Raw genomic sequence first — 60,948 nt, forward strand, 5'->3', positions numbered from 1 at the left:
AAACACAATATATAAGGGATGTGATGTTTAGTTTGTATTTATAATTTTTGTTTTTATTTTTAATAATTTTTTGTTTTTTAAATTTTGTAAAAAAAAAGAAAATAAAAATAAAAAATAAAATTTTATTTTTTTTTATTTTTTTTCATAAAATTTAAAAAATAAAAAATATTAAAAATAAAAACAAAAACACAAATTTTAATGGTTTATATGTTGATATTAGGTTAATCACTAACTGCCACGCGTCCAAATGAGGGTCCTATTCTTTCACGTGATGCATGTGGTACTAATTTGGATCTCTTCCATAATTGAAAAACAATAATAACAGTTACAGTATTTTTTTTAATCATAAGAAAGTAATATCCATTTTGATATTTTTTAAAATGACAAATTGAGTTTCATACTTTAAAAAAATATAGTTTCTCTTGGTTTTTAACTAAATTTTTATGATCATATATCTGTTAATTAGTACAATATTGTCATTTAAACACTGCCTTAATGGATACTTGATGCAAATTACCTTTGAATTGTTATTAAAAGGTGGAAACTCATGTGTAGTCAACTTCACGTGAAGTTGATAGTTAAGAGTCGTTAGATAGTTTGACTGATTTGATTAAATTTTCATCTAACGACTCTCAGCTATCAATTTTACGTGAAGTCGACTACACCTGAGTTTCCACCTATTAAAATAATATTCAAAAAATAAAATAGGAGACTTAGTTAGTCATTTAAAAATAAATAAATAAAAACTATTAACTCATCAAACAAGTTTAAAAAACCAAAATGAATATTACTTCAATTGTTTTGTCTAAATATAATCAATTTATCTGTCATCATTATCCATCAATTATTCCAAAGTAAAATCAAACATTGTGATATTTTTGCTAATTATTCTTTATATATATAATGAAAGGAGTTGTATAATACATTAATATGAGTTGAAATATATATATATTTTACAAATGTAATGTATAATACAAATTGGTACTCACAATTTACATAAAAAAGAAAATCGTTATTCATGATTTTATAAGTTATAATTTTTTTAAATTAAAAAATTAAAATTATGACTCATAATTTCTTATTTCTTTTTGTTATATCTGAATTCGTAATTACAATTTTTGTTTATTTTTTTTATTTTTTGGTCATTTTTTAAATTGTTACTTATAATTTTTTTATTCCATATCACTGTATCATAATATATATTAACAAAAAACATCAATAACAACCCAATACAAAAAAAAAAAAAGCCTCATATTTCTTACTGAAAAAGAGTTAAATACAGTGATTTGATGACTACATTATTGATCCAATGTTGTTGGAAAAGGTATTTCTCATAGGGCCCATTGTGTACTGATTGATGAGGGAGACTTTTAAGTTTTACATGTCCAAAAAAAGACCTCTTTTATGTGAATTTATGAATTTTGTCCAAAATAATACACACATCAAACTTTACTACTTTAGTATTAGGGAAAAAAAGTTCAACCAACTTCATAATAAACATGTAAAGCTGACACACTTGACGGTTGAACTTGACTGGTATATTTCCGTTACTAGCTAGAGAGAAGTTAATTAAATTTATTAAATATTTTTAAATAAAAATATAATATTAATTAATTTGAGTTTGAGGGAAAGAAATCAAAGAAAATATTTATAAAAATTATGATGACATGGAAAAAGCAATCTGGAAAGATAGTTTTGTATGCTCCATGCCAACAATTACTATAATGTGATTTTTTATAATGATAGGTGAATTAATTAATTATACAACCAAGGCTTTGGGCTTAATGGTTAGGTCCCTAATAAAAGTATAAAACATAATATTAGAAGAATGGTAAAATTTAAAATAAAAGAATTTGACTACTAATTATTGACGAACTAAAATTCAAACAAAGAGGCGTAAAATTGAAATGTTACAAAATATCTAGTGTAAAAACTGGAATTAAATAAAAGTTAAAGATAAAATTGAAATTAAATACAAATGTTAAGAGTATAAAATACACTTTCGTCTTGTATATAATTTTAATTCAAAATATTACATGTATAGATCTTTTAAATACAAATAATTTCTTATGTGTCTTATTAACAATTGATTAAAATACCTTAAAAACATTACTTTTTAAGGTGATTAATGAAAAGAGATTTCATGAAAAAAATAAAATAATTGAAGTTTTCAAATTTATTTGATGCAAGATTTATATTATAACTTGCACTAAAAGCTTTAAAATAGTCTATATTATTTACCAAAAACTCTACTTTGTAAGAGATAAATGTGTAGGAAATTTTTTTATATAAATAAATTAAATATTTTATTATCAATATATATAATTTATGAAGTATTTACCAATTTACGTAACGAGATAAATAATGCAACCGATTTAACCACTAACATACCCTAAAAGCTTGTTTTTTGTTTTGGTTGCTAATTCGGTCGCTAAGTTAAAAAAATAGCGACCGATTTTAACAACCGACTAGATTGACTTTGTTATTGGTAGCTAAATCGGTCACTAATTTTTATTTTAGCGACCAACCGTGGGTGGTTACTAAATCAGTCGCTAATTAAAATTTAGCAATCGATTTTTTTTAAATCCTAAAAAAGTTTGATTGGTCGCAAAATCGTCGCTAATAACGACCGATTTCATTTACATAAATTGATAAATATCTTCTAAATTACATATATTAATAAATAAAATATTTAATTTATTTATTTAAAAGAATTTCCTAAATGTGTAACCAAAAGCTTTATATATTTATTTAGAAAATATATTAATAATTAAAATGAAAAACATGGAAGACATGACCAATGGCTCAATGACAAGCTACTTTTGTCTCTAGCAATCAATCACGAGGTCCAAGCAAGCACTTGGTTTTCATTTTTCATTTTATTTAAGTGGCTTTGTTGGTCCACATAGATTTCGATTAAGATTTCACAAGCATTATTATTATTATTATTATTATTATTATTAATGTTTTACACATAAAAATGTCTAGTAAATTTGTTAGAGATCATGATTTTTATGTGATATAAAATTTGTAATACTGCATAAAGAAAAAAAAAATCCTTTAAGTGAAAATCTGAGATGTGAAAATTATGCAAGAAGTTTATACAAATATTCTTAGATCTTACTAGCTAGATAGAATCACTGTTATAACTAGACTAATTCAGAAGAATGTAGAAACCTTTTTTTAATTTCCTTTCACGAATAAGTCGGAGAGACAATAATGGGGGCCTTTAATCAATTAGTTTGTGACTTTAATTTTTCACTGTTTCAGCAGAAATTAAATAGGAAAAAAAATCCATGTGGAGTATAGTGATGATTTTTGTCACCATCGGTTCATGTGTGACAATAGAGTGAAGAGAGAAAAGTTGCATACATTTTAACATGTTTCATTATTGGTGATCTAGAACTTCCAATATTACAGGTTAACTCAATTTATATATAATTTAATAAATATATTAATTTATTTATTTTGAAGAATTAAAAGATTATATAGTGACCGACAAAATTGTAAGGAACAATGTAACAAACAAGTGGACAAAAATGGGTAGAGTTTAATCGAATTTTAATTTTGACGAGGTTGATCTATATTATTATTATCATAGAATTGACAAATAAAAGTTAACCGCCTGAATTTTCAATAAATTTCTCTTCATGTACATAATTCTATATATATAATAATAATAATTATTATTATATCAGTCAACATGTTACTTGCAAATAATAATTCACCTAATGACACGTAAATATTTCAAGTGATATTATTTTAAAATTGTAATAGGACAAATTTACACTCAGTTTATATACTTAATTAGCAATTCAATTTAAATTTAGATCATTATTAAATTGAAATAAAATATATACTATGTTAGATTTTATTTTTTTTTATTATATAATAAATTTTTTTGTTAAATTCTACAAATAAGATGAACAAGAGTCTAGCAAAGATTAAAAAAAATTGCATTTCTAGTAATAATTTTTTAAAGTAAATGCATAACTTGGTCCGAAACAAATTTTAAATAAAATTAATATTTGTAAAAAATATAAAAAAAAATTTCAAATTTTTAATCAAAATATTTTAAATAAACAAACCCAAAAAGTTTGGTGGGGTTCTAGTCCAAAACTTTTGTCCTTGTCATGGAGCAAGAAAGTGACTAAAGGACTTCGATTTATCACATGACATTTTTTTGTCTGTATTAAGAAAACTAAAATTATTCAAATAGTTAATATTGTAAATATAAATTTAATTTTCTGATTTTTACCCAGAGATACTCTAGTTTGAATTTCCACAAATGCAAGCTATGATCGAAGAATTGCAAGCGCCACTACAAGAAAACATGCCTTTTGCTACGCTTTTAAAGCGTGGCGAAAAGTAAAAAAAAAAGCGTAGCGATAACTTTTCGCCACGCTTTTGAAAGGGTCACAACTGCAAGGGTGCCGTTTGCTCTATCGCTACGCTTTGGTGACCTATCGCCACGGTTTAAAAGATCGCCACGGTTTAAAAGCGTGGCCATATGTGCCAAATATGGCCACGTTTTTAAAACGTGCCAAAAGAGAGAGATACAGCTACGCTTTTAAAGCGTGGCAATTGATGACTGTTGTACAATATGGCTATGCTTTTAAAGCATGGCAAAAACTTTGTTCAGTAACCTATAGTTTTTTTAAATCTTTTTAAATCTTTGTAATAAAACCTTACAAAATTAATAGATAATTTTAAAATTTAGACAATGACCAATAATTTTAAATCCACTAATCCATCATACATAAACTTGTCACAAAAAAAATGTTTAATCACATGACAGTATAACAAAATATCAAAAATCAAAATGATAACAACTACGCAATGTATTCCTAATACATGAATTACAATTCCAATAACTTTGCCATCCTATCTAACAATAATTTTGATAAACCTCCTCACATATGTGCACCCAATTCACCAAACTAATCATCAGCCTCCACTATGTGCTCAGAGACGTACAGCATGCATCCAGCTTTGTCTTCAGGATTTCAATGGCATTTAGTAACAATTGAGAAGCTTTTATGGCTCTAGTAGTTTTCACAGTAGCTTCTTCTTTAGGATTTTCGGGATTTTCCATTGCTTCAGCTTTCTTGATGATGTTTTATGGCTCTAGTAGTTTTCACAGTAGCTTCTTCTTCAGGATTTTCGGGCTTCCCCATTGCTTCAACTTTCTTGATGACCTCATCATCATAGGTGTATGCCTCAGCATCAACCACCGTAACCTGTTAAATACTAGCAGTGATAACCAAAAATCAACATGGTATTTGAATGCACTGCTCTTCATCATCATCAATATAGAGCATGTCCTCATTCTCATAAAAGCGTGACCATTGACCCTTTTCGCCACGCTTTTAAAGCGTAGTAAGAAAAAATGTGGCCAAATCTCTATTTAGTCGCTACCCTCATAAAAGCGTGGCCATTGACTACTTTTGGCCATGCTTTTAAAGCGTAGCAAAAAAAAAAGCGTGGCCATAGACCTTTTTTCTTGTAGTGCGCTATATAAGAATATAATAAAACTTGGCAGGGGTGTTCATGGATCGGATTCGATCCGCATCTCCGCAGTGTTTATCCGAATCCGATCAGAAAATTGCGGATATGGATCCGATCCGCAAGGCTTTCGGATCGGATCGAATCCGCACACTAGTTAGATCGGATTGTGGATTTTGTGTTGGTATCCGCGTATCCGCAAAAATAAAAAAATTAATAAGTAAATATTCTTTTTATGTTTTATTTCAACTAATAATTATCATATATGTTGTATTATTTTAATTTATTATTCAAGAAAAGTATGTTTAATATTATTTTAAGAGTAAACATATTTAAAAGAATAGAAAAAATAAATTTTATTAATATTTTTTAATAAAAATAAGCTTTTAAAAATATTTTTGTGTTTTGCGGATATATCCGATATCCGATACGGATCGAATCGGATCGGATCCAACCTTAAAAACTGCGGATATTGGATCCGATCCCATCCGATGATTTTAGTGCGAATCGAATCAAAATTTTGGCCATATCCAATCCGATCCGATCCGCGTTCACCCCTAAAACTTGGACCTTTGAATTATGTATGCCAACAAGTGGTTCAGAAGCAAACTCTAACTTGGTTCATTACTCTGTTCCACCCTTCATCATTTTAGTTTTAAAAGACCAAATTTAATTCATTTTTGTTCTAAAAGCACAATCTACGAGAGATCTCTCAAATTATTTTGGTCAGAATGATATTTTTTCTCTAAAAAGTCTTAGAGAATTTTACTATTTCTTAGGTATAGAGGTATCTAAAATTAAAATCGAAATTTTTTTCTTTCGCAATTCAAATATATCAAATATAATAATACAACAATAAAATTTTATTCTCTTGGATAAAGTTAGATATCAAATATATCAAAGGCCTCTCACGACAATTATTAGGAGCTGACTCTAAAACATCAACTCAAAAGAAGAGGTAAGAATAACCTAAAAATTAAGCTCCCAACTAGGTTTACAGTATAGTGATAAAAAAAAATTGTGAAATATTTACGTAACGAGAGACCAAAAAAAAAAAAAGAATGCTATGGTGCCTTTGAAATTGTGCGCCTAACTTATCAAAAAAGGTAAATAGATAATATTTAATAAATTTTAAATATTTTATTTTTTATCTTTAAAGCAAGTTAGGTAATTTAGACAGCACCATAGAATTCACAAAAAAAAATATCAACAGAGTTGACAGTACAATAAAAAAGAACAAAAAAAAAAAAAAAAAGTGAAAAGCGGCACAAAACTAAGGCTAAATTCTTTTATAAGGAGTAGTACGTGTAGGGTATTTTTTGAGGAGTTAGTATTAGGTAGCGTTTGTGTTTGAAGGTAATGAGATAGAGACTGAGAGACTGAGACTCAATATCATGTTTGTTAGTTCAGAGATTAGTATTAAAATTTCTGTCTCTGTATCCAAAATTTCAGTATTTCAGTATCTCCAAAAAGTGGAGACATAGGGTACTAAAATATTTAGAGATGGAGACTTAAAACTTTAATAATATTTTATATCTAAAATACCCTCATTTCAATTAATTAATTCTAATTTTACCTTTATGCAAATCAAATTAGAGTTTCATTCTTGTTTCAATTTCTGTCTCCTATTTTGCATCAAACAAAATATTGAGATTAATTTTCAATTTCTGTCTCTTAGTATTTGTCTCTCAAGCTCAATCTTTCTGTCTCTATCTTTCTACCAAATGCTACCTTAGTTTTGGTGTTTTGACAAGGTGTTTTGGTTTGTTTTTTGTTAGTTGTTGGTCTTTGGTCTCTTATTTTTATCGAATAAGAAGTAGATTTTTTATTTGATTTCCGTCTGTGTTAAGTGTTTTGGGCCGGGGTACCATTTGTAAGGATGAGACTTGTTGTTTTGATAGTTAGTCCAATTTATCTGTTTTGTTGAGCTCTTATACTTTACTTTCTATTTGTGGTTGAGCAACTCTCCTAAATACAAAAAAAAAGAAACCAATTTTGTTGGCTGTTAATCCAACACCAGATGATAGCAGAAAAAGAGTAAACTCAGAATAAGAGTAACTTCATGTACCTACATACCCTTGTCCACTTCACCATTTGTCAAATTTAAGGATGAACTCAAGGTTTTCTCTAAAACTATCCTTGAGTTTAAGGGTGCACATCAAATTTATATTCTATTACTCGTCTAAGTTTATTATAAAATGTTTCTTTTGGTGTATAAAAGTTGCCATTTAATTGCTAAAAAAAGTTAAATAATTAATATTTAATTTAAAATATAAAAATTAATAAATTTTAAATATTTAAAATTTGATATAAAAGGTAAATTCGACAAAAAAAAAAATCAACACCAAATAATAGAAACTACAGAATTTGCATTATTGTAGTTGTTCATCCCCTTTTATTGGTTCTGTTAATTATGTTACAAAAAGAGATTTTAGTTTCGAGTTTAGGAACTCTAATTTGCACTGCAGGTATTGTTTTTTGGATCGAATTGCATTTTAAGTCTTATTGGGCCAAGATTGTTAAGATTTTGTGGGCTCTTACGCTAAATGCATTGCTGAATTTCCGTACATATAAAAGCCCGTTTAGGACAATTTCCAATCTGCTAGGTACTTAATGTAAATAGAAACTTGTGTCTTTTTTACCAAAAACTAAAAAACGAAACTTATGTATCTAAAAAAAATGCAATTAGAATTTTAGAAACTTTGGTTGGGGTTGTAGTTAAATAATAGGAGTTAGAGGTGTTCATGGCCCGGCCCGGCTCGAAGATCCGGTCCGGTCCCGAATTTTTTAGGGGCTAATTTGATGTGATTCCATCGGGTTTAGGGCCGGATAAGGGTCACAAAAATAGATCCGGCCATTATTTCGGGTCGGGTCCGGGCCATAGCTCGGGTTACCCGAACTCGGCCCGGTAGCTCGGTCATCGTACACAATTAATATTTTGTGTTATTAGTGATGGATGATGACTATTCTTATGTGAAATTTAAGTATTGTAAACCATAATATTTTGTGTTATTAGTCATTATAAGACTATAAGTTAATGTTTTGTGTTTAAAATGCATAAGACTTTAGACTAATGCATAATATTGTGTTATTTGTATTGATTTAAATATTTGGTGTTATTAGACAATATTAGTATTGATTGTGGTTATGCTTTAATTTTAGAGAAGGGTTAGTTATTGTTACATTTTTTTAAGTGAATTTTACTATGTGAATTGTGAAATCATGGTTGAAGATTAGATAATTTTTACATGCTAAAGACCCGATTTTCACCCGTTTTTTACCCGATTTTTACCCGACCCGAAAGTGCATAAATTTCATCGGGTCTAGAGTCGGATTATGGTCTAAAAATTAGGTTCGTTCTATATTTCGGGTCAGACTTGGGTTAGGCCAAACCCGATGTGGCCCAGCCCATGTACACCCTTAATAGGAGTTAGGGGTTATTGACTCATACGTCATGATAAATGCTCATGTGTAGAACTGAATTTCCTAGCAGGGGCAAAGATTGAAAATAAAAATAATTAATAGTTCTAACTAATTTTTTAATTTTTAATTAAAAATTTCAATTATTTTATCTTTTGATATTTTTTAAAATATATATTTAAATTCTTACCGATTTAAGTATTAAAACAATAATTTAAAAAAATTCTTAATTATTATTCATTGAAAATATTCTGCTTGAAAATCATATCTATTATCAACCTGATTAAGATTATTGTTGAGACAATAAATTGATAATAAGTAATGAATTAATCTCAAATACTAAAAATATATTACATTACAAATATATTATTATTATTATTATTATTATTATTATTATTATTATTATTATTATTATTATTATTAGAGTAATACTACAAATAAATTCTTAAAGGAAACATTAGATATATGATATATCGAGCTACATTAGTTAGGGATGTGAAAACAAAAATCTCATGGGAAAATTCGTATTTTTTTATAATAAAGATAAAATATATTTTTTATCTTTTAAATTTATTAAAAATTTTAAAAATATTTTTAAATTTTATTTTGTTTTAATTTTATTTTAGAAATTTTATAATTCTATTAAATATATTCTTGACTGTTAATTTTTTAAAAGTTTTTAGACCAATTTAATAATAATTTTACAAGAACAACCTTTAACACAAACAAACTAAACATAGTTGTCATGCATTATTAATAAATTGATTTCAAATTTTTTAAAAACTTAGCTACAAAAACATACTTGATGCAAATCGAAAATTTTAGGAACAAAATTAAAATAAATAAAAATTTGGGATCTTTTAAAATTTTTAATAAGTTTTAAATTTATAATAAATTTTAAAGCAAAAAAAATATACTTTATTCTTATAATAATTATTTTATTATATTATTATTACAAATACATAAAAGAAAAGAAAAATATCCAAAAACATAAGATAGGAGTTTGAATGCAAAAACAAAGAAGCGGATAAGAAAAAGAGAAGCAAAAGAGAAACGAAGTAGACACTAGTTTCAGAAATGGTGGCCGTGAATCAACACTGAACACTTTCTCTCTCTCTCTCTCTATTTATATTAATGGCGGTTGCAGCACTATCCAGCTTCACTTCGCCGTTATCCTCTTCCACCGTTAAATTCCGTTACTCCTTCTACTCAAATTCTTCGTTCTTCCTTAAACCCCTTCACTGCCACTGCAAGATCTCACCTTCCAATCCTCAACCTCATCATAGACATAATCATCGAGAAGTAAGTTCAACTTCGCACTCTTTTACCATATCATACATTCTTTATCCTTTACTTGCATATTTGTTTATTCATTATTCAATACGCAAGTTATGATTTGTTACTTACATTCTTTTATCTTTTACTTAATTGCTGTTGTTGACATTCATTTTTTCATTAATCATTAGTGTTAGGTGATCTGAGCTTGTATTATCAACTAAGGGTATGTTTGGGTTGATGAGCTTTCAATGGAATGGATAGTTAGTGATGGAATTGAATTTTTTTTTTGTTGGGTTCTAACTAGAAATCCTGATTTTAGTTACTCCCAATTTGGGGGATTTTGAGTGGAAATCCATTTTATTCAAATAGTAAAAAAACAAAGCAGTACATAAGCATCTCGCGTTAAGGCAGGATCCGGGATGAGCTGCACAGCCTAACCGGAGAATTACATTGGTGGCTTAGACAACTCAACTGTTGCTTCAAGGTTCCTCTTCTATTTTATCCAAAGAATGAAGTGGAATAATTGCTGCACTCCTTTGTTGTTGTTAGACAAGTCATGGCAAAGCCTTTTTTGTAGTCAACTATCTTAGTCGGAAAAGACTTGATGGTGGTTGCAGATGCTATATGTTTATTATTTTTGTTAACTTTTTGGCTCTGCTAAAACTGTAGCAGGAAGTTGTAGGGAAGAAGAAGAAGCCAAGGGAATGTAAAGAGGAAAGGTCTGGTAAAGGGAGTGTGGTTGGACCCCAAACAGCTGCTTATAAGTCCTTTGGCATTTCTAAGAAAGATAAGGAGTCATTGATATTTGACTCCAAGGATCAACAGGTATAGACAGGCACAATGGCTTATTCTTCATGCTATCATTGTTATGTACTTCTTGTGTAACAAAGCTAGATTGATTTGTTTGTGTTAGGGTTTGAAATGTATTGGTGTTGCTTTTTCATAACAACTTCTAATAATTGTGTTCAGGTTGAACCAAATAACATACAAGACTCTGCTTTCCTTAATGCTGTTGTGAAGGTAAAGTTTCACAACTTTCTTTTCATGGTTGATGGTTATTTTTGTTTTGTGCGGACAAAATAGTGAATTAGAGAAAATGTTAGGGCAATGCCTATTATAGAACATATGGTAGAATCTTGCCTTAGGTGGTTTGCTTATGCGTGAAGACATGTAAAAGCCCTATGAGGAGCGTAGATCTAGAGAATGCCATAATAACTAAAGATAGAGGGAGGCCAAGAAAAACATAGGTAAAAACTAAATTTTGTATGTTAAAAGCTATTAAAGTAGATTTATACGGTAAGTTTGTTAATTTGTTTTAACATTTTTCCTATGATTATAGGTTATTGATCACTTACTTGTGTAAGACACTAAATTCATATATAGATTGTTCATGTCCTTGTTAGGGAGCTTTTATGGCATAGCACTATATGATTGACTGTCCTAAATCTGAATGATCTCATCCATTTCATCGCATATAAGTTCAAGTGCTTTAATCAATGTATCCTCCTTTTTTATCCCCAATAAGGATCAATCCTAATCTAATCTCGGTAGTTTCATAGTTTCTGGTGTGTTGCACTGCTCCTGTATGCATTTTTTTTTTATTAATATATCTTTTTTCTTTGACATCTTTAGGTTTACTGCACCCATACTGCTCCAGATTACTCACTTCCTTGGCAAAAACAGCGACAATACGCAAGTACTGGAAGGTAAGGTTTTGAAAACCTTAACAGTAGAATAGTAAAAATGGATTCATTCTTAATCTTACAAGCCACCTTTTTTGCAGTGCATTTATGATTGGAGGTAGGAAACTAATAACCAATGCACATTGTGTGGAACATGATACACAGGTAATTTCCTTAATTGTCCTATTTTCTCCAGGCTGTAGATCCTGCAATATAAATTTTATTAATAAATTATATTATGTTCTTAGACCATAGAATCAGTTGCCAAAAGGTTATAAATAGCACCCCCGATTAAATTAAGTTTGATTTTGATATTACTTTGATGTCTGGACTTTAACCAATTATTTGTAAGTTCATAGAGCAAGTTAAAGACATTAAGCTGCCAACTTTTCCATTGTTGTGGTTTATTGCAGGTTAAAGTCAAGAGAAGAGGGGATGATACAAAATACGTGGCTAAGGTGTGTCTCCTATGAAGGACTTGTCCTTTTTATATAAAAAAAAAAAGAGTATTATGTGAAGAGCAGTTTGCTTAAATATCTCATATAGTAGTGAGTAAGGACATTAAGAAGTGTCAGTGAATAAGTCACTAAAATTGTATTAGTGCAGGTAAAATTTGATATATCTGAGGTTTACTTGTAAGCTATACCTTGCTTTTAAACTTGGAGTGAATTCATTGTAAAGTGCAAGTTTTGCATGTTTGCTTAGAAGCATATATAGCTTCTAACTCATGACATGTTCATATAGTTACTTTACTCTCAGTGAATGAACTGTACAGGTTTTAGCCAGAGGTGTTGATTGTGATATAGCTTTGCTTTCAGTAGAAAGTGATGAATTCTGGAGAGATGTGGAACCTCTCAGATTAGGACGATTGCCGCATCTTCAGGTTTGAAATAGCCTTCGTTTTATTTTTGTTTTTCCTTTTTTTTTAATTTGAAAATTGTCAGTGTTTCAATGGAAAATGTTAAAAGCATATATACCATATAATTTGTCATAGAATATATTTCAATTTGCATGGTTTGAACTGATCAACTGAAGTTTCTGTATACTTGTCGTGTAACTTGTAGGATTCTGTTACTGTGGTGGGATATCCACTTGGAGGAGACACAATTTCAGTGACAAAGGGAGTTGTATCTCGCATTGAGGTTTGATATATTGAACATAAAATTACCATTTTATATGCCGTAAAATCAATAAAAGTGTTTTACTCTATGGTTTTAGTGCTCAGTTATTGAAAAAACCTGTAATCAGGTCACATCATATGCTCATGGATCGTCTGATTTGTTGGGTATTCAAATTGATGCTGCAATAAATCCTGGTCAGTAGATCTTATAGTTGTTTGATTGTTTCACCTCCTCTCCAGCAAAAAAATTCTCCAGCCTCTTATTATTCTAAGAACCGTTGGAAAAACAACTTCCTCTTATATGGAACTATGTGCATTGATTTGATAGCCATTGTTTACAACTTTTGATTTTAGGCAACAGCGGAGGCCCAGCATTCAATGACCAAGGGGAGTGCATTGGTGTGGCATTTCAGGTATATTTTTTTTATGGTCTTCTGTTAACAGACTTGTATATTTTGCTATGAAAAATGCCAATTTTTATAAAGGAGGAAAAGGTTACACTTTCATGCTGGACATGTTAGAGTAAACTTGTCAGGTAGAATGACCATTTCAGTTCTTTAGGTTGAGATAATATCCCTTCAGATCTTAGTGAATGTCTTGTGCTAACTAATTAGAACTGGCATTATTCTGTGTCATTTTCTTACGGGACTTCACCTCTAGGTCTACAGATCTGAAGAAGCCGAGAATATTGGTTATGTCATTCCATCAACAGTTGTTTCCCATTTTCTGACTGACTATGAAAAGAATGGCAGATACACCGGTAAGAAAATCTTCTCAAATAGGTCACATTAGGCTGATTGGTCTTTACTATGTCTGCTAAAGGCATTGCCTCGTACTGCATGTGGAAATTTAATTTTTGTCTTAATATCATATTTGTACGACTCTGTCTCAGAACTTGAATGATTGATTTAAGTTCTAAGCTAGTGAGCTAATTAAAATTTCTAGATTTCTGTAATGATAGTTATACTAATACAAGTTGAGGCTACGTGCCAATGCCTTGACCATCTAAAAATGATTTCACATGTGTGTTATCTATTTTGTCTGCATAGATTCACCTCTGTTTATCTCTGCACACAAGAATATGATAATCCTAGTTAAGCTTATAGAAATTATAAGGTCTGTCTGAAACTGAGCTTTTACTGCCAGGTTTCCCATGCCTTGGTGTACTAATACAGAAGCTGGAGAATCCTGCACTACGAGCATGTCTAAAAGTACAGTCTAATGAGGTATGTCTTTGGCTCATCTTGGCTGGGTGAAGTAGGTTTTTATGCGACAACTTTACCTGTTTTATGCATAGTTGAATTTGACATTTCAAATTGCATCCTGCGCAGGGTGTGTTGGTACGCAGAGTTGAGCCAACTTCTGATGCAAATAATGTATTAAAAGAGGTATCAAAGTATTTCAACTTGTATGATATTGTCCTTGAATGTTCCATTAGTCGACAATCAACAAAGCCTTGAATCATTTCTTTGCTTCTCCACATAATTAGCCTGGTAGCAATTTTAACATGAAGTGTAGCTGTTGGAACTAAAACCTAGCTTTGGAGTCTCAAATACTGTCACACTATCATGCATTTTGATTCTTTTAAAAAAATTAAAATATTTGTGAAGTGTGCTAACTGTCAAAATATCTGTGAGTATGTCTTCTTTATTATTCTCATTAAAAATCAGTCATGTCTTCTTTTAGGTAGTTTATATCATTGTCATTAACCATGTAAAAGAATTTTTTATGATTGGATTTGGACAATACATACCTGTGGAACTGTTACATAAGTAAGCTTCCTTTTCTAGAGTTAATTGTACCAGATGGTAACGTTTTGCATAAAACTTTCCATTTCAGGGTGATGTTATTGTCAGCTTTGATGATGTTCGTGTTGGTTGTGAGGGAACTGTTCCATTCCGATCAAATGAACGAATTGCGTTTCACTTCCTCATTAGTCAAAAGTAAGAGATTTAGTCTCTTCCAAATTAGATAAGTTAAATGCTCCATTTGATTTCTGGTTTATCTCTTAGTTTTGCTAGTAACATCGATTGCCTCTTTTTTATTTTCTTTTTTCCTATAAAAATATTTTAGACCATTTTTTCTTATCTATTTGATACTTTTGTAATATTTTTATCTTAATTTGCCTAGCTGGTCATTGAAAGAATTAATTTAAGTTGACTTTTTTAAATAAAAAAAAAAAAAACAAATAATAGTAAGTGCTTCACCAAAAACCAGTTGGATTGAATCCAGCTAAAACTATTGGGAAAGGTTTAGTTCTCTATTCAAAACAAACCAATCAGATTCCATGATGTCTATATTATGAAAATATCTTCAAAGAAATTTATGACCTTCTGCCATCTGCTTTTTAATGGACGTTGATATTGTTAGCATGGAGACATAGAATAATTGTTTTGTACAGATTTGCAGGTGATACTGCAGAGCTTGGTATCATCAGAGCAGGGGAATTTATGAAAACCAAAATTGTTTTGAATCCACGAGTTCACTTGGTACGTGATATATAAATATCATACGATATATGCTCTCGTGCTCTAAGTTGCAATTTTTATATTTTAACCTCTCTTCTCTTCAAGGTTCCTTTCCACATTGATGGAGGTCAGCCTTCCTATCTAATAATCGCCGGTTTAGTATTCACACCCCTCTCAGAACCATTGATAGAGTATGTTATGTATTATTCTTCATATTTAGCAGTGTCCATGGTTTTTTCTTTGGGAGATTGTATTCCTAGTTTTTGTATTCTAATTTCATTATTAAACCTTCTGCAGGGAAGAATGTGAAGACAATTGGGGGGTAAGTCTGAATTTGACAGATTAATTTTAAAGCATAAAGTTGCAAAACATAATGTTTATTGCTGAGTTTATTTTATTTCTTTGGTCAGCTGAAGTTATTGGCGAAAGCGCGCTATTCATTGGCAAGATTTAAAGGTGAACAACTAGTAATCCTTTCACAGGTTGGTTGCTGGGTATCTTCTTTAAAAATATTTATGTATCTGATGTTGTTTTTGTTGTCTACATTTATTCCTTAATCTTTTACCAGTTTTACAATTTATTATGTAATTCATAACATGTAGCATTTTGGTATAATTTTGCTTTGCTTCTTTCTGATAAATAGGTCTTAGCAAATGAAGTCAACATTGGTTATGAAGATATGGGCAATCAACAGGTAATTTCCATTTTTGACATTTGAGTCTCACTAGTATGTTTCTCTAAGGTTATTATTTGTCACAGGTTTTGAAATTCAACGGAACTCGTATTAAAAACATTCATCACCTAGCACACCTCGTTGATTGTAAGTTGCAACATTCTTTATCTATTTTCCATTCATTTTATTTTGCAATATATCTCTCAAAGTTGTGCCGTTTCTTTTCTCTCTTGATCAGCATGCAAGGACAAGTATCTATGTTTCGAATTCGAAGATAGCTATGTTGCTGTTTTGGATAGGGAGGCTGTTGCTGCAGCTTCATCCTCCATTCTTACAGATTATGGTATTCCATTGGAAAGATCTTCTGATCTTTCGAAACCATACGTGGATACGCCAGAAGGCGACCAACCGTCTGGCAAGGAATACAGCGATAGTCCAGTTTCAAATTACGAAATCGGTTTTGATGGACTTCTCTGGGCGTAAAATTTTTGCAACTTAATGGATATACTTGAAAGCAAACTTTTCACAAATTTTTGGGTAGCAAGAAGTGCAGCAACAGTGTCATTCATCAAATCTTGATGTGAATCATAAGAATGGTTTTATGCTACCCTTGGAGCATTCCATAAGCATTAATCCTCCTTCCTTCCCCGTTCTATTATTATTAGATTTTTGTTGTTAGAAAATGGATAGGAAAGTGAGTTCATGATATTTATAATTTTCTTTTTTTAAATTCTTATTGTAACTTTATTTTTTTATATGAGTAAACCTGAAAGAATGGCATCAGGTTTGATCTCAAAATTTTCACTTGCATTATGTATTTTTAGAGAATAGTGCACATAGGAGTGGCTCTTACATAAGCCTTTGATGCAATCATGTAACATTTTTATAACACAAACCATAGTTACTAATGCCCGTTTTAATTGGGCTTCAGATGTGGGAAATTTTGTTTCTATTCCTATCCATAAGGCGTATTTAGACTTGGTAAAATTAGAGATAACTTGATTTCAAGTTGAATTTAGAAGGGCACAAAAAATACTTTTATTTGTTGAGAGTGGGATTTGAACCCACGCCCTTTCGGACCAGAACCTTAATCTGGCGCCTTAGACCAACTCGGCCATCTCAACTTGGTGTTATTACAAGCAAAATTAATATTATTCATATTGTTTTTAACTAGAAAATTACATATTAAAGGTACAATCTGAATGACCGTTGTTGAAGTGGGGGTGTCAGTTAATTTGGCATAATGGAATGGAAGAATGACAGTGAATGTGCCTCTCCACAGTTTCATGTATACAGTCCCTAAGGACCCTACCATTCACATTCATGTGTCTGATTGCCATTGACATTTCAGAAAGTGATAGAAGTAAGTATGTGTGTGTGTGTGATGCCAATAATACTACCCAACAAAAGCAAATAGCAAGTCTTTTCCTTCATACTTGTTGTCCGTGATTGAAATAACGACAAATTTATACAACTAAGATATATAAATTATAATATTTGAAAGTTAATTCGAATGTGAATGTGAAGTGACACAATAACCCACATAAACTAAAGAAAGCTAACACTATATATATAATAAGTGTGAAGTGACACTAATATTTAATTAGGTTTATTATGTAGAAAACATAGTTAATTTTTACATGATCATCTAAATAATTTTTTTTATTTATTTATGTGACAATATATGATTAAATATTAGTGTAAAAAAGTTTTGTAAATTGCATTGTATAAAAATTTAACTCAATAATGCATCAAAAGACAAGAAGAAACAATAGTAGCTTAAGATTCCCTTACAATTGCATTATTTGTCTGGCTTGTTTAGCCCCTATGTTTCTCATGGCATGGCCCTTTTATTAATTATTATTGTACTCATATGCACAATAATGAGCAAGCACCATTTTTCTTTTCTCTAGGGTAGTCATTCTACTTATTTTTATCCTCTCACTTTGCTATATAGCCTACCAAAATTATTATAATTCATGAACCTTTATTAAGGAGCCTATCTTTAGTATTTGTCTTTGGTCCTCACAATTTATGCTTCAAATAACATTAGATAATAAAATGATGGTAATTTTTTTTAGAGTAAACCTCAAATAAATTCTTGATTTTTTATTTTGAAGACAAATAAATCATTGATTAATTAAAAATATAAAAATATTTTTCATTTTCTAAAATACAAGACATCTAAATTTTTTATTAATCTTTATATATTTTAAACGGAGAGACTTAAATGTCTCGTATTTTAAAAGGTCAGAAACATTTTTGTATTTTGAATTAGTCAAGAACTTATGTATCTTCAAATTAAAAAAAAAATTAAAGATTTATTTATTTTTTTTATTTTTTTTAAATAGAAGCAAATGTCAATTAAAGAGGCTAGTGTAATTTAGAATCCAAAATATATATAACCTCCATTTGTTTTTTTTTTTTGTTTTTCCTTTATTTTTGTGAAAATTTGTTACATAGTATATAAAACCAATGTACTATATCTAGATAGATTATTCAACATTATACCAAATTTTATTAGTGATTAGAAAAACCAAAAATAAAAAAGCTGAGGGAGTATATACATTGAAATTCCCAATATTTGATTCCCTATTAAAACAATTGCACTAGATATTAAAGCTGAAAAGAGAAGAGGATTTGTTTCCCCCAATGTTTATGTACTTCAAACAATTCACAGTGTAATGGTATCCACCACTTCATGCATAGTTTGTGAGAATGGTTGCTTTCTACTATCTTTTATGGAAGATATGTACAAAACACTAAGTGTAAAGTGTGTCACGTTGAAAAACAAATATTATTTAAAGTTTCATTATTAGACACTTTTTTCTTTCTTAAAACTAAGAAGGAACACAAACTTGATATAATGAAATATAAGCCCACTTTCTTAAAATTCAAGATCAATTTTGAATTCTAAAACTCTAATGATTTCATTATGTGTGAATAAAGCTTTCTTTATCCAAATTTCACTCAATTGAAATTTGAAAAAAAAAAAATCCACTAAGCTCCCCCAAGCTTCCCCTAAACTTCACTTATGGTGGTGAGTAATATCATCTAAAATCATGTAGAAAATAGGTGGTGTGCAATATCATCTAAAATAATGTAAAAAATAAGTATTGTTTAAATTCTAAAGAACCAACATTAATTCAAACAATTAATTTAAAAATCAGTCAAAAAGTAAAAAATATTAAAAAAAAAACTATTTTAAGATTTTATTTAACTGTTTTTACAAAAAAAAATTCAGAAAATTCATTTTTCACCTGTTTAAGCCTATTTACTTCTAAAATATTATTAACAAAAGTTCTCTTGAATAACAAAAACAAAATAATAACACAAGATTTAAGTTTAATTATTCTAAGTTGAAGTACAACATAAAAAATTAAAAACAAGATATCATAAAATTCATAAAATAACATACTAAAATTCATATCACATTAGATTTTACTTTCTTAAAATATGCTATTTATATGAGATGTGCGGATATGCGGATTTGCGGATCGGATCCGCGGATATCACTGTCAAATCCGCAATTCGATCCTACCATAGTGCGGATCGGATAATATCCGCAAAATTCGGATCGAATGCGAATAATTACCGCGAATATACGGATATTATCCAATCCATGTGCAACACTAGCAGGGCTTGTAAAATTAAATAAATAAAAGGATTGCATTATTTGAATATTCAGGGAGTAAAGTTGTAAACTTCACAATAAGCAAAAGTGATATGCTTCATGCTTAAGAATTTCTATTCTATAATCTATTTTGTGCCTACTTTATTTATTGCCCCTTCAATCCTTCAGAGTTCAGTGTATAGCAACCAAGAAACTTTTTGGTCCTTATTTATTTAATTATTTATTTTTATCCAAAGTGCAACCTACCATAAACTATTCATGTGCTCCACATTTTCAATTACTGATCAACTTTGTCACTTAGCATTCACAAAGTTTGCAGCTGTAAGAATGGAAAAAAAAAAAGTTTCCAATCACCAAATGCCACCAACTCAAATTGGATCCCACCACCACTTCTTTGTTTTTTAGACACAACCCTTTTTTAAAAAACCTTTCTTCTTCTTCTTTCAATCATAAATCACTTCCCTTTTTCTTCTTCTTTTCTTCTCTCTTTTTAAGACACAAACATTTATTAGAGACTTTAATTCATTCATTCATTCATCATAAGGCAATTGATTCTACATCATTTATGGCTTCCCTTTCTTCATTCTTAATCTTCTTCATAGCCTTATTAATTGCATCATGCAATTTTACATTATTAGCCTCACACAAAACCATGCATGTTTCAACAATTTCAGCAGCACCAACAGTGTTACCAAGTGTTGATTCTCCTCCTTCTTCTTCTTCCTCTTCTTCTTCTTCTTCTCCTATGGTATCTCCAACACTTTCACCAGATATTGAACCTTTGTTTCCAACACCAGGAAGTGCTGCTTTCACTCCTTCAGAATCTTCATTGCCTACAATTCCTTCAAGTCCAAGTCCTCCAAACCCTGATTCCATTACAAGTCCTGGAGGATCTGTTATGGCTTTTCCACCTTCTGAGTCTATGCCAGCTCTGGCTCCTTCTTCCATTGCTGCATCTCAAGATCAACTATCTTCAATTCTATTACATTTGGCCTTGTTGGTATTTTGCATACTCCATTTTCAAGACATGTGAGTTAAAAAGTCATAGATTATGTTCTTTGCTGCTGCTGTAATAATGTTTCAAAAGTTTTATACTCCATTTTGTTTTGATAGTGTTGTGTTTGGTTTTAGAGACAAGACACAAATTTAGAGAGAAAAAGATTATAAAAAAAAATAATGTATTTGTGTTTTATCTTAAAACTAAACACTATTTAAGTCATTTTAATTGTTCTGATATGTTCATAAATTAATGTATTTAAATACATTTTATATCTAGACATTAATTTTTGTTTACCTATCAAAAGAGTTAGAATGACTTATTGGCTATAAAATGGAGAGAGGACTTTTAAACATTTTAAGTGTGTCTGTCTGATATTCTGAGTGATTGTAATGTAAAAAGAAAATAACAATTGAGGATAATTTTTTTTTCTTGGTTTTATTTATTATATCAGTTCAGATGTTACTCAGCATATATGTTGTAATAGCTAGAAAGCTTGTATTATTCAAAGCTTTAATTTTTGTTAGTGTATGTCACATCTTTTTATGTTATTATATTGAACATTACTATCATCATATCATCATCATTAATGTTACATTTTTTTTCAATTTCTTTTAAAATATGTAGAATTAAGTAAATTCAGGAATATTCTTCAATTGCTTTTACATTATAGATTCCTTGCACTATGGCATTAGGGCCACAAATAACTTTGATTTAGCAGAAAGAACCTTTTAATGACTCAGCTTTATGTTCACTTTGTACTAAGAAACAGAAGAAAAAGAACAATTGAGGCAAGATAAAGAGAGATTAGGTACATTGATTGGAGTGCATTATATATAATGAAGAAAATATGAGACAAAGGAATAAAAATATAAAATATCTTACTAAAAATATAAATAGTTTAATTATATAAGATACTATACTAGGATGATATTGTATTCTATTATCATATTTCTATGCTACGTGGGTAAATCCCAATCTTATAATATATAGACATCTTTGTAAGATCCCTACTAACTTTTTTTGAACCAGATCTAAACTGGCATAACACTAGTTTGATTCTTAGAGGCTCTATTGAACAATTTATTAAAAGGGTTGTTCCATTTCTTTTCAAGTTCCTTGGAAATGAAGCTTCTCATCTTCACATTCTCTTGCTTAAGCAAATCTATTGCTAAACTTAGGTGCCTAATCACTCCCATCTTCTCTTCATCTTTCTGCTTCAAATGAGCCTTTTGTGTCTTATTCTCTATTTGAAGTTCTTCAATTTCTTCCCTCAGCATCACTGATACTTCATCATAGATGTTATCTTTCTTCTTTAGCAGATCCTTCAGAGCTATATTCTCTACTCTGAGTTTCTCTGTTTCTTCACTCAAAGTCATTATTTTGATACAAATTGCATCTTTGTACTTCAGCTGATCCTGTTTTGTTCTATTCTCTTCTCTGAGCCCTTCAATTTCTTTCTGCAAAACCATTACTTCATCACAAATGCTACTTTTCTGCTTGAGTTGATCCTCCTTTTCTCTATTATCTTCTCTGAGTCTTTCTATTTCTTTCCTCAACACCATAACTTCATCAGACATAGCATCTTTCAGCTCGAGTTTTTCCTTCAACAACCGATTCTCTTCTCCAAATCCTTTACTCAACACCATTAGTTCGTCAAGAAAGCTATCTTTCTGCTTCAGTTGATCTTCCTTTGATCTATTCTCTTCTCTGAGAATTTGTATTTCTTTCCTCAACACCGTTATTTCAGCACAAACGGAATCTTTCTGGTTGATTTGATCCTCCTTTGCTCTATTCTCTTCTTTTAATTTTCTAATTTCTTTTCTCAACTCTATTAATTCAACACAGGCAGGAACTTTCAGCTTAAGCTTCTCCACAAGTTCTCTATTCTCTTCTTCAAGTCTCTCAATCTTTTCCTTGCACACCAAGTTACCTTTCTGCTTTAGTTCTTCCTTCTGCACTCGATTCTCTTCTCTGAATCTTTCGTTTTCTTTCCTCAACATCATTACTTCACCACAGATTATATCTTTCTGTCTAATTTGATCCTTCTGTGCTTTATTCTCTTCCTTGAGTCTTTCGATTTCTTCCTTCAACATCACAATTTCTTCACAAATGGAATCTTTCTTCTTGATTTGATCCTTATCACCCTTGTTCTGAATTTCTTTCTTTATCTTCATCATCACTTTATCGCTTGATGCCACAGAACGAACATCATCCTCGTGCTCAGGATCATCAACTTCGGATTCCATAAACTCGTCCTCTACATCACAACTCTCGGAATTGCTATCATCATAACCACTATCTGCAAAACTCACTGCCTTCTGTAATTTACAACTTGGAGAAGCAAAAGGCGACCCTCCAACCTTCAGTAGCCGAGCTCCAGTGTCCGGCCTGACCTGATCGTACCGCTCGGCTAACAAGCGATGTGCTTTATAGAAATCTTCAACAAGGCTTAAAAGCTCTGGCCTCTTCTTGTAATACATCTCTGCGCGTTGCGCGAATGAATCTGCATCTTGTTCAATTAATTTGAGCATTGCCTGTGTCTTCTTATTCAGTTCTGCCATTAAAGAAAACAAACACATCAATTCATTTTCTTTCCTTTTACCTCTCAAAATTAAAAAGCATAGACACCATACATATCAAACTGGAAAGTGGATTCTAGAAGAAAAATGAGAATATTAACTTGAAAAGTAACAATCATGAAATAATAACATAGGCTAATAAACTTTTTCACTTTATACTCCATACTATTACTTCAACAAAATCATGGTAAGGATGGTTTTCAATTCAAATAACTTTTCATTTAGGTAGATGCATGTGGGACCAAAACTTTAGCAATTTACTTCCCTGATTCATTCAGATCAATATATTTTGATACAAAGATGTATAAAAAAGTAACAGTAACAGATCAAAGAAAACAGAGGAATAAGGGTCAGAAAATTATTGGTGGACCATAGTGATTCAAATTTTATGTCCTTTAGTTATGTTTGAAAATATAGGTTGAGTTCACATAATTAGCTAATCCAATCACCAATCATGGTAGCAATTAAATACATATACAGAAAGAAAATCCATTTTTCATAAAAACAAACACTCCCCATATGTTAATTAAGTAAACAAAACACACAAGAAATTCATATACCAAATTACTCATTCTGCTCCAATTTATCTACCATTATGAAAATCTAAGAAATCTTGAATCGCTATGTCTAGATACAAACAAAGAGGGTATTAACTATTAAGAAGAATAGTGAATCAACCATTGAGTGTGGATTGAAGCCATTGAGATCTTCTAGTGATGGTGTGTGTGTCAAGCCACCACCATTGTGAACCTTGATTCTTCATAATTTCACTCATCTTCTCCTTTGATAATCTCTTCTTAGATATCACCTACACAAAGAGCTTGTGTACATTAGAAAAGCCACAGAATGAGAACAAAAATGAATTTTCAAGTTTGAATTCCCAAGCTAACTAAAAATTACATTAAAAACAATCAATGCAAGAGATAGTAACAACCTATGCTATCCTGTTATTTGAACATCACATAGGGACAACATGTCAAAAAGCCTCTTATTTAATTCTATGTGATATTCGAATCATGCATATCTTAGTAGTCTCTGTCTCTTATATACATATAATTTAATTTTCAGGATAGAACTATTTTACATAAATAACCAATTATGTATAGTCACATTAATAAAAATAATTAATTTTTAAATCAACTACCAAGACTTAGGCCCAGTTTGGTAAACAGCTTAATTAAGTTCTTTTTTAAAAAATAGATGAAACAATAAATGACTATATTAAAAATAACTTATAAATAAGTTATTTTGTATTTGGATTTTTAGTTCTAAAAGTGTTTATTTTACAGAAATGTGATAAAAAGTAATAGTATTAAGAGAGAAGTCATTTGTTTTAACTTCTCTATATACTCCTAAATAGCTTCTTAAAAAAGCTGCAATTTGGTTTTGAAAATTGCTCCAGACATTAATACTACTACTTTTCATAAGTCAAAAGCTCAATTTTTTGAAACTTCCCAAACAGATTTGGATTCTCTAAATTTTAAATTTCACTTTAGAGGATAAGTATGATCTCTCTCACCCCCTTGAATAGTTTCTTTTTCATATTTTCTCTTGGTTTTACCTATAAAATAAATGATAAAAATTCACACTTTATTTCCTAAAATAAAAGTTTAAAATTTAGAGAATCCAAATTCTTTCCGAACATGTCCTTAATCTAAAAAACATATTTAAATGCATAAATCTAATTAGATCACGGCATAAATTGTGAATACCACTCTAGCTGAAAAAATCAAACTATATATATAAGAATAATTTAGCTGAAAAAATTGTGAATACCACTTTTAAGTCTTAACCCATAAATTGAAAGATAAAAGGGGTCGATATCTATCAATCTATGCGTCTTAGATTAATCCAAAAATAAATTGAAAAAAAAACACACGTCTTAAGTCTTCTTTTTTTCAAAAATCTGATTTTGAATTCAAATTCTCGAGCTAAAACAAAAGCTAACATATCAAGATGATCAAAAGAAACAAAAGGAAAAACTGAAAAACCTCGAAACCCCACGATTCTTTCATAAAAAATTCGATTATTTGATGCTACCCCAGATGATGAAACCGTAAAAAATGGACATTGAAACGACGAAGAAGAAGAAAAGACTCGAACTTTGGAATGCCCATAATGCAAAAAACAACACAATGCAGAAAGAGTGAAGAAGCAAGCACCTGGTTCAACTCAGCTCGCTAACTGTGACTCGTTTGACTCGGCGTGCTTTTAGATAGAAAACAGAAACCACTCACTGAGTCAGTGTCTATCTCTGACTCGCTCAGTGATGAAGAAGGAGGAGTTTGAAACATAAATAGTACTCGCTCAGTGTTGTTTTGAATTTTATCTTTTTTTTTTTTTTCTCATCTTAAAAATCTATCTTATCATATTATGACACGTTTAATTAATTTTTTGTTATCTTTTTAATTTTTAGTTACTGTAGAACATTTTGTTGCGCCAATTTTTCAACCACGAGACAAATGCACACATTTTAACTGTTTTTTATTTTTAACAAGTATTTGCTCATTTAATTATTTGACCAAATTGCATTAATTCAGTTAATTTCATTCCTTCAAAAGCTCAAAACTATGTTTGAGAAATCTTTACACAATTTAGTTCTTACAATTAATAAGGAAAATTTATTAATTTTTTAAGTTAACAAAAGATTCTTTTCTTTAACTATTAATATCTGATTTTTAATTTGGTCCAACTTTTTTTCTTATAGATGCATTTGAATAGTAATTCAGTCTAACTGACCTGAGCAAAATAATTGTTGCCATTTATTCATAAGTTCTATATCAGTTTAATTTTTTATTTTAAATTTCTTGTTGTAATCTAATTATATAGTTTATAAAAAATATCGTCTACTATTTCTTTGTTAAAATTAAGGCAAATTGTATAAATAAATCAAGTGTACTTTAAAATTATTTATTTACAATATTTACCATCATTTCTTATGTAACTATTAAGTGCATTTTATTTATTTATACAATTTAAAAAAAATTATATTTACATATATCTCGTTTATATGTTATTACTCATATTTTGTTTCTATGTTGAAGGAAATAAGAATATTGAACAACTAAAAAAAGATGTTTATATTATGATTTAGATTGACTTAAAAGATATAATTAATATATTTTATTATTACTCGCATTGTATTAGTTTAATTTTTATTTTTCAATCTAATTCAATCGTATTTAAATTTATTTTTTAATCAATGTTGATTCAAACTATTATAAGTTGTATTGGATCGATTTATATCTTATCTAAAGTTTAAGTTTTGGAATTTAAAAAATTTAAATTTTGTTTTTCAAAATCAAATTATATTTTATCCAAATTTTAATTTTTACAAAGTTTTAAAAATTTAAATTTAAATAGATATAATTTAAGTTACACAATTTTTAAAATTTAAAATTTGAGTGAATATAATTTTATTTTTTAAAAATTAAAAATTAATTTTTTTTAAAGGCTTATATATAAATTGAACTAATCTAAAATACAATAGTTTGAATAGGATTGATTTAAAGATAATAATCGATATCATATCACACAATTCGTAATTGTTTGAATAAAATTGCATTAGATTGAAAAATAAAACTCAAGCCAACACAATTTAAATTTTAACAAATTATATCGATTTTACTTTTTAAATTAATCCAAATTATAATACACGTATATACATTAACGTATAAATATATCTCGTTGAAACTATAAACGAAGATAAGTGATAATACACAAAAACATAAATATTTTAAAATACATATATCAATAAATAATTTATTTAATTTATTTTTATCAATTTAATTTTGATACACATTATAAAATAATTTTATACATATATATAATTATTAATATTATATCAGCAAAAATAATTATTGTATGAATAATTATTCAAAATAAAGAATATTATTGAACGACAGTCTAAAATATTTTATGATTGATCAAAATTAAATTATTTATTTATTTAAAAAAAAATCTTAGGAAAGAACATGGTTTTGGGAAATTTTGTCCACAGTAATTAGACATTGATGGAAATTTGATTATGTGACTATGGGCGTTGGTGGATGGATTTATAAGAATGAATGTGAAATGTGAGAGCGAGGGGAGCGTGATATTATGCTCAAAGTAATACCAATTCAGAAATTTTAATATAACGGTCGGAATAAAAAGTTTATGCTCAAACTTCCATTTATGTGTAAGCTCCAACTAGATTACTAGAAAGATTACTGATTTTTTAAATTCGTCTTTAAATTTTTTTTAATCAAATTTATTTTTTAAAAATTTTAAATTAATTATATTAGTCTTTTTGTTTTTTTTTTAATAATATTAAAATTTGTTAATGTGATAAGTGGTGGAGTTTTGTGTGGGCAATGGTCCCCAAAATTTTTGTAAAAATATTAGTAATTCTACTTTAAAAAAAATAAAATTAGTTTGTTTGATTAAATTGATATTTTTAATTTATGTATCTAAGTTTTATGTCTATCTTCACCATTTTTTCAAACTTTTTATCCTATCCTATTTGACATAACAAATAGCATATCTTTAAATCAACAACAAGTGATATATTTTTAAATCAATGTTACAAATTAAATATCATTATAGAATTAACACTAAATTATATTTAGCTTCTCATATAGTTTCATGCATTATTTTATTTTTAGAATAATAAAAATTATAATATAACTAGTAGTAATATCAGTTATTAATAAAAAGTTATTATTTTATTTTTAAATAAACTTTACAAATTTAATGTCATTATAGTATAACACTGTTTACATTAATAAATTTTGATATTTTTATTTTATTAGAAATTTAAGACTTTATTTTGTTGTATTATATTATTTAATTTGTAATACAAGTAATAATAAAAATAATTAATCTTGAGACTTAAATGAGTAATAGCTCAAATGGCATAGACTCCCCATACTCAATTAAGAGGTTGCGGGTTTGAGTCTCCTATATAGTAGCCAATGAGTTATAACTCAAATGGCATAGACTCCACATACTCAATTAAGAGGTTGCGGGTTTGAGTCTCCTATCTTTCAAATGAAAGAGGTAATAATAACAAGTCTTTCAATGGCGAATTGAAATGGACTATAGGGGGTGGACAAGAAGAATTAACGACATATATCTGGGTCGGAAAAGGAAGAATGGACTGATATAGTTTTTTGCCTTTGTTCGTTACACTACAAAAGGTGGCGCTCTAAAGGCAATTGCAGAGAATCCGGGAAAAGGTAATTACAGTTGGAGAAGCGAAGTATAGAAGACAGCCTCATTTGAGGGAAGGGCAGGTGCGGTTGGACCTCACCAGTCAGTATGGGGGTGGACCAGAGGTTTCCCATCATGGAAAAGGTGTTGATGCTGGGTTGGTCATTGAGGAACAGCCAGTGCGAGACCATAAGGTTACCGCAAAGGAGGGTGGAATTCTGAAAAGAATTGATGTGTCGGTGGTTGAAGCAAATTTGGATTGGTTAGTGAGGAGTTTAGTGGGACAAACCGTGCACTCTGTGGACCTGAAATCAGTGAAAAACGTGGTGTGCAAGAATATACCACACATTGTGGACGTTAAGGAGATTGGGGAGTCCAAGGTACTGATAATCTTTGATACTGTTCAGCATGCTGAGGGAGCGTTTACTTTCAAAATGGATACTCTGTTAAAATTATTCCATAGGGTCCGGCATTGGGAGGAGTCGAAACGATGTAACACTCGAAGAACGTGGCTGGCGTGCTACGGAATCCCTTTACATGCATGGTCGCCGGTAATGTTTCAAAAATTAGGAGAACAGTGGGTCGACGTAATTCAGTGTGATGTAACGACAGGGGAGGGAGCATCATTTACAGCAGGTAGGGTTCAAGTTGAGACAGAGGTGTTTGATGAAATTCGGAAATGGGTACAAATTGCTGTAGGGAATTCTGAGTATAGAGTGTTTGTGAAGGAGGTGGACCTCCAGATAAGTGCAGCAGCCGGTGTGGAGATGAGCCGAACTGACTGTGCAGAGAAGATAGTTTCTGACGGTGCGGGTACGGTGTTGGCAAAGGGGGCGGGGAGTTGGGATCCGGCGGCGAAACTGGTGGCTGGGAGTCCTATGGTGGCTGTGCAGGGGGAGGACAGAATAGTAATTAATGATATCTTTTTGAATGATGTTAACATTGATTTTTTGAAATTCAAAAAGGATATGCATGTACCAGATTCAGGTAATGGTACCAAGGACGATAGGATAGATGATTCTCAGGGATTTGATGAGGTTAATGAGGGAGAATCGGAAAAAAACGGTCACGCAGATATGTGGCATTGGGGGTGGAGGAGCTCATGTCACGTGTGATAGACCATATGGTAATGTTTATGTGGGCCACCCGGTATGCTACACGGTTGAGAGGTGTGAGGAGTTAGTGTTGGGCTTGCCTTCAATTGGCCCAATATTAAATCAAGGTGTAGGTGGGCTGCAGAATGAAGGGAGCCTAGTGAGTGGGTTAGATGTGGGGCTGGGCCAAGCCTGTGTAATAGCTGCAAGGAATCATGGACTGCTCTCCATGGATGGCACGGGCGGGTCGGTTGGGCGAATGACCTGGATTGCTCCACAGGAACTGAGTGCAGTGCCGCCATTGGAAGGTAGGAGCGGCGAACTAGGGTTCTTCAACGAGGCGGATGTTGCAACGGGAGGGCTGGTGGCTGCAACTGAGGAATTGGCGCTGGATCCGAAGGAAGAAGCCCCGATCGCGCATGGAGAAGTTGAGCGCGAGTGTGGAAAGGTCGCGACGGGGGAGAAGGACGCTGGAGTGGCAGTCAGAAGGTAGGGCCAGGTGGCGCAGGAAGCGGGAGAGGCGGACAGACTACACTCCGCTAGCTCCCAAGTGGGCATGAGAAGGCAAACTGCGAAGGGAAGCACCGCGATAGCAAGTTCGTTTTAAAAAAATAGCTTAAATAATAAATTACTATATTAAAAGTAACTTATAAATAAGTTATTTTGTATTTGGATTTTTAGTTCTAAAAGTACTTATTTTATAAAAATGTGATAAATAATAGTACTATGAGAGAAGTCATTTGTTTTAACTTCTCTATAAACTCCTAAATAGCTTCATACAAAACTGCAATTTTCAGAAAATTGCACGTGACATTAATACTACTACTCTTCGTAAGTCAAAAGCTCAAAAAAATTGCTTTTGAAACTTCCTAAACGGATTTGGATCCTCTAAATTTTGAATTTCACTCTTAAATAGTTTCTTTCTTATATTTTCTCTTCGTTCTACCTATGAAATAAACATAAAAAATCACAATTTATCATCTAAAATAAAAGTTTAAAATTTAGAGGATTCAAATCCTTTCCGAACATGTCCTTAATCTAAAAAACGTATTTAAATGCATAAATCTAATTAGATCACGGCATAAATTGTGAATACCACTCTAGCTGAAAAAATCAAACTATATATATAAGAATAATTTAGCTGAAAAAATTGTGAATACCACTTTTAAGTCTTAACGCATAAATTGAAAGATAAAAGGGGTCGATATCTATCAATCTATGCGTCTTAGATTAATCCAAAAATAAATTGAAAAAAAAAAACACACGTCTTAAGTTTTCTTTTTTTCAAAAATCTGATTTTGAATTCAAATTCTCGAGCTAAAACAAAAGCTAACATATCAAGATGATCAAAAGAAACAAAAGGAAAAACTGAAAAACCTCGAAACCCCACGATTCTTTTATCAAAAGTTCGATTATTTGATGCTACCCCAGATTATGAAACCGTAAGGAATGGACATTGAAACGACGAAGAAGAAGAAAAGACTCGAACTTTGGAATGCCCATAATGCAAAAAACAACACAATGCAGAAAGAGTGAAGAAGCAAGCACCTGGTTCAACTCAGCTCGCTAACTGTGACTCGTTTGACTCGGCGTGCTTTTAGATAGAAAACAGAAACCACTCACTGAGTCAGTGTCTATCTCTGACTCGCTCAGTGATGAAGAAGGAGTTTGAAACATAAATAGTACTCGCTCAGTGTTGTTTTGAATTTTATCTTTTTTTTTTTTGTTCTCATCTTAAAAATCTATCTTATCATATTATGACACGTTTAATTAATTTTTTGTTATCTTTTTAATTTTTAGTTACTGTAGAACATTTTGTTGCGCCAATTTTTCAGCCACGAGACAAATGCACACATTTAACTGTTTTTTATTTTTAACAAGTATTTGCTCATTTAATTATTTGACCAAATTGCATTAATTCAGTTAATTTCATTCCTTCAAAAGCTAAAAAATTATGTTTGAGAAATCTTTACACAATTTAGTTCTTACAATTAATAAGGAAAATTTATTAATTTTTTAAGTTAACAAAAGATTCTTTTCTTTAACTACCAATATCTTATTTTTAATTTGGTCCAACTTTTTTTCTTATAGATGCATTTGAATAGTAATTCAGTCTAACTGACCTGAGCAAAATAATTGTTGGCATTTATTCACAAGTTCTATATTAGTTTAATTTTTTATTTTAAATTTTTTGTTGTAATCTAATTATATAGTTTATAAAAAATATCGTCTACTATTTCTTTGTTAAAAACTTAAAATTAAGGCAAATTGTATAAATAAATAAAGTGCACTTTAAAATTATTTATTTACAATATTTACCATAATTTCTTATGTAACTATTAAGTCCATTTTATTTATTTATACAATTTAAACAAAATTATATTTTATACATATCTCGTTTATATGTTATTATATGTTGAACGAAATAAGAATATTGAAGAATATTGAACAACTAAAAAAAGATGTTTATAGTATGATTTAGATTGACTTAAAAGATAAAATTGATATAATTTATTATTATTTATATTATATTAGTTTAATTTTTATTTTTCAATCTAATTCAATCGTATTTAAATTTATCTTTTAATCAATTTTGATTCAAACTATTATAAATTATATTGGATCGATTCATATCTTATCTAAAGTTTAAGTTTTAGAATTTAAAAAATTTAAATTTTGTTTTTCAAAACCAAATTATATTTTATGCAAATTTTAAATTTTACAAACTTTTTAAAATTTAAAATTTAAAATTCGAGTGGATATAATTTTATTTTTTAAAAATTAAAAATTAAATTTTTTTTAAAGATTATATATAAATCGATCTAATCCAAAATACAATAGTTTGAATAAAATTAATTTAAAGATAAATTCAAATCGATATCACACAAATCTTAATTGTTTGAATAAAATTGCATTAGATTGAAAAATAAAACTCAAGCCAACACAATTTAAATTTTAACAAATTATATCAATTTTATTTTTTAAATTAATCCAAATTATAATACACGTATCTTATATATATTTACGTGTAAATATATCTCATTGAGATTATAAACGAAGATGGGTGATAATACACAAAAACATAAATATTTTAAAGTACATATATTAATAAATAATTGATTTAATTTATTTTTATCAATTTAATTTTAATACACATTATAAAATAATTTTATATATACATATAATTATTAATATTATGTCAAAAAAAATAATTATTGTATGAATAATTATTTAAAATAAAGAATATTATTGAACGACAGTCTAAAATATTTTATGATTGATCAAAATTAAATTATTTATTTATTTAAAAAAAATCTTAATTTGTTAGGAAAGAACATGGTTTTGGGAAATTTGGTCCACAGTAATTAGATAGTGATGGAAATTTGATTATGTGACTATGGGCGTTGGTGGATGGATTTATAAGAATGAATGTGAAATGTGAGAGCGAGGGGAGCGTGATATTATATTATTATGCTCAAAGTAATACCAATTCAGAAATTTTAATATAACGGTCGGAATAAAAAGTTTATGCTCAAACTTCCATTTATGTGTAAGCTCCAACTAGATTACTAGAAAGATTACTGATTTTTCAAATTCGTCTTTAAATTTTTTTTAATCAAATTTATTTTTTAAGAATTTTAAATTAATTATATTAGTCTTTTTTTTAATAATATTTATTAATGTGATACAATAAGCGACACCATAACATATATTAAAGAGTTTTAATTAATTATTAAAATAATAAATTTATAAAATTAAATCAAATCAAAATTAATTGATAGGAGAATTTGAGGCATTAGAATCCCTCAATTTAGGATTGATTTAATCTAATTTGATAAATTTATCACCAATTAAAACTATTAAATATGTATTGTGGTGTCATTTTATATATCATATCGACAAATTCTAACATTATTAGTAATGAAAATGATGTAAAGACTAACATGACTAATTAAAATTTTTTAAAAGACGAATTTAATTAAAAAAAATTTTTAAAAACAAATTTAAAAAACAAATGATCTTTCAAAAACTAATTTAACTTTTTGCTTTTATTACTTTTTCCTCTCAAAATAAAGGTCTCTTTATAATTTTGTTTTTTTTAATCAAATTATTTGGTATTTTCGGATTTTAATGGTTCATTAATTAATTTATAACATTATAAAAGAGGATATTAGTGAATATCATAATCATAAAAAAATATTATGCTTAATAGAGTATTTTTACTATTTTCCAATAAAAATTTAATAATTATTCTAATAAATGTGTATAATAAAAAATACAATTAATTTAATAGTTTTGTTATTATGTGCCCGTTAAAGATTATTATTAATAAAAATTTTAAATTTTTATTCTAATAAATACATAATAAATATATTAAAAACTTAAACTTTTTATAAAAAAATTAATTTATAATAATAACATATAAAATTCGCTTATGATAAAAATTATAAATTTAATAATAATTAAATTCTTATTTTTATAATTAAAAAATTATAAATTTAATAATGGTTATGCTCTTATTTTTTACTTAATCATTCTCCTCATTTAAAAAATTCTTCTTTGGCATTTATTCTTTCTTATTTGTCACCATTAAACTAAGTATTTTTCTTTTGTTTGTTTTTTTTTTACCTATCACTACAAAATTTAGGTGATTTTTGGATTAATATATTATAACTATAATCTGTACTCAAATGGCATAGTCTCCCCATACTCAATTAAGAAGTCGTGAGTTCGAGTCTCCTATCTTTGGTTAAAAAAAAAAAAAAAACCTAAACCAATATAATGTAGCACAAAATTTTTGTCAGTTATCAAGCATGTAAGGAAAACTAGCCCAAAATAATGGGCCTGAGAAAAAAGGCAACATGACCCGAGGCCCAAACTAAGAGGTTAAGGTTTATTCTTCTGAGGAAGAAAGAGGAAAACAAGAGAGCCATCCGGTGGAAGAAGAAGAGCCTTAAGAATGGGTTCTAGAACACAGAGATGGAGCGAGCTGGAAGAGGACGACGAGAATCTCGATTTCCTTCTGCCGCCGAAGCAGGTCGTAGGCCCCGACCAGAATGGAATCAAGAAGGTCATTGAATACAAGTTCGCCGACGACGGCAGCAAGGTTAAGATCACCACCACAACACGCACTCGTAAGCTCGCCAACGCTCGCCTCAGCAAGCGCGCCATCGAGCGCCGCTCATGGCCTAAGTTCGGCGACGCCGTCCACGAGGACGTCGGTAGCAGGCTCACCATGGTCTCCACCGAAGAGATCCTCCTCGAGCGCCCTAAGCCCCTTGGTCAGTATTTTCTCACTCTATTTCCGTCATGGAATCCAACCCTAAAATACTGCGATTTGATTAATGGTGGGATTTTAGATTAGTGTCACTAATGTCAGACATAAATATTGTTTCCGAGATGTGTTAATTGATGATTTTCTGATGAATAAGGGCTGTGACCTTGTGAGTATAGCGTAATTTGGTGGATAATGGAAAACAGAGTTATTTCGTGTTTCTAGCAGTAGTAAGGTTTCTACTCTTTTACAATGTGTTCCATGTGTGGTGCTGTGGCTTTTTTGTATTTCTGATTTTCTACCATCTAGCATATCCCACTGAACAAGACATAGTTGTTTTTGTTGTTGATTGTGATGTAGGGTGCAATCCAAATTGTTTGTGCCTGCAATCAAATTGAAGTTTTGATCCCTCTTTAATTTATTTTTTTCCTCTTCTGGTATTGGCATTTGAATGAATGTGCTATCCTCTAGAGGATAATGGTTAATAGTTAATACTTTAATAGTTTACATTCATCTTGTACCTGTATCTGTTAGACTCTTGTCAAAGCTACGTTGATGTGCATCATCCTGTAGGTGTATGTGTTATCATAGTAGGGTTTTGTACTTTGGTTTCGAATTAATATTGACTTTTGCAACTTGATAACAGGTGCCAAAACTGAGGAACCAAAGGCTACTGGTGATTCATTAGGTCAGTTCCAGAAAGGTGCTGTTCTTATGGTGTGTAGGACTTGTGGGAAGAAGGGTGACCACTGGACTTCAAGGTGCCCCTACAAGGATCTTGCTCCACCGTCCGAGGGATTTGTCGACAAGCCTCCTACATCTGATGCTGCAGCTGCTGTTCCTGGTTCAACAAAGGGAGCATATGTGCCTCCTGGAATGAGAGCCGGTGCGGAGAGAACTGGATCGGACATGCGGCGCAGGAATGATGAGAACTCTGTGAGGGTCACTAACTTATCGGAGGACACAAGAGAGCCTGATTTGCTAGAACTGTTCCGCCCATTTGGCGCAGTGAGCAGAGTCTATGTTGCTATTGATCAGAAGACCGGCATGAGCAGAGGATTTGGATTTGTTAACTTTGTAAACAGGGAAGATGCACAGAGAGCAATTAACAAGCTCAATGGATATGGATATGACAATCTCATCCTCAGAGTTGAATGGGCTACCCCCAGGACAAACTAGATTCTTGTTTGTTTTCTGCCTCTTCCTCTTGAATTTTTCCCTAAATTTTTGCAAGAGTATTGTCTTCATCCGGGGAGATTTTAATTATTTTTAAATTAAAATGAACTTCGATTCAAAATCAGTTGATGAGTGTAAAAGAGTTGTTTGCTTGGTTGCCTTAATTGAAAATCATATAAGTTTGATGGGCATGTTTCACTTCCGGTTTATACAACCACCATCTCTTAAGTTAAATATGAAAATAATAATTTTTTTTTTCGGTTACCCACGGACCACAAAGGTCAAGGATTAATCCGTCGCAACACTTGGTTAAGCTATATTTTTGCGGAACTACGATTTCTACCTTTTGTATTCAACAATGTATATGCAAGCAAAATTTTATTCATAAACTGGTGGTTGATAAAATTCAGATGGAATTATAAAAAGTTTACATTTGAAAGCCGCTAGAGAACTACTAACTACAAAGGAGCAATTGTGGCTCTGACTTGTCCCTGCGATCATCTTCGTTAGCAGAATGTTGATCTGATGCAATTACATGACATCTGATGCAATGTCATGCAATTGCGCCAGATCGGCATTCCGGTGACAGAGATGATCGCAGGGTAAGTTGAAGCCACAATTGCAAATTTGAGGGTTCTAATTGGGACCAACGAAATTGTGGAGGACATTTTGAGCATCAGACCAAATTGAAATTTAACTCAACTATAAAGCGTAAACAATGAAAAATGGGTCGTCTGAATTTAAATAAAATTTTTTATTATTATAACAAGACACCATTCAAATTTGAATATAATAACTTAGATTAGGAAAAAATTATAATTATTAATTCACCAATACAAACAAAATTTAAATCCTAAACTTGTCACAATCTCTTTGATTGAACACATCACTTGGAAACAACTAGATTAACACTAACATATATGAATAGGGAAATAATAGTAATACCAATATCCATTACATAGAAAAAAAATCCTCCTTTTTTGGGAGGCATGAAGAGCACAATTAAGAGTATGTGATGTCCCTAAAAAGATAATAAAAGAAGTTACATTGCCTCTTAAAAGTTACATGATATATTATACACAAATATACTATTTCTTTTTAGAAAGTTGAAAGCCTAATATATATATATATTTCACTTATTATCTTTGTATTATGTGAAGTTTAACAACGAACGAATAAACATGACACTAAACTCCCAAGTAAAAAACAAAATAGTAGACATGACCAATAAAAAAGTGTCACATATAACATTACTTAACACTAAGATAATACATTTGGTGAAGCAAAAAATATAAATAATAAAGAAATAAATAAAAAACCTCTACCACTTTTTTTTCGCTTTTGCAAAAATACAAACTGTACTTATATATCGATATACATATTCCTCTCCGTGAAAAAAAAAAAAAACAAAACAAAACAAAAAACAAAAAAACAAAACAAAAAACTTAGTAAAGCAACTAACTTTTCTTCCTAATTCCTATGTGACAAAGTAGTCAGCAGCACCATTACCATGTATGTACGTCTAACACACTAAAAAATCTTTTTGCTTTTAGCAGATACTAATGTAGACTGCTATCTTCTGTAGGTGAACTTGGAACGACAGGTACAAACCCTCTGCCTCCGAACATCGGACGCATGAACCTGTCGTCGAACCTTCTCCAATAATGGTGGACAACTTGGCTTGAATCGATGGGGTTGCCGGTATCTATGTTGGATTCTGATTCTTGTCTACTTGAGAGAAGTGGCAGTGTCTTGGAAGAAAATGAGTCAGATGACATTGAGTTCCCACCGAGCAATGACCTTATTAGAGGCTTGGTTAGTAATCCACCCACCTGCATTCATCAATAAACAATATTCAGATTAAAAATCACAAGAAATATATTGAAAGTTATCTATTAAAATCTTCTTCTGATTAGAACCCTCCATAGGTAGCCCTTTTCGGCTAGCCAACTCTCAATAAAAGCACCAATATAATGACCAATCTTCAGGTGTTGGCCCCTGATGTGGGACTCTCTCTCAGGTATTGGATTCATAACAATCGAGTATAGACACAAATGCGCACGCTTATACTTTGAAGGATTCTTACCACATTAGTGAATAGAACAACTGTGATGGTGCTGGTGATCATGATAGCATTCCCTTGCAGTTGAGTATGCCCCTTTCTAGTAAACTGAACACGCAAAAGCAACCTCGTTTTAGCACATAATATCACCATCCCAAATCGAATTCATAAAAAAAATAGCAACGACTCTTGTGATTTGATGAATCCGCGCACATAATATGATCATTCTTATACGGTTATACCTTATTATATGCAAGTGCAATGGAGACAGCGCCTCGCATGAGCCCGGCCCACCATATTACAAACTGTTTGAAACATGCACAAGTGATTAAGACTTAGCTTGCAATTCAAGGTAATGAAATACTTGCTTACTTGGAACAAATACAATACACTTACCTGCTGCTTGAATGCAATCTTATCAGCCTTGGATTTCCTGAACAAATTAGCTATGAATGAAAGGGGGAACACGAAAGCGGCCCTTCCGAGCAGAACCAAGCAAAGCAGTATTCCACAGGCCCCAAGTAATGTCCATGGACTGCATGAAACAAAAATCAAATCAATATAAACTTTTTTTAAATTTATGCCAATATGTAAAGATGACGAGTGTATCTGATCAATACCTATTGCTGGCGAATCTCCACTTCTCCATGTCCAAGGCATCCATACCAACATACAAGAAGATGAAAATCTCGGACACGAAAGAAAAGGTTGCAAAAGCATGCCTATCACATGTGGATTAACAACATTAGAAGGACGATGACATGACAATAACTATATTCGCATACTGGAGAACTCGACGAAATGCATGGTAGCTTATATTACCTGCTTGTGATCCTAGAACTTTCGGTAACATTATGCCAGGTATAGTGTGACATGACAATCCCACAAAAGAACACAGTAAGGATCCCACTCAAATCAAGAAGCTGGAAGATAAAAGTTGTCAACATTTTAGTTAGAACAGGAACATGTAGACACATTAAGAAATATAAATCTAGCTTAAGAAACACTTACTTCAGCCAACATATAAGAGAAGTAAGCCATCAGGATCATAAGCGCGATTTCTCTGTCAGTTGAATGCCTGATACCGAGTACCATCCACAAGAAACTAAGATCAGATTCAACTACAGCCAATAATAATAATAATAATAATAATAAAGGATATTTATACTCTATACAATATGATAATCAAACAGACCGATATGAAAAAGATATCAATACAGAGTTCTAGCATGATGTACCTGCCAAAGTACAACTTCTTTATAATGTAAGCACTGAGCAAGCCAACCTGAAAAAAAATGATATATGGTACGAAGATAAAGATCATTACAAGCATGTTTTATGCGATAGAGACTCAATAATGTCAATAGACAATACGGAACACAGATTATAAGCAGACAAATATGCAGAGGAGAGGAGCATACCGCTACTCCCAGGAAAGTGCTTGTCAGGAATAAATAAAAGAAATTGCCGATGAACTGCATGACATTGACTGAGGTGATATGTGAGAGGTCGAATTTCTGGATTGCGTTGAAAAGAACCACGGAAGTTGCATCATTGACCACGCCTTCACCGAAAACTAGACTATATAGGAGAGGTGTCTCTTCCTGATTAAGCACCTGCAACATAAGAACGAAAACTAAGCATCGGCTTTCCTCCGCCGGTTTTATAACTAAGTATCTTTTCCTTTACACACACTCACCTGTAATGTGCACACAGAATCTGTCGCTGAGAATACAGCTCCGAGTGCTACAGTTAGAGAACAAACAGTTTAGCAGCAGACAAGAATGTAAAACAACTATAATTTATAAACTCTCACTTGACGTCATGTTATAGGACTCATAAGGTAAGAAATTACCAAAATAATCTGCCAATTCCATCAAATCCAGATCCAATGTTTTGAACAACTGTAAGGAACCTGAATCATAAATTTATAGTTCTATAAATAGTTAGGAGGACCATGGTAAATTATAAAGACATAACATGTCCACACATAATTGCTCTAGAAGTAACAAGAAACTTTTCTAAGTAAAAAAAATAAGTGGAAAAATATTTTTTTTTTCACAGTACAAGTCAAAGTTGGCATTATTCTGCTAGATTTCTATCCAGAAGACAATACTACATGGATGGGGAAAACACCGTACATGATAGTTTAGAAATTAAGTAGCATCATCAATCTGTAAAAGACATAAAAGTTCCTTTTTTTTCTTTTTGTTAAGTAGAGTAACATACAGAGTTCATACAAAATAAACCAATCATACAAACAGAAGAAAAACAACCCACCTACACATACATTAAAAAAGTATGAAAGCCCCAAGGAATATGAAATTTCTATAAAGATTTCACTACACTTTATTTGATGACATTCCTTTGTGTTATTGAACTCTAGAAAAATCACAACAGCACAGTATTGTTCCTTTCCTTCATTTCTCATTAATTGCGTCTGTCCTAGTTTGCTTATCAAATCCTTTCCCATTTCCACCAGTCCACATATACATGAGACCCATTGTTTATAAACAGAGAAACATGCTTAAAACAAGAGGGTACTATCATGAACTACAAAGGCAAAATCTCTTTTTACCGTGATAATTGAACTGCTAAATAAATCTAATGTAAATACTTTTACCCGTTGAAAGTTAGACACATTTACAGAAAATTCAGAATAAAAAATTCTTATATATGTTAGAGTAGGCTTAAGATATTTACATAAACATACCAAGAGATACGATGAGAAATGATATTAAACTTCCAATAACACCATACAAAATAATGGCCAAAAAGTTCCGAAAGAATTGTTTCTTTTTCACTTGGAACCTGATAAAAACACAACATAAAAGGAGAATTGGAGTCAGAGAAGCTAGAAAATAACCTATTATTAAATAACATATGTTGACAACCTTTCTACTGCTACAAGTTCACAAATAATAGCAGGAGAATTATGAATAAAAAAAATATAGTTATTTAACAAAAATTTGTTTTATTTTCGGTATATTGATATGTAATAAATTTCTTTGTTTCATTATTTCATCGAAAAGTAATCAAAGAATAAATAATTGATCATTGATCAATTCATCTTTAGAAATTATACGATAAATACAATAATTCAATTTCTAAAACACTAACATTGAAATGGAAGAGGAAAGGAAGAAGAAAAAAAAAAAAAAAAGATAAAACCAACTTTGTTTTTATTTTGCAACCATTTCCTAGTTCAATTTCTTCTCAATTAGTAAGTTTATATAACTGAATTTTATTAGTGATACTTTAAAAATGTATGCTTAAATTTTAGGAGAAGAAATAAAATATTGCGTGATAACCACTCTTCCTTTAGCTTCAATAAAATCCAAAACTTGCATTCTTTAACTAATATTTACAAAATAAAATAAAAAATGAAGGAAGATGCAGGGGTAAGCAAAAATTATAATTTGTAACAATTTGGAACGTATTCAAAGATAAATGTATATGTTGATAAAATAAATAACTACATAACAATTCATTTCACAACTACAAAATCCTTATTTAGGTTAAAAAAAATAATGTATAAAATAAAGTAAATTATATAATGTGTTAAACATATTATAAATAAAAAGTATTGGTATGATAATAAAAAAATAATATTATCCTTTTTTTTTTCATATCTATATCTATATAGTCACCAAAACAAAATATTTATATCTATATACTTCTATAGTTATTAAATCCTACCAGATTGAGTGCAAGCTAACTGGTCAGTTGGATTCAATCCATCACTTGCTAGAAACAGGATCCGATTACAATCCAATCCAAACTGGATAAAGTATTGTTTTACCTTGAGAACCAAAACAGTGAAATAGGATCCAATTCCAATTTTTTCAAAATTATTATGATTTTGATCGATTTTAGGTCTTGAATCAATTATATATAACCAAACTTACCCTGCATTGAATATAATTGGCGGAAGAAGATAAATAAAGAAAAGCTCCTCATCGAACACCAAAATGTGCGAACTTTTCCCCCTAGTTGTCATTAGAATTATGGTCCCGGTGAAAAGACCCTAAAATCACAAGAACATTAATGCACATTGCAACAAAAAATTGCATGATGAAAACTGAAAAGAGAAAAGGAAGTTTGTGATGCTAACTCACAATAATTAGGGCAACAACTGACTCAGTCATCCATCGACTCTTTTCTAGAAGATGGCCAATGAGAACGCAAGCACAAAGAAGAAGCACAAACAGAGTAATGGAATCCACAGAGGCTGAATCCGGCGACGACGAAAACAACTCCAATTTCATAACACCTAAGCTTGAATTCAAAGCCATCATCGTTCAATGGCTCTTTCTTTCTTTCTTTCTGCAACATCAACACAATCAATCACTTCAACATTCAACAATTAACTCAGCATCTAAATTGCAGTAGTACCGTTTAAAATTGAAAATTTTGTTTGGATTCTTGCTTATTGTTCTTCTTATGAGGCTGATCAATTCTGATTTTAGGTTTCAAGAAAGCAAAGCACAAAACAAACACTGCTAGCTGAAGAACAATAATATGCTTTTTGAGGATTTGACTTTTAGTTCTTGTTCCATTCATTTTTTTTTTAAATAAAAAGTGTTTTTTTTTTAAATATATTCAGGAAAAAAAAAGCTTTTTTAATATATAAAAATTCTAGCTGACCAGAATAATAATTCAGCTTGAATTGATGAGAAGAGATACACTACCATCTCCATGTATTGCAACTATAATAATGTAAATAATATATTTCTAAAAATACTGAAGAAAAGGGAATTTCTAAAAAATAAATAAATAAATAAAAGAAGTGATTTACCTTGAAGGAGGTTGAATTAGTAGGTGAGCTTCATAAGCGTAACAAGTTGTTTTTTTGTAATCACCAACAATGAAACAAATTGAAATCAATGAGAGAGAGAGAGAGAGAGAGAGAGAGAGAGATGGTGAGTTGCGTCTTGTGAAAGTTAATGAGAGCATCAACTAAGAGTCCGGAAGGGTGGTAGGTTGGTACTAGAATCTTATAAAAAGTCACATTCTTATTTCAACTCTTTTTCTTTTTTGTTTTTTTATTTTCTTATTTGTTCTTTTAAATATTTTTACAGATACGCCATCTTTTATGAGAATAAACAAAATAGATAACTTTTTTTATATTATTTAAATAATATCTTTTTAATTTTCTACGGTATTACCTCTTAATTTAGATTAGTTTATTTGAATGAAATTTATTTTTTTTCAAAAATAAAATATTCTTATCAAATTTTAAACACATTTAAATTTAAATATATCTTTTAAAAATGTACTTTTATTAAAAAGATAAATTATTTGTTTTTTTTTTCAAACTAACAATATTTTATTTTAAAAAAATAGAAACAAAAAACATTTTTAATATTTAAAAATTCTGTTAAAAAAATTTGTTCAAATATAAATTTATTTTTATTTATTATAAAAATTAAAAATTAAAAAACAAATATACAATTTTCTAGAGAATTAATTAAAAAGGTAACCAACTAATTAAAAAATAAAAAATCTGTTATAACTTATAAAAAAAACCTCTCATTAGCTTAATTTTTTTAATTTCAAAACTAGAATTATAAATAGTTAATTTGAGTTGACTTATACTATAATTAATTCTCTAAATATTTTTTTTTTAAAATAATCCAAACCTACACTTAATCTGCCATAAATCGAAACTCTTCAGAAGGCAATAGTACTAGCAATTAGGATGTAAATAAAGTAGGATACTGTTTTTACCTTGTTTTGATAATATATTAAGAATAATATATATAAACTCTAAGCAATAAGCATTTAACATGTTTCCAAATGAATTGAAGTATCTTGAGACATGAGGACCGTGGATTCTTGTTTATAATAAACTTGAACACATCTGAACCGTTGAATTCGTTTGATAACGACAATGCCCTGGAATCAACGCTAACTACACCTGAGATCTTAATGCAATGTTTGGCTAACGACAAATCAAACCTACAAATCTATGAAAAGAGAAAGAATTATTGAAAACTATTGATCGAGTGATCAACTCACTCGTCCGTTTAAATAAGTGTTGGAGGTTCAAATCTTATCTTATGTATGCAGTAACTCATTGGTCAACGACAAATTCTTAAATGGAATTCAGATTCACGACGTAGGAGATACTGTGGACAAAAAAAAAAAGAAAGAAAGAATTATTGGAAGAAGTGTGTTTCCTTCGTTTGCAAGACAAGGCAAAGGAACAATCACATTTTGACCCTTCCTGTTACTATCAAACAAATAGTAACAATCAATCCTTGTCAAATTCTTAATTACATTTTTCATAGGATAATACTTCACATCTAATTTTTTTTAATCAAATTTAATTAAATTAATCTAACCTAATAAAAATTAATTATAATTAATATTATTTTAAATTTTATTATTTAATTTAGTTAGATTTAATTCATAAAAATAATTATACGTAACATTACTCTTTTTCATATACTCAAATTTTGATGTTGCTTTAAAGTATAAACAAATTAACTAGGATTTAATACAAGACAATAATTACTCATAAACGTGTATATGGTATAAATCAAGACATTTCCCTTGAAATATGCAGTACTATTCTGAAATTTACTTTGAGGATTTTTATTGAAACTTTTTATTTTTTATTTTTTGAAATTATAATACAAAAAATAATTATTCATTTAATTATTTAACAGATAATTAAAATTTGGATAAAAATATATTTCAAAACACACATTAAATAATTATTGTTGTCGATGTTTATAGCCTTTGGTTATTAAAAATTTAAAGAGAACTTTTACCTGATTATATCCCATTTAATGAGATACGATCTTAATTTTTGTTGTATACATAAAGTGAAATTTAAATTCTTAATATTTGTTTAAACAAACAAATAAATTAACTATTCGTTCAATCTAGTTGGATATGATCCTAATTTGATCATCTGCAACCTTAAATTGGCCGTTTGAACGCGTTCAGGTCTAGTTCAAAAGCCGAACCGTATCTGATGAAAAAAAAAAAAACAAAAAAAAAAAAAACAAAAAACAAAAAACAAAAAGCCAAACAGTAACAATTTTCTACCTGTACTATCTTCCAGGTAATTTTCTTTAATTAATCTTGACTATAATTATTAGTCTTTCTAATATTAAATTGAAAATAAGCTTCTTAAATTAAAAAATAAATATATATTGAATGCCTAATTTATAATTATTAGTCTATTAAATGTTAAATTTAAAATAAGCTTCTTAAATTAAAATCTAAATATATTGAATAACTAATTTTTGAAAATATGGAATTTATAGAATATATATATGCTTTTTTTCTTTTGGAAACATGTTTCCACCTTATACGATTTATATAACTGATTGCACAGCACGTCAAGTTCTTATTAATTATTACGAAAATGAGAATGCAGTACATCATTTTGTTCCCTGTCGTGACCCACCTGCAATCACGTTCTCCCCTTTATAATAAGACTTCCCGGGATCTCAACTTTATAACTTTAATTAATTAATTAAAGATGAGTCTTGTATAATTGTTGACCGATGGGTCCAGAAAATTTAAATAATCTAAGCAAAAATAATAGGTTCGACTACGCCGTTGAAGTTAAAATTTTCCAGCACCGCAGAGTTAACATTTTTCAGCACCGCAGAAAAAAGGTGGAGATAAGCAAATATCTACGCGTGTTGTAGTGGTGGCAGGAATTTGGATGAATTAATTACGGTACGAAGGGTTGGTTTGGGAAGCTTTAAAATAATTTTTTTGAGTTTTTGATTTATGAAAAGTAATAATATTAATGTTTGGTGTAATTTTTAAAATTAAATTATAATTTTTAAAAAGTTATTTAAAAATTTATATAAAAGTTAAAAAAAATAATTCTTTTCATAATACTACTATTTTTTATCATATTTTTATAAAATAAGTACTTTTAGAACTAAAAATTAAAATACAAAATAATTTATTTATAAATTATTTTTAATATAATCATATATTATTTAATCTATTTTTTCAAAAAGAATTTAATTAAATTATTTATTCAAACTGAAAAATCCCGCATTATAAAAGCATTAAGGGGCTGTTATTTATTAATGTGACACATATTTTTGTTGGTTTTCGTTGTTATTGGGTATGGGCTGTTTGGTTTTTGATTGAACAGGGTTGAGAAGAAGAAATTTAGTAGAACATAATTATGGGCCACCATAATATGGCAAGAACAAAAACATAAACAAAAAAACAAAAAACCGAAGAATAATTGTAATAATAATAAATTTCAAATGAAATAGTTAGGGTAGTAAGTGAAATCAGGGATTGGATCTAGTGGAAAAAAAATTAAATGGTGTAAGTGTTTAATTTAATCTTTCGATACTCTTTTTTTTATTTATTTTTGGTTTCATTTATAGAATTAACGATGAGAGATCATATTTTATTCTCTTAAATGTTAAAAAAATTTGAAAGGATCCATTTCTGTGAGAACAAGCTGTTTATTTCTTTTGAACAATTGTGCCTTTGATTTTGTGTTTGTTTAAAAGCTATTGAATTTATTTTTTAGTGTGTCAGAAAAATTTAATAATAAAAATAAAAGTATTAAAAAAAATTAGATTACATTTTATATATTTTTTATTTAAAAGAATATTTTTAACCTAATAAATAAATACAAAATATTTTTATATTATTGTACCTAAATATAATTATTAGATAAAAAATATATTTATATGAGATAACTAAATATAAAATTATTTTTATTTTTTAATCAAAATTTTTTGAAAAAAATTTAACTAATTTTTGCCTAAAAACATATTTTAAAAATATAATAGTAGAATCTTTTTAATATTTTTTATATATATGGTGTATTGAAAACGTAAAAATATTAATTTTATAATAATTTTTATAAAATATTTTCTCTTATAGTATGTTTAATAGAGCACAAGTTAGCAAAACTCTTTTAAAAAATACCGTTTGAAAAAAAAATATTTCATAAAAACTCATCTAAATAAGCCTTTTGTTTACTTTGACAAAATATTTTCAACCAAATATTTAATCTCCTATTTTAACATTACCAAATAAAAAAAAAAACAACTTTTTTCCCAGACACAATTCTAATACATCCACTAATACTATTAAATTCCTATTTAATTACCACCATTTTTACCAGAGCACATGTAATTTATGAAACGCAAACATAACAAATTTATGACTCTGATTCAATTCGCTCGAATCTATCTGGTAGGAGTGCACATGATCCGACCCGACCCGAAGATTCAATTCGGTATCAAACACTTTAGGAACTAATTTGGTGTGATTTCATCGGGTTTAGGGTTAAATAAGGGTTTCAAAAAATAGATCCGGTCATTATTTTGGGTCGGGTCCGGGCTATAGTTCGGATCACCTGAAGTCGGCTCGATGGCCCAATTATCATACACAATTAATATTTTGTGTTATTAGTGATGGATCATGACTATTCTTATGTGGAATTTAAGTATTGTAAACTTTAATATTTTGTGTTATTAGTCATTATAAGACTATAAGTTAATGTTTTATGTTTAGAATGTATAAGACTTTAGACTAATGCATAATATTGTGTTATTTGTATTGATTTAAATATTTAGTATTATTAAACAATATTAGTATTGATTGTGGTTTTGTTTTAGTATTGATTGTGGTTATGCTTTAGTTTTGAAGAATGGTTGGTTCTTGTTATATTTTTTTAAGTGAATTTTATCATGTTAAATAATAGTTAGAGTCTTGGAAACTTGGATATTTTTACATGCTAACTTACAAGAATGTATCAACGTAATGTAATGTTAACGGCCCAATTTTTACCCGATTTTCATCCGATATAATTATGGCCCAAAAATATATTGATTTCATCGGATTTATGGTTGGATTTGAGTCTAATAAATAGACTCGATGTATATTTCAGGTCAGATGCACCCCTACTATTTGGCTGCCTTCTAAATATGAAAAGTGAGAGTTAGTTGTTCAATTCGAAATCGTTGTAAATCTTGAATGGTCTCGAGCACTGTAGAAATAAATATGTTAGTAGCATAGCTAAATTAAATCGTTATTGTTAACCATGTTTGTTTTATAAAAAATGAATAAATAAATATGTTTGTACCTATTGATATATTAATATAGAGTAAAGACATTACAAGAGTGAGTTCTATCTATATCATCTATAATTAAAATGTCTTTCTAATCTTTTTTCCCATCAAATTATGGTCTGCTCTATGTCTTTGATTGGATCACTTTCATGATGTTCCTATGAAACCTACACTTTCCTAAATTGCAATACCCTTGATGTTGCTAATAACCCACTTGTGTTGGTGAATCATTTGAGAGTTTTGCACACTATTTTATTTTCCCCCTCAAAACTACACTTCATAAGTTCATATTATGCTATAGTAAAAAAATTCAAACACAATCATCGATTGCCGTAGATCAAGACTTAGTTGAGATAGTACATTAACATGTCTCTTAATATGTTGTATTCGGATTTAAACTTTGGTAAGTGGTCGATAAAAACCTTTGAAAATGTTGGGTGTGTAAGTGTATAATATATACGAGTTTATAATGTAATGTCTAAAATTAGGATCATCCAATTTATTTGACAAAAAAAATATAATCATAGTTTGTCTCTTTCAGGAATAGTTTGATAACTTTGATAGTTTGATTTAATCGGTGAACTATAATTTCTATTTTTTATAGATTTTTAAATGAACTATAATGTTCATTTATTGTATTATACCAAAAAAAAAAATCAAACAAAATGGAGATGTTGCATGAGTTTATTTTTTTGATAGGATGTTGCATGAGTTCAAGACCTCTTGCATTGTGTGTTTGCTCATGAACATTTGGGCCGACGAAAATTAATGTTTTTTAGTCTTCATCATATGGGCTTTGGCCTCTTTGCTGTATTTTAGAACTAAAGTCCCAAAAAGTTTGTACCCTAAAAATAATTCCCAAATAAAATTTTGATTATTAAAGAATTTTATAAATCAAGTTGGATTGGTCTAATAGTTAGTTATTAGTCCGCTTAATCAAGTGTTGCGGATTTAAATTTTGCCTTGTATATGACTATATGTAGCAAACCTATTGTCTAGCGACAAACTTTTAAATGAAACTCAATACTGTAGCGGATTAATTTTTGACTTGTCAGGTTAAAAAATATCATGGGAGACAAAAAAAAAAAGGAAATTATCTTTGTTAGAAACATCATTTCTTCCTATGCAATTTTGAGAAGATGCCTTCATTACATTTATTTACATAATTAATAAACTACCAACTAGTCTTATTGACAATAAAAACCCTTATGAAGTTTTATTTCATCAACAGATTTTAAATTTTTAAATTTTTTTAAATTTTTTTAAATTCTATTTTTTAAGACCATATAAGAATGCTAAATTTGATTATAAACAAAAAATTTGTCTGTTTCTTGAATATGATTCCAATCACAAAGGATACAAATATATAACTAAGAGTGGAAAAGTTTGCTAATGAGTTATAGCTCAAATGGCATAATCTCTTCATACTCAATTAAGAGGTTACGAGTTCGAGTCTCCTATCTTTGGTAAAAAAAAAAAATGAATGAAAAAATTTATCTTACTAAACATGTTTAATTTATTGAAAATTTATTTTCTTATCACATTATGTTTAGTATTGTCTCATCAAAATCCTCTTTAAGATCACAGGTCAAACTCTACGAAGTTTGAGATATATATACACCAATTCATTCTATAAGTGGTTTAAAGATATGCTTTACTTCCCATCACACCTTTAAATACACATTCTATGATCATAAGAACTAAAGTAGGAATACACAAACTAAAAGTCCTTTTAACTCAATCTGCTGATCTTATACATAATATACCAACTACAGTTAATCAAGCCCTAAATTGTCCACATTAGAAAAGAGCTATGGATGCAGAGATTCATGTTTTGAATATGTGCAATACCTAAATTCTCATTGAACCTCCATCAAATACAATAGTTATAGGTAGTAAATGAGTATTCTCTATTAAGAAAAATCAGGAAGGTGAGAGTACAAAGCCATACTTGTTGGGAAAGGATTCCACCAAAAAGAAGGGGTGGACTATGAACAAATTTATTCTTCAGTAATCAGACCAACAACAGTAAAAATTATTCTCACCATTGCAGTGTCATTAGACTAGCCACTGTGACAATTTGATTTCGACAATGTCTTTTTAAATGGCAAGTTCGAACAAAATGTCTTTATAGCACAAATGCACAACCTCAAGGATATGTGAGTAATAATCATAGATTAGTTTATAAGCTAAATAAAGCTATATAAAGCTTGAAACAAGCACCTCGTGATTGGTTCAAGACACTGGCAACAACTCTTCAAAATTTTGGCTTTAAGAGTATTAAATCTGATATTTTCCTATCAAACGTAATTTCTCCTATGTTATTTATCTCTAGATGTATGTAGATGATATAATAGAAACAGGAAATAATTCGAAAAAAATTAAATCTTTAATTGTTGAATTGAATAAGTAATTCTTTCTAAAAGATCTTGGCAGCTTCAATTTTTTTCTGGGACTTGAAGACACATATCTCCCACAAGGAGACCTCATGGTGTCACAAACAAAATATGCCAAAGAGCTGTTATGCAGTTCTGGAATGGATAATGCTAAACCATTACCTACACCAATGTCTACAGATTTCGAAGTTATACTTAAATGATTCTGAGCTCTTCGATAACCCAACTAAATACAAATCTATAGTAAGAGTCTTGCAATACTTAACAATAACTAAACCGGATATCACATTTGCTATCAATCGTGTCTCTCAATTTGTGCATAATCCAACTCTTTTGTACTGGAAAAATGTCAAAAGAATACTTCTGAAAGGTACAGTGGATAATGTGATCGTGTTCAATAAGGCTGCGTTTGTTTCTGAGAACAAGACAAGACAAGACACTGAGAACAAGACAGTGCAAGACACTGATGGATAGAGACACAAAATTTTGTGTTCTTGTATTATGTTTGGTGATAAACTAGAACAAATTATGAAAATTTAATTTATTCTTATTTTTTTCATTCAAAAAATTTAAGATGAAAAATATAATAATAAAAAAATATAAATTATGAAAAATTAACAAAAATAATGAAAAATAAGCTGTATCTCTTGTTAGTGTCCATGTGTCCTCCCTGTCAGGATGGAGACAAAATACATTAATTTAGTGACTTTGGACACACTGTCTCTGTCCATGTCTCTTCTGTCAAACATAATTTTGTGTCTCTGTGTCCATGTCTCAGTAAACAAATGCAACCTAAATGTTCTAATTTCAGAATTCTTTCGTTTGCAGATTCTGATTGGAGTGGAGATCTTGAGGATTGAAAGTCAATAACAGGGTTTTGCATTTATTTGGGCAATAATCTCATATCTTAGAAGAGTAATAAGCAAACTAAAGTCAGTAGGAGCAGTACAGAAACAGAGTATCCATCTATGTGTGCTGTCCAGACTGAGATCATGTCAATTCAGCAACTTTTGAGGGAGTTGAATGTTCCTTAGCCATCTCCACCAACCATATACTGTGATAATCAGAGTACATGTTTATTAGCGACAAATCTTATACTACATAGCAGATGTAAACACCTAGAACTAGATCTTCATTTATTGAGAGATCTGGTCAATCAAAAAGCTCTTTATGTGATGCACATATCTTCACCAGATCAAGTTGCAGACGGTTTGACTAAGCCTTTGTCTCAATATTTATTTAAAAGGTTCAGACACATACTGAAGTTATTTCAAAACTAATACCTTAATTTAAAGGAAGATATTAAAGGAAAAAGACTAAAGTTAGTTGAGTCAGTTGTATAGTTCAGTAGCTAACAACTTTTAGTTAGTTTGGTACTTTGGTTAGTGAATTTGGTTCTGAATAATTAGTTAGAACTTGTCTTTTTTTAGTAGTTTTTGGTGTGTAACTACAATCTAAGACATCTCTATATATAGTGATTATACCTCACATTCAAACTGTGAAAAAGAGTAATCAATTTTATTTATTGTATTCTCAATTGTTTTACTATAAAAAAAACAACTCTGTTCTTAGCATTTTCATTCCATTTCATCACAGCTTCTCCTTTGGATTGTGATGCAATCTTTCTAATTCTCGATATTTTTTAATTTGTACCAAAATTTGCTGTCATGTGACTATTTTTTTTCTTTTTTTGTTTTTAAACAAATCATGAGACATAAGGGCAAAAGGCATTTCCAAATTTGCACCCGGGAAGTGTGAATTCTACCAAACAAAGTCCAATAATTTCGGTGAAAAACGTTAATTATTGATTAATATTGCTTTATTACAACATTTTTGCACACGCTAATGATTTTTAAAAAATAACACAAGAGTGACATGTATGCATAACATTTAACGCATCCTTAAAAAAAATTTGAATAAGTAATCAACTCACTCATTCATTTAAGTAAGTATTAAATGTTTAAGAATAAATTACTATTTCTACCCACAAAAATTGAACACGCTGACATATCTACCCATAAAAAAAAATTACCATTTGTATCCATGAAATATGGGTTCTACACAACAAAATATCCAAACACTAAAAAATATCATAAAATCCCTAAATTACCCTTATCTTCACCACCATTTTTCTAATCTCAAATTTCACCACCACCCCCTTCATCCAGTCACCCTAAATGGAAGAGTTTCTAATCCTAACCTTTTTTACCCAGCCACCATCCCCTGTCCCTCCAAACCACCACCCTAAACCCTAACTACCACATCACTCAAGTACAAACACAGGACAAGTACAAACTTCAACCATGTCTTGTTGTAACTCCATTGAAGGGGTAGCAGATGTGACGGTAATAGGATACAGGTCCCAATCCGTTTTCACATTTGGGAATAAACCCAATAACTTTGAATATGCATCACACTTCTCCGCCACTCCAACCAACCAAACCTTTGCTCGGCAGTGACAACACGAACTCCTGCTCTCCTTCCTCATCACAGTTCTTCCTCCCTCACTGAACAGCGTCGACGACGATGGTGGCAATAACACCCACCAGTGCCGTCGCCCTCTCCTTCTTCTTCGATTTCTTGCGCGCTCTCTTCCTTTCAGATCAGTGACAACGACAGCAATGGACTCAATCAATGGCGACGACAGCTCTTCCTTTCTCTTCGGGCTCCCTCAACAACGGCGACGATGATGCGATAGCGGTGGCAAGTCCCCACATTGCCAGTGCGGTCTCCCTCCTCCTCCTCCTTTTCTCTTCTTCTTTCTCGGGAGGAGGTGTGTATGTAATATCTCCATGTGTGAGTTTTGGAGGGAAAGGGGGTGGTGGCTGGGTGACGAGGGTTAGGATTAGAAACTCTTTCATTTAGGGTGGCTGAGTGAAAGGTGTGGTGGTGAAATTTGAAATTAGAAAAGTAGTGGTGAAGATAAGGGTAATTTAGGGATTTTAAGTAATTTTTTAGTATTTAGATAATTTTGTTATGCGAAACTCATAGTTTATGGGTATAAATAGTAATTTTTTTTTATGGGTAGATATATCAACGTATTCAACTTTCGTGGATAAAAATAATAGTTTACTCAAAAGTTTAATTCTATCTTATATATGTAGTAATTTATTAACCAATAACAAATAAGTTAAAAAATTGCAACCATTAATTTTTGGCCTATCAGACTAGATAATATCGTGAATAACCAAAAACTTATCCATTAAACAATTTGCACTTGATAATTGTGAATTCACAGGTAATTTTAAATAAGTCGCTATACATTATCCAAAAAAATTGACCTGGCCTTTTTTTTATATATATATTTGACAAATGAATTAAAATTTTTTAAAGTAAAAAAATTAATAAAATAAAAAAAATTCTATTTTTTTGAATTAAAATAATAAATTTATACATAATAAAAATTATAAATTTAATAGTAATTAATTTTTTATTTTATTACCTTATATTTTTTGTTCCGGTGGAGTGAGTGAGAGATGTGAACCTCGTAGGATAATTGTGGGTGCAAAAGGTGACCCAAGTGGAAGAGAGAAAACAGAGAGAGAGAGATGAATTTGTGGACTAAACCCAATCCACACAAACACACAAAAACACTATCGTATCCGTATCTATTTCTTTCTGTTTGTCCCAACAATCTCTTTTCTTCTTGGATAAGGCCGTTACTGTTTTTCTTACTGTTACTGTTTCTCTTTCTTACAGCCCCCACTCTTCTCTCCTTTCTTCACCTTTCCCTTCTCTCTCCTTCTTATTCTTCCATTTCCACATGATTCCAAGGGAAAGGGAAGAAGCAGCAGCTGAAGAAGAAGAAGGGTGGCACTGAATCGTATACTCTTCCTTCATCAACTTCGTTTCCTCACTCATTCACTTTATCTACTCTTTTCTTTTCTCTTGTTGTTTTTCTTTTTTGATAAAGTGTTGTGATTTTCCAATGTAAGAGAAAAAGAAAGTGTATATTTCACTCTTACTACCGCTAGTGCTTCGTTTGTTTGGCAAAAAGGAAAGCTTTTTCCTGTGAAATTTTCCACCTTTCTATGTTTTTCTGCATCAGCTAGTAAAAGGGTAAGTAGGGATGTTGTAGAATTCTGAAGGGTTTGCAGCAAAAATGGGAAATTGATTTAAGAGAGAGAGAGAGGAGGAGGAGGAAGAGGGCAGAGGAGGTTTGAAACGATGTCGTTTAGGAGTATAATCTTTGATATGAAGGGTTTGAGATCCAGGTCACAATCACACCACAGAGATGGTGTTGGTGGTGTTGTTAGTGTTAGTGAGGGTGGTGGTTTGGTGGTTCTTGATGGGTTGAAGCAGAGTTGTTGGGCTAACATGCCACCTGAGCTATTGAGGGATGTGCTCTTGAGGATTGAGGCCTCTGAAGATGCCTGGCCTGCCCGGAAACATGTCGTTGCCTGTGCCGGTGTATGCCGCAGCTGGAGGGAGATCATGAAGGAAATTGTCAAGTCCCCTCAAGTTTCCAGCAAGCTCACATTCCCAATCTCATTGAAGCAGGTCCCTCTCAGTTACTTGCTTTGGTTTGTTTGAGATTCCTTGCAAAATATGTGTTTTGAATTTGTTGTTATGGTTCTAGTCAATTCAGTTCAAGTAGTGAGCTGATGATTTGATAGTGTTCAGCTCGTGAATCGCAACCCTTCTATGTTTGGTTAGCTTAGAGAACTTTGTTATATCCGAAACGGACTTCATGAATAGGTGAAATGGTTATCCTTTTATGTGTGACTCTGATGAGTGTGACTAAAATTCATTCGGGGAAGAAACAATTTATTGATTGATCTCCATATTTGTTGGGCAGGCATGTTTAAGGGATGTGATGCTACTCTTAGTTTGTGTATGCCAAATTGAATGCCCAACAAAGAGTGAGTGAGTAATTAATAAAGATTGGGTGTAGTTGTAAGTGAACTTCTCTCCAAGATAAGAACCAAGCTTTAAATCCTTTAGTAAGCAATTGTTATTAAGTTCTCTTAACAGCTAAGGTGTTAGGGGTAGAAAATACCTTCAAGATAAAAAAAGAGAGGGAAAAAGAAGACGAGAGTGGTGATTGAGTGAGAGATCAAGAATGATTGTTGGAATTTAGGAACTTAACGAGAAAGAAAGAGACAGAATGAAGACTATGCTTTGGCCATCCAATAAGGTTGAGATGGCTGGAGTTGAACTTCTATAACTGGAATGTCTAATTAGTCAGTTAAAACAAGTGATAAGGATTGAATACTGATTGGGTACTTTAATACTAGTAGCTTACAAGAATTGGTATTAATGGTTTTACTAAGTTTATATTTTGTTGAAAGTGTTTTATATTGTAATCTTGATGATCCACTATTTACTGAAATTTCTGCTCTCTTCTACTGTGAAGTTCTTATTGTATTAGGAAGGTTGTAACAGTTGTCAACAGTTTGCGATCCCTTTTATTCACTGCCAAGCTTTGACCGACTTCTGTTATAATTATGCAGCCTGGTCCAAGAGATTCTCTTCTCCAGTGTTATATTAAACGCAATCGTAGTAATCAAACATATTATCTGTACCTTGGTTTAAATCAAGGTGAGCGCTTCCGAACATTTATTCTATATAGTACTCGCTTCATTCCATATCAATTAGTCATGTTGACTTTTCTAGTATTCAGAAAATTAATGTAAAAAAAAAAAATTAAAGTGACTTATCAATCTGGAATGGAGTTAGTATCATGCTTTTTAAACCTTTTGGCACAAGCTTATAGACTTGTACCAATGTAATATTTGAAGAACCCCTTTTATGTTAATCTTTCTTTATGCATTGTGAGATTTACCTTAATAATCTGGCAGCCTCAACTGATGATGGAAAGTTCCTTCTTGCTGCACGCAAATGTCGTCGTGCAACTCACACCGACTATATCATCTCTCTTAACTGCGACGACGTATCAAGAGGGAGTAGCACCTATATTGGAAAACTCAGGTATATTAGCTCATATTTGGCCTGACATGTTATGGCTTACTAATCATTATCTTTTATATGTGTTCTTATATAAGAAAGATAATTATCTTCTATGATTGAAATCACCTCTTTGTTTTGGTAATAGATCAAACTTTCTGGGGACTAAGTTCACCATATATGATGCGCACCCTCCACTTTGTGGAGCTGCCAAAGTTACAAAGTCTCGTTCCACCAGGCTGGTTAGTCTCAAGCAAGTGTCTCCAAGAGTTCCTGCCGGCAACTATCCCATTGCACATGTTTCGTATGATCTGAATGTTTTGGGATCCAGGTATGTGGATTATTGCTTAAAATAACTATCCTTGCAAAGCTATTTTGTTGAGTTCTTGTTGCAAATAACTAAAAGTTGTTTGCTGAAATGTTAGCAGGGGCCCTAGGATAATGCAATGTGTTATGGATGCCATCCCCGCATCGGCTGTTGAACCAGGAGGTGTAGCTCCAACACAGACTCATTTTCTTCATAGCCGAATTGAAACTTCTCCATCTATTCCCTTTTTTAGATCAAAATCAACCCGTGTCGACAATCTCCAACTGGTTCCTTCGACTACTCAAAACGAGGGAATGCTTGTGTTACGAAACAAGTCCCCTAGGTGGCATGAACAACTCCAGTGCTGGTGTTTGAACTTCAATGGACGAGTGACAGTAGCCTCGGTTAAAAACTTTCAGCTGGTTGCATCACCAAAAAATGGAGTTTCTGAGCAGGCTCAGGAAAATGTTATTCTACAGTTTGGAAAAGTTGGAAAAGATGTATTCACCATGGATTATCAGTATCCAATCTCTGCCTTCGAAGCATTTGCAATTTGCCTTAGTAGCTTTGACACCAAGATTGCTTGTGAATGATTACCAATATTGATAAGCAGGTATTCTTAATCCCAATAGAATAATTTATTAGTTTAATCTGGAGGTAGTTGTTTCAACTTTCAACTTAACAATGAAAATGTCTAGTGTGCAAGGTTATCAAACTCGAAATCGGACCTAAACTCGTGAAAGTTTAAGAGTTAATTTGAGAGTTGATAACCATGCTGGTTTGCAGCCAGCCACCATATTATATAAATTGTGAAATCAATTTGTCTGGTTTTTGTTTTTGACTTTAACTCCACCTTAAACAATTTTGATACTCACACTTATTCACTTACTTAACATGTCAGGTGCTAATCAGTGCCACTGCTGATCGAAATCGCACGACACTATCACAGGTCAGATATTGGCAATAGATTCTTCTGTTTTTTATTTATTTGGTCCAACTAAGCCTGTTGTATATATGATTGTTTGTGTGCATTATATGTAACCAAAGTGGATTGTATGTTGTTGTTTTCGGCTTTTCGCTTGCAAGTCTTGTAGACTACCATTTTTTGTTTCTGCTGTGAGATTTTCGCCGACGATAGCCGCGACTGGTTTGTGAGATTTCCAGTTATTGTTGCTGCCATTGGTTCTGGCAAAGTAACAAAATGACCAAAACCTTTGTATGAGTGCACATTTTGCTGCTTAGTGTTGTTGATTGATTTGACTCTTAATCCATACAAAAAGGAATAAGAGTGATTCTGGGTTTGTGTATGCTTGTCACTGTTATTAATTTATTTATTATGTCTAATTTTATTTATTTATTTCAAGTTCATATATCTGGGTGAGTTTATGATTTTGCATAATAGCCTTTGTTTCTAACCTCATTCAAACCAACATATATTCAGATCTGGTTCATAAATCTGGGTATGTCTTATTCAATGTTGTATATTGTGAATTGACACGATATCTTGCACATAATTATATACATAAAAAAAATTCTATGCCTTTTTTTCATTCTTTCTATTTTTCTTTCTTTTTTAATGAAAAAGGTGTCATCCTTTTTCACTAGCTTCTTTGCTCATTTTGCCGCATCTCACGAGTATCACAAAATAAGAATATATATCTTAGTAACACAAAGTATATATAAGGATAAGACGGATTTATTTGTTTATTTTCTCACGGTATTTTCCAGTCTAATAATGTGAGTATTAATTTGTTGCGGATTTAAGTTCTAATTAAGAGTTTATCGTTGATAAATAAACCTGTATGGTTGCTCGGGTAACGAACGGGTCGGATCTGGAGGTAGTGAAAGTGTGAGTGACCGGGAGATGGATGCTGGAGAGCTCCGGTGAAGGACTCCTCCGGCCTGACGGGTTGAGGATGAGGTGAGGCCACTTGCAAGGACTCCAACGCTCAAGTCAGTATCCGTACAAGAGGCAGCTATTAGGGTTAGGGTTCTCCCCTATATAGTCTGTACTGGAATGGGTTCCACACGAACAGACCCTCTTTTCTGGAAGTTTTCTTTCCGGCTCGGATTCGGTAACCTGTCTGGTCGGTTGGATGTCCGGACCCAGGTCCTTGGTCTTCGTTAGGCTAGGCCGGAACAAAATCGTTGTATATACTAGGTGAATTCAAACGTGTAATACTTGTTTAATCAGACGAATGAGCTGATTCGATCAACTAAGGTAAATAAGAATTTATTTAATCCTAAGTTCGTTGGCAAATAATTGGTTTTAATTAACATAAGCCTGATAAGGGGTTATTTTATTTGTATTTTTTTCATTATACAAAACTAATATGCCAATTAACAATTACAAGATACATGGGCAAATTTTTGGGCCTTTATTGTATGATGTTATTTGGTCTTATACTTAGACAGTTAGCCCCTAACCAAAACAAGCATTAAAGAACCCAAAATATGGACAATTATGTCATTTTTATTTTGGACAAAGAGAAAATGTAACTCCCAAAACCCATGGTAATATATATGAATATCAATTGCATTCATATTCAAATACAGTGACATTGATTTTAAAATTTACCAATTTAATGAGTGCAAAAAATAATTTCGAAGCATAAGTACTTACCATAGGCAAACCAACCAAAAAAAAAAAAAAAAGCAATGAAGAAAATAGGTCAAATCAAAAGAAACTGAGCTATATTTGAATGTGGAAAACCCTAAAAGTACAAATAAGACAGAACAATAAAAGTTGTATATATAACATCAACATGTATAATGACATAATGTATTAGGTGACACGTGTTAATTAAGAAGGCAATTTGAGATTTTGAGGCACTGCCCTTTTTGCCCTTTGAGTTGTCCTAAAGCCTTCTTGTCGGTACTTTTTCTCTCCCTCATAATCCTCTCCTTTTCAATCTCCATCCAAATTTTCAATCTTTCTTTTTCCTATTATTATTTTTTTTCCCACATGTTATCCCTCTTCGGCTCTTGCCACTACAAGAAAAAGACACTAATATGGTAATCATAATCTCCTTCAAATGTGGTTAGGGTTATTGTCTTAACTAGTGTATGTAGACTTCAAATTTTTCCTAGAAACATGATATATATGTTTTTGTAAATCAGGCACCACCCTTATTAGCTTATCAATATGTAAATTGTTTACAATTTTGGTTATGATTATGATTAATATCACATGATGCTCAATTGTATATGAACTTTTTTATTTTATGTAACAATTGAAAACCGTTATAGTATTTATATATTGTTAACTTTATATAACGAAAATGGAGTTAACTCTAAAAGATCTCTAAGATTGACCGCTTACACTTTAAAGATTCTCAAAATTCTAATTGCACTATAAATATCTTTGAGATTAAAAAAATTGCACTACTTTAATTCTCCTACTTTTTTTTCGTGGAATTACTATGTTGTGAATGGTCTAACACATTTCTTTCACGTTGATAAATGAAACGATGTCACTTTAGTTTTGACATTAAATACTTAAAGAAATGATGTCGTTTAACTTTAATGGTCATACATTTTTTATGAGGAATAAGATGTTTTGTGGTTAGTTAAAATTAAATAGCGTCATTTCATCAAACATTTAGCGTTAAAATTAAAGCAACGTCATTTGGTATAGTCCAGCATAAAAGAATATGTGTCGGGTCATTCATGGCATGATGAATAACTCGAAGGAAAAAAAATTAAGATTAATGGAATATAATTTTTTCAATTTTAAAGACTTTTCTGATACAGTCAAAATTTTGAGGATATTTTTAGTGCAAACAATTAATTTCAAAGACCATTTTGCGGTGCAACTCTACCCTTTTTTTTTAACTTAAATAATATTACATTATGTACCTTAAAAGTTATGTGTATCATAAAGTGCAACTCGTACCTCTATGGAATTGTGTTACATTTTCTTTTGCTATTTGTCTCTACCTCCCTTCTTTTCTTGTAACCTATTGGAAGCTCTTAAATAATAAATACCAAAAGAAAAGAGAAGAAAAATCCACAATGATATTTACGTGTCACTGCTTTGTTGTTTTAGATGGGTTGGTCCATTGCTATTTCCCTACACCAAACTTTTTCATGCCTCATTC

The 60,948-nt window shown here is 30.6% G+C and overlaps 6 protein-coding genes and 1 non-coding gene across 9 annotated transcripts; 3 read left to right on the forward strand and 4 right to left on the reverse strand.

Moving 5' to 3' along the window:
* The first annotated feature begins 9,894 nt into the window (after window positions 1-9,894).
* On the forward strand, window positions 9,895-17,087 carry DEG2 (DEGP protease 2). Of its 2 annotated transcripts, none has more exons than XM_016328895.3 (21): window positions 9,895-10,227; window positions 10,873-11,028; window positions 11,173-11,223; window positions 11,836-11,909; window positions 11,987-12,050; window positions 12,299-12,343; window positions 12,661-12,768; window positions 12,950-13,027; window positions 13,134-13,200; window positions 13,360-13,418; window positions 13,666-13,765; window positions 14,152-14,231; window positions 14,337-14,393; window positions 14,845-14,948; window positions 15,407-15,494; window positions 15,579-15,664; window positions 15,771-15,795; window positions 15,884-15,955; window positions 16,117-16,167; window positions 16,233-16,293; window positions 16,385-17,087. In XM_016328895.3, exons 1-21 carry the CDS (start codon window positions 10,060-10,062, stop codon window positions 16,627-16,629), a joined length of 1,839 nt encoding a protein of 612 aa, XP_016184381.1. In that variant the 5' UTR covers window positions 9,895-10,059; the 3' UTR covers window positions 16,630-17,087. The 2 variants fall into 2 exon arrangements, with proteins under 2 accessions (XP_016184381.1, XP_016184382.1); XM_016328896.3 differs by having other exon boundaries at window positions 9,906-10,227; window positions 10,876-11,028.
* Window positions 17,088-17,189: 102 nt separating this feature from the next.
* Window positions 17,190-17,270, reverse strand: TRNAL-AAG (transfer RNA leucine (anticodon AAG)). The gene has a single exon. It is a non-coding gene; the product is annotated as a tRNA-Leu (tRNA).
* Window positions 17,271-20,231: 2,961 nt separating this feature from the next.
* Window positions 20,232-21,346, reverse strand: LOC110269077 (uncharacterized). Its single transcript, XM_021116451.2, has one exon. It carries the CDS (start codon window positions 20,726-20,728, stop codon window positions 20,318-20,320), a length of 411 nt encoding a protein of 136 aa, XP_020972110.1. The 5' UTR covers window positions 20,729-21,346; the 3' UTR covers window positions 20,232-20,317.
* Window positions 21,347-21,700: 354 nt separating this feature from the next.
* On the reverse strand, window positions 21,701-25,640 carry LOC107626113 (uncharacterized). Its single transcript, XM_016328898.3, has 3 exons — window positions 25,522-25,640; window positions 24,038-24,167; window positions 21,701-23,334 (listed from the first exon to the last, which is right to left on the reverse strand). Exons 2-3 carry the CDS (start codon window positions 24,132-24,134, stop codon window positions 21,812-21,814), a joined length of 1,620 nt encoding a protein of 539 aa, XP_016184384.1. The 5' UTR covers window positions 24,135-24,167; window positions 25,522-25,640; the 3' UTR covers window positions 21,701-21,811.
* Window positions 25,641-34,568: 8,928 nt separating this feature from the next.
* LOC107626114 (uncharacterized) lies at window positions 34,569-36,288 on the forward strand. The gene is made up of 2 exons (XM_016328899.3): window positions 34,569-34,928; window positions 35,568-36,288. The coding sequence occupies exons 1-2, from the start codon at window positions 34,607-34,609 to the stop codon at window positions 36,098-36,100; spliced, it is 855 nt and encodes a 284-aa protein (XP_016184385.1). The 5' UTR covers window positions 34,569-34,606; the 3' UTR covers window positions 36,101-36,288.
* Window positions 36,289-37,406: 1,118 nt separating this feature from the next.
* LOC107626115 (sodium/hydrogen exchanger 1) lies at window positions 37,407-43,131 on the reverse strand. 2 transcript variants are annotated; one of them, XM_088504049.1, is made up of 15 exons: window positions 42,958-43,131; window positions 42,278-42,485; window positions 42,068-42,186; window positions 40,873-40,970; window positions 40,015-40,074; window positions 39,859-39,905; window positions 39,581-39,775; window positions 39,398-39,444; window positions 39,171-39,237; window positions 38,982-39,082; window positions 38,780-38,881; window positions 38,556-38,694; window positions 38,402-38,464; window positions 38,184-38,267; window positions 37,407-37,929 (listed from the first exon to the last, which is right to left on the reverse strand). In XM_088504049.1, the coding sequence occupies exons 2-15, from the start codon at window positions 42,455-42,457 to the stop codon at window positions 37,657-37,659; spliced, it is 1,575 nt and encodes a 524-aa protein (XP_088360175.1). In that variant the 5' UTR covers window positions 42,458-42,485; window positions 42,958-43,131; the 3' UTR covers window positions 37,407-37,656. The 2 variants fall into 2 exon arrangements, with proteins under 2 accessions (XP_088360175.1, XP_016184388.1); XM_016328902.3 differs by lacking the exon at window positions 42,958-43,131 and adding an exon at window positions 42,555-42,895.
* Window positions 43,132-54,101: 10,970 nt separating this feature from the next.
* On the forward strand, window positions 54,102-58,155 carry TLP3 (tubby like protein 3). Its single transcript, XM_016328904.3, has 6 exons — window positions 54,102-55,134; window positions 56,088-56,175; window positions 56,436-56,565; window positions 56,690-56,872; window positions 56,970-57,461; window positions 57,750-58,155. Exons 1-5 carry the CDS (start codon window positions 54,802-54,804, stop codon window positions 57,439-57,441), a joined length of 1,206 nt encoding a protein of 401 aa, XP_016184390.1. The 5' UTR covers window positions 54,102-54,801; the 3' UTR covers window positions 57,442-57,461; window positions 57,750-58,155.
* The last annotated feature ends 2,793 nt before the right edge of the window (window positions 58,156-60,948 follow it).

The sequence above is a fragment of the Arachis ipaensis genome, chromosome B2, assembly GCF_059453495.1.
Source record: "Arachis ipaensis isolate K30076 ecotype BB chromosome B2, ASM5945349v1, whole genome shotgun sequence".
NCBI classification, from domain to species: domain Eukaryota; kingdom Viridiplantae; phylum Streptophyta; class Magnoliopsida; order Fabales; family Fabaceae; genus Arachis; species Arachis ipaensis.

Coding starts and splice junctions, on each gene's coding strand:
- DEG2 (XM_016328895.3), top strand. CDS start 10,060: ATGGCGGTTGCAGCACTATCCAGCTTCACTTCGCCGTTATCCTCTTCC. Junction 11,910..11,986: donor CAATACGCAAGTACTGGAAG/GTAAGGTTTTGA, acceptor CCTTTTTTGCAG/TGCATTTATGATTGGAGGTA. Junction 14,232..14,336: donor TAAAAGTACAGTCTAATGAG/GTATGTCTTTGG, acceptor CATCCTGCGCAG/GGTGTGTTGGTACGCAGAGT.
- LOC110269077 (XM_021116451.2), bottom strand. CDS start 20,728: ATGGAAGAAGGAGCCAGAGCTGGCATAGACTCAGAAGGTGGAAAAGCC.
- LOC107626113 (XM_016328898.3), bottom strand. CDS start 24,134: ATGAGTGAAATTATGAAGAATCAAGGTTCACAATGGTGGTGGCTTGAC. Junction 23,335..24,037: donor GCTTCAATCCACACTCAATG/GTTGATTCACTA, acceptor CTTTAATGGCAG/AACTGAATAAGAAGACACAG.
- LOC107626114 (XM_016328899.3), top strand. CDS start 34,607: ATGGGTTCTAGAACACAGAGATGGAGCGAGCTGGAAGAGGACGACGAG. Junction 34,929..35,567: donor CGAGCGCCCTAAGCCCCTTG/GTCAGTATTTTC, acceptor ACTTGATAACAG/GTGCCAAAACTGAGGAACCA.
- LOC107626115 (XM_088504049.1), bottom strand. CDS start 42,457: ATGATGGCTTTGAATTCAAGCTTAGGTGTTATGAAATTGGAGTTGTTT. Junction 40,075..40,872: donor ATTTCTCATCGTATCTCTTG/GTATGTTTATGT, acceptor TTTATGATTCAG/GTTCCTTACAGTTGTTCAAA. Junction 38,882..38,981: donor AGTTCTAGGATCACAAGCAG/GTAATATAAGCT, acceptor CACATGTGATAG/GCATGCTTTTGCAACCTTTT.
- TLP3 (XM_016328904.3), top strand. CDS start 54,802: ATGTCGTTTAGGAGTATAATCTTTGATATGAAGGGTTTGAGATCCAGG. Junction 55,135..56,087: donor TCCCAATCTCATTGAAGCAG/GTCCCTCTCAGT, acceptor ATAATTATGCAG/CCTGGTCCAAGAGATTCTCT. Junction 56,176..56,435: donor GTACCTTGGTTTAAATCAAG/GTGAGCGCTTCC, acceptor ATAATCTGGCAG/CCTCAACTGATGATGGAAAG.